Source organism: Amia ocellicauda, chromosome 19 (genome assembly GCF_036373705.1).
Source record: "Amia ocellicauda isolate fAmiCal2 chromosome 19, fAmiCal2.hap1, whole genome shotgun sequence".
NCBI classification, from domain to species: Eukaryota; Metazoa; Chordata; class Actinopteri; order Amiiformes; family Amiidae; genus Amia; species Amia ocellicauda.
The window spans coordinates 26,637,905-26,693,762 of record NC_089868.1 but is presented as its reverse complement, the minus strand read 5'-3'; the positions used below and the strand labels follow the sequence as shown (position 1 = coordinate 26,693,762).

Sequence of the window (55,858 nt, the reverse complement as noted above, 5' to 3'; positions counted from 1 at the left end):
TATTAATACCAACCACTCTTATAATTCATAATAATGATAATTAGTAGGAGTAGTAATCTATTATTATTAATAACACACTTTATTTCAAAGACACCATTTCAGGCACATGGAAACATCACCCCGCATTGAATCTGCTTTATTTCCTCTCTGTCCATTTCCCTGGCCCTTGAATTCGCGCTGGTAAAGCAGTCCCCTGCCCTGGCCGGCCCCTATAGCATATATTGCCCACGGGCTGTTGTGCTCGTATAATATCAGAGCAGCGTCCAGCTCAGTGCCCTGTCCACATTAGTCTGTCCTTACCCTGGTCCCCATGCCACTCTCTGCTCTCAGCACCCGGTCCCTTCTGATGAGTGTGTGTGTTGTCTTAGTGGGACAGGGGGCAGCTGGACAGGGCGAGATTAAAAATTAACACATTTGACAGGAATGCCAGTCAATCCCAGCGTGTTTGTGTTTCCCTCGACCTTGAAAACCTCCTAAAACGAACTTGTTTCGGGGGAAAGGTGGAGGGAGGGAACCAACCAATAGGATATAGTGTGGTTAGTGTAGACATTGTGCAGTAGCGTGTGGTTAGTGTACTTTGTGCAGTAGTGTGTAGTTAGTGTAGACATTGTGCAGTAGTGTGTGGTTAGAGTAGACACTGTGCAGTAGTGTGTGGTTAGTGTAGACACTGTGTAGTAGTGTGTGGTTAGTGTAGACATTGTGCAGTAGCGTGTAGTTAGTGTAGACATTGTGCAGTAGCGTGTAGTTAGTGTAGACATTGTGCAGTAGTGTGTGGTTAGAGTAGACATTGTGCAGTAGCGTGTGGTTAGTGTACTTTGTGCAGTAGCGTGTGGTTAGTGTACTTTGTGCAGTAGTGTGTAGTTAGTGTAGACATTGTGCAGTAGTGTGTGGTTAGAGTAGACACTGTGCAGTAGTGTGTGGTTAGAGTAGACTGTGCAGTAGCGTGTGGTTAGTTTACTTTGTGCAGTAGTGTGTAGTTAGTGTAGACATTGTGCAGTAGTGTGTGGTTAGAGTAGACACTGTGCAGTAGTGTGTAGTTAGTGTAGACATTGTGCAGTAGCGTGTGGTTAGTGTACTTTGTGCAGTAGCGTGTAGTTAGTGTAGACATTGTGCAGTAGTGTGTGGTTAGAGTAGACACTGTGCAGTAGTGTGTAGTTAGTGTAGACATTGTGCAGTAGCGTGTGGTTAGTGTACTTTGTGCAGTAGTGTGTAGTTAGTGTAGACATTGTGCAGTAGCGTGTGGTTAGTGTACTTTGTGCAGTAGCGTGTAGTTAGTGTAGACATTGTGCAGTAGTGTGTGGTTAGAGTAGACACTGTGCAGTAGCGTGTGGTTAGTGTAGACATTGTGCAGTAGCGTGTGGTTAGTGTACTTTGTGCAGTAGTGTGTAGTTAGTGTAGACATTGTGCAGTAGTGTGTGGTTAGTGTACTTTGTGCAGTAGCGTGTAGTTAGTGTAGACATTGTGCAGTAGTGTGTGGTTAGAGTAGACAATGTGCAGTAGCGTGTAGTTAGTGTAGACATTGTGCAGTAGTGTGTGGTTAGAGTAGACACTGTGCAGTAGTGTGTAGTTAGTGTAGACATTGTGCAGTAGTGTGTGCTTAGAGTAGACACTGTGCAGTAGTGTGTAGTTAGTGTAGACATTGTGCAGTAGCGTGTAGTTAGTGTAGACATTGTGCAGTAGTATGTGGTTAGAGTAGACATTGTGCAGTAGCGTGTGGTTAGTGTACTTTGTGCAGTAGCGTGTGGTTAGTGTACTTTATGCAGTAGTGTGTAGTTAGTGTAGACATTGTGCAGTAGCATGTAGTTAGTGTAGACATTGTGCAGTAGTGTGTGGTTAGAGTAGACACTGTGCAGTAGTGTGTAGTTAGTGTAGACATTGTGCAGTAGCGTGTGGTTAGTGTACTTTGTGCAGTAGCGTGTAGTTAGTGTAGACATTGTGCAGTAGTGTGTGGTTAGAGTAGACACTGTGCAGTAGTGTGTAGTTAGTGTAGACATTGTGCAGTAGTGTGTGGTTAGAGTAGACACTGTGCAGTAGTGTGTAGTTAGTGTAGACATTGTGCAGTAGCGTGTGGTTAGTGTACTTTGTGCAGTAGCGTGTAGTTAGTGTAGACATTGTGCAGTAGTGTGTGGTTAGAGTAGACACTGTGCAGTAGTGTGTAGTTAGTGTAGACATTGTGCAGTAGTGTGTGGTTAGAGTAGACACTGTGCAGTAGTGTGTAGTTAGTGTAGACATTGTGCAGTAGCGTGTGGTTAGTGTACTTTGTGCAGTAGCGTGTAGTTAGTGTAGACATTGTGCAGTAGTGTGTGGTTAGAGTAGACAATGTGCAGTAGCGTGTAGTTAGTGCAGACATTGTGCAGTAGTGTGTGGTTAGAGTAGACAATGTGCAGTAGCGTGTAGTTAGTGTAGACATTGTGCAGTAGTGTGTGGTTAGAGTAGACACTGTGCAGTAGTGTGTAGTTAGTGTAGACATTGTGCAGTAGTGTGTGGTTAGAGTAGACACTGTGCAGTAGTGTGTAGTTAGTGTAGACATTGTGCAGTAGCGTGTGGTTAGTGTACTTTGTGCAGTAGCGTGTAGTTAGTGTAGACATTGTGCAGTAGTGTGTGGTTAGAGTAGACACTGTGCAGTAGTGTGTAGTTAGTGTAGACATTGTGCAGTAGTGTGTGGTTAGAGTAGACACTGTGCAGTAGTGTGTAGTTAGTGTAGACATTGTGCAGTAGCGTGTGGTTAGTGTACTTTGTGCAGTAGCGTGTAGTTAGTGTAGACATTGTGCAGTAGTGTGTGGTTAGAGTAGACAATGTGCAGTAGCGTGTAGTTAGTGTAGACATTGTGCAGTAGTGTGTGGTTAGAGTAGACACTGTGCAGTAGTGTGTAGTTAGTGTAGACATTGTGCAGTAGCGTGTGGTTAGTGTACTTTGTGCAGTAGCGTGTAGTTAGTGTAGACATTGTGCAGTAGTGTGTGGTTAGAGTAGACAATGTGCAGTAGCGTGTAGTTAGTGTAGACATTGTGCAGTAGTGTGTGGTTAGAGTAGACACTGTGCAGTAGTGTGTAGTTAGTGTAGACATTGTGCAGTAGTGTGTGGTTAGAGTAGACACTGTGCAGTAGTGTGTAGTTAGTGTAGACATTGTGCAGTAGCGTGTAGTTAGTGTAGACATTGTGCAGTAGTGTGTGGTTAGAGTAGACACTGTGCAGTAGTGTGTAGTTAGTGTAGACATTGTGCAGTAGCGTGTGGTTAGTGTACTTTGTGCAGTAGCGTGTAGTTAGTGTAGACATTGTGCAGTAGTGTGTGGTTAGAGTAGACAATGTGCAGTAGCGTGTAGTTAGTGTAGACATTGTGCAGTAGTGTGTGGTTAGAGTAGACACTGTGCAGTAGTGTGTAGTTAGTGTAGACATTGTGCAGTAGTGTGTGGTTAGAGTAGACACTGTGCAGTAGTGTGTAGTTAGTGTAGACATTGTGCAGTAGCGTGTGGTTAGTGTACTTTGTGCAGTAGCGTGTAGTTAGTGTAGACATTGTGCAGTAGTGTGTGGTTAGAGTAGACACTGTGCAGTAGTGTGTAATTAGTGTAGACATTGTGCAGTAGTGTGTGGTTAGAGTAGACACTGTGCAGTAGTGTGTAGTTAGTGTAGACATTGTGCAGTAGCGTGTGGTTAGTGTACTTTGTGCAGTAGCGTGTAGTTAGTGTAGACATTGTGCAGTAGTGTGTGGTTAGAGTAGACACTGTGCAGTAGTGTGTAGTTAGTGTAGACATTGTGCAGTAGTGTGTGGTTAGAGTAGACACTGTGCAGTAGTGTGTAGTTAGTGTAGACATTGTGCAGTAGCGTGTGGTTAGTGTACTTTGTGCAGTAGCATGTAGTTAGTGTAGACATTGTGCAGTAGTGTGTGGTTAGAGTAGACAATGTGCAGTAGCGTGTAGTTAGTGTAGACATTGTGCAGTAGTGTGTGGTTAGAGTAGACAATGTGCAGTAGTGTGTAGTTAGTGTAGACATTGTGCAGTAGTGTGTGGTTAGAGTAGACACTGTGCAGTAGTGTGTAGTTAGTGTAGACATTGTGCAGTAGTGTGTGGTTAGAGTAGACACTGTGCAGTAGTGTGTAGTTAGTGTAGACATTGTGCAGTAGCGTGTGGTTAGTGTACTTTGTGCAGTAGCGTGTAGTTAGTGTAGACATTGTGCAGTAGTGTGTGGTTAGAGTAGACACTGTGCAGTAGTGTGTAGTTAGTGTAGACATTGTGCAGTAGTGTGTGGTTAGAGTAGACAATGTGCAGTAGTGTGTAGTTAGTGTAGACATTGTGCAGTAGTGTGTGGTTAGAGTAGACACTGTGCAGTAGTGTGTAGTTAGTGTAGACATTGTGCAGTAGTGTGTGGTTAGAGTAGACACTGTGCAGTAGTGTGTAGTTAGTGTAGACATTGTGCAGTAGCGTGTGGTTAGTGTACTTTGTGCAGTAGCGTGTAGTTAGTGTAGACATTGTGCAGTAGTGTGTGGTTAGAGTAGACAATGTGCAGTAGCGTGTAGTTAGTGTAGACATTGTGCAGTAGCGTGTGGTTAGTGTACTTTGTGCAGTAGCGTGTAGTTAGTGTAGACATTGTGCAGTAGTGTGTGGTTAGAGTAGACAATGTGCAGTAGCGTGTAGTTAGTGTAGACATTGTGCAGTAGTGTGTGGTTAGAGTAGACAATGTGCAGTAGCGTGTAGTTAGTGTAGACATTGTGCAGTAGTGTGTGGTTAGAGTAGACACTGTGCAGTAGTGTGTAGTTAGTGTAGACATTGTGCAGTAGTGTGTGGTTAGAGTAGACACTGTGCAGTAGTGTGTAGTTAGTGTAGACATTGTGCAGTAGCGTGTAGTTAGTGTAGACATTGTGCAGTAGTGTGTGGTTAGAGTAGACACTGTGCAGTAGTGTGTAGTTAGTGTAGACATTGTGCAGTAGCGTGTGGTTAGTGTACTTTGTGCAGTAGCGTGTAGTTAGTGTAGACATTGTGCAGTAGTGTGTGGTTAGAGTAGACAATGTGCAGTAGCGTGTAGTTAGTGTAGACATTGTGCAGTAGTGTGTGGTTAGAGTAGACACTGTGCAGTAGTGTGTAGTTAGTGTAGACATTGTGCAGTAGTGTGTGGTTAGAGTAGACACTGTGCAGTAGTGTGTAGTTAGTGTAGACATTGTGCAGTAGCGTGTGGTTAGTGTACTTTGTGCAGTAGCGTGTAGTTAGTGTAGACATTGTGCAGTAGTGTGTGGTTAGAGTAGACACTGTGCAGTAGTGTGTAATTAGTGTAGACATTGTGCAGTAGTGTGTGGTTAGAGTAGACACTGTGCAGTAGTGTGTAGTTAGTGTAGACATTGTGCAGTAGCGTGTGGTTAGTGTACTTTGTGCAGTAGCGTGTAGTTAGTGTAGACATTGTGCAGTAGTGTGTGGTTAGAGTAGACACTGTGCAGTAGTGTGTAGTTAGTGTAGACATTGTGCAGTAGTGTGTGGTTAGAGTAGACACTGTGCAGTAGTGTGTAGTTAGTGTAGACATTGTGCAGTAGCGTGTGGTTAGTGTACTTTGTGCAGTAGCATGTAGTTAGTGTAGACATTGTGCAGTAGTGTGTGGTTAGAGTAGACAATGTGCAGTAGCGTGTAGTTAGTGTAGACATTGTGCAGTAGTGTGTGGTTAGAGTAGACAATGTGCAGTAGTGTGTAGTTAGTGTAGACATTGTGCAGTAGTGTGTGGTTAGAGTAGACACTGTGCAGTAGTGTGTAGTTAGTGTAGACATTGTGCAGTAGTGTGTGGTTAGAGTAGACACTGTGCAGTAGTGTGTAGTTAGTGTAGACATTGTGCAGTAGCGTGTGGTTAGTGTACTTTGTGCAGTAGCGTGTAGTTAGTGTAGACATTGTGCAGTAGTGTGTGGTTAGAGTAGACAATGTGCAGTAGCGTGTAGTTAGTGTAGACATTGTGCAGTAGTGTGTGGTTAGAGTAGACACTGTGCAGTAGTGTGTAGTTAGTGTAGACATTGTGCAGTAGTGTGTGGTTAGAGTAGACACTGTGCAGTAGTGTGTAGTTAGTGTAGACATTGTGCAGTAGCGTGTGGTTAGTGTACTTTGTGCAGTAGCGTGTAGTTAGTGTAGACATTGTGCAGTAGTGTGTGGTTAGAGTAGACACTGTGCAGTAGTGTGTAATTAGTGTAGACATTGTGCAGTAGTGTGTGGTTAGAGTAGACACTGTGCAGTAGTGTGTAGTTAGTGTAGACATTGTGCAGTAGCGTGTGGTTAGTGTACTTTGTGCAGTAGCGTGTAGTTAGTGTAGACATTGTGCAGTAGTGTGTGGTTAGAGTAGACACTGTGCAGTAGTGTGTAGTTAGTGTAGACATTGTGCAGTAGTGTGTGGTTAGAGTAGACACTGTGCAGTAGTGTGTAGTTAGTGTAGACATTGTGCAGTAGCGTGTGGTTAGTGTACTTTGTGCAGTAGCATGTAGTTAGTGTAGACATTGTGCAGTAGTGTGTGGTTAGAGTAGACAATGTGCAGTAGCGTGTAGTTAGTGTAGACATTGTGCAGTAGTGTGTGGTTAGAGTAGACAATGTGCAGTAGTGTGTAGTTAGTGTAGACATTGTGCAGTAGTGTGTGGTTAGAGTAGACACTGTGCAGTAGTGTGTAGTTAGTGTAGACATTGTGCAGTAGTGTGTGGTTAGAGTAGACACTGTGCAGTAGTGTGTAGTTAGTGTAGACATTGTGCAGTAGCGTGTGGTTAGTGTACTTTGTGCAGTAGCGTGTAGTTAGTGTAGACATTGTGCAGTAGTGTGTGGTTAGAGTAGACACTGTGCAGTAGTGTGTAGTTAGTGTAGACATTGTGCAGTAGTGTGTGGTTAGAGTAGACAATGTGCAGTAGTGTGTAGTTAGTGTAGACATTGTGCAGTAGTGTGTGGTTAGAGTAGACACTGTGCAGTAGTGTGTAGTTAGTGTAGACATTGTGCAGTAGTGTGTGGTTAGAGTAGACACTGTGCAGTAGTGTGTAGTTAGTGTAGACATTGTGCAGTAGCGTGTGGTTAGTGTACTTTGTGCAGTAGCGTGTAGTTAGTGTAGACATTGTGCAGTAGTGTGTGGTTAGAGTAGACAATGTGCAGTAGCGTGTAGTTAGTGTAGACATTGTGCAGTAGTGTGTGGTTAGAGTAGACACTGTGCAGTAGTGTGTAGTTAGTGTAGACATTGTGCAGTAGCGTGTGGTTAGTGTACTTTGTGCAGTAGCGTGTAGTTAGTGTAGACATTGTGCAGTAGTGTGTGGTTAGAGTAGACAATGTGCAGTAGCGTGTAGTTAGTGTAGACATTGTGCAGTAGTGTGTGGTTAGAGTAGACACTGTGCAGTAGTGTGTAGTTAGTGTAGACATTGTGCAGTAGTGTGTGGTTAGAGTAGACACTGTGCAGTAGTGTGTAGTTAGTGTAGACATTGTGCAGTAGCGTGTAGTTAGTGTAGACATTGTGCAGTAGTGTGTGGTTAGAGTAGACACTGTGCAGTAGTGTGTAGTTAGTGTAGACATTGTGCAGTAGCGTGTGGTTAGTGTACTTTGTGCAGTAGCGTGTAGTTAGTGTAGACATTGTGCAGTAGTGTGTGGTTAGAGTAGACAATGTGCAGTAGCGTGTAGTTAGTGTAGACATTGTGCAGTAGTGTGTGGTTAGAGTAGACACTGTGCAGTAGTGTGTAGTTAGTGTAGACATTGTGCAGTAGTGTGTGGTTAGAGTAGACACTGTGCAGTAGTGTGTAGTTAGTGTAGACATTGTGCAGTAGCGTGTGGTTAGTGTACTTTGTGCAGTAGCGTGTAGTTAGTGTAGACATTGTGCAGTAGTGTGTGGTTAGAGTAGACACTGTGCAGTAGTGTGTAATTAGTGTAGACATTGTGCAGTAGTGTGTGGTTAGAGTAGACACTGTGCAGTAGTGTGTAGTTAGTGTAGACATTGTGCAGTAGCGTGTGGTTAGTGTACTTTGTGCAGTAGCGTGTAGTTAGTGTAGACATTGTGCAGTAGTGTGTGGTTAGAGTAGACACTGTGCAGTAGTGTGTAGTTAGTGTAGACATTGTGTAGTAGCGTGTGGTTAGTGTACTTTGTGCAGTAGCATGTAGTTAGTGTAGACATTGTGCAGTAGTGTGTGGTTAGAGTAGACAATGTGCAGTAGCGTGTAGTTAGTGTAGACATTGTGCAGTAGTGTGTGGTTAGAGTAGACAATGTGCAGTAGTGTGTAGTTAGTGTAGACATTGTGCAGTAGTGTGTGGTTAGAGTAGACACTGTGCAGTAGTGTGTAGTTAGTGTAGACATTGTGCAGTAGTGTGTGGTTAGAGTAGACACTGTGCAGTAGTGTGTAGTTAGTGTAGACATTGTGCAGTAGCGTGTGGTTAGTGTACTTTGTGCAGTAGCGTGTAGTTAGTGTAGACATTGTGCAGTAGTGTGTGGTTAGAGTAGACACTGTGCAGTAGTGTGTAGTTAGTGTAGACATTGTGCAGTAGTGTGTGGTTAGAGTAGACACTGTGCAGTAGTGTGTAGTTAGTGTAGACATTGTGCAGTAGCGTGTGGTTAGTGTACTTTGTGCAGTAGCATGTAGTTAGTGTAGACATTGTGCAGTAGTGTGTGGTTAGAGTAGACAATGTGCAGTAGCGTGTAGTTAGTGTAGACATTGTGCAGTAGTGTGTGGTTAGAGTAGACAATGTGCAGTAGTGTGTAGTTAGTGTAGACATTGTGCAGTAGTGTGTGGTTAGAGTAGACACTGTGCAGTAGTGTGTAGTTAGTGTAGACATTGTGCAGTAGTGTGTGGTTAGAGTAGACACTGTGCAGTAGTGTGTAGTTAGTGTAGACATTGTGCAGTAGCGTGTGGTTAGTGTACTTTGTGCAGTAGCGTGTAGTTAGTGTAGACATTGTGCAGTAGTGTGTGGTTAGAGTAGACAATGTGCAGTAGCGTGTAGTTAGTGTAGACATTGTGCAGTAGTGTGTGGTTAGAGTAGACACTGTGCAGTAGTGTGTAGTTAGTGTAGACATTGTGCAGTAGTGTGTGGTTAGAGTAGACACTGTGCAGTAGTGTGTAGTTAGTGTAGACATTGTGCAGTAGCGTGTGGTTAGTGTACTTTGTGCAGTAGCGTGTAGTTAGTGTAGACATTGTGCAGTAGTGTGTGGTTAGAGTAGACACTGTGCAGTAGTGTGTAATTAGTGTAGACATTGTGCAGTAGTGTGTGGTTAGAGTAGACACTGTGCAGTAGTGTGTAGTTAGTGTAGACATTGTGCAGTAGCGTGTGGTTAGTGTACTTTGTGCAGTAGCGTGTAGTTAGTGTAGACATTGTGCAGTAGTGTGTGGTTAGAGTAGACACTGTGCAGTAGTGTGTAGTTAGTGTAGACATTGTGCAGTAGTGTGTGGTTAGAGTAGACACTGTGCAGTAGTGTGTAGTTAGTGTAGACATTGTGCAGTAGCGTGTGGTTAGTGTACTTTGTGCAGTAGCATGTAGTTAGTGTAGACATTGTGCAGTAGTGTGTGGTTAGAGTAGACAATGTGCAGTAGCGTGTAGTTAGTGTAGACATTGTGCAGTAGTGTGTGGTTAGAGTAGACAATGTGCAGTAGTGTGTAGTTAGTGTAGACATTGTGCAGTAGTGTGTGGTTAGAGTAGACACTGTGCAGTAGTGTGTAGTTAGTGTAGACATTGTGCAGTAGTGTGTGGTTAGAGTAGACACTGTGCAGTAGTGTGTAGTTAGTGTAGACATTGTGCAGTAGCGTGTGGTTAGTGTACTTTGTGCAGTAGCGTGTAGTTAGTGTAGACATTGTGCAGTAGTGTGTGGTTAGAGTAGACACTGTGCAGTAGTGTGTAGTTAGTGTAGACATTGTGCAGTAGTGTGTGGTTAGAGTAGACAATGTGCAGTAGTGTGTAGTTAGTGTAGACATTGTGCAGTAGTGTGTGGTTAGAGTAGACACTGTGCAGTAGTGTGTAGTTAGTGTAGACATTGTGCAGTAGTGTGTGGTTAGAGTAGACACTGTGCAGTAGTGTGTAGTTAGTGTAGACATTGTGCAGTAGCGTGTGGTTAGTGTACTTTGTGCAGTAGCGTGTAGTTAGTGTAGACATTGTGCAGTAGTGTGTGGTTAGAGTAGACAATGTGCAGTAGCGTGTAGTTAGTGTAGACATTGTGCAGTAGTGTGTGGTTAGAGTAGACACTGTGCAGTAGTGTGTAGTTAGTGTAGACATTGTGCAGTAGCGTGTGGTTAGTGTACTTTGTGCAGTAGCGTGTAGTTAGTGTAGACATTGTGCAGTAGTGTGTGGTTAGAGTAGACAATGTGCAGTAGCGTGTAGTTAGTGTAGACATTGTGCAGTAGTGTGTGGTTAGAGTAGACACTGTGCAGTAGTGTGTAGTTAGTGTAGACACTGTGCAGTAGTGTGTAGTTAGTGTAGACATTGTGCAGTAGCGTGTAGTTAGTGTAGACATTGTGCAGTAGTGTGTGGTTAGAGTAGACACTGTGCAGTAGTGTGTAGTTAGTGTAGACATTGTGCAGTAGCGTGTGGTTAGTGTACTTTGTGCAGTAGCGTGTAGTTAGTGTAGACATTGTGCAGTAGTGTGTGGTTAGAGTAGACAATGTGCAGTAGCGTGTAGTTAGTGTAGACATTGTGCAGTAGTGTGTGGTTAGAGTAGACACTGTGCAGTAGTGTGTAGTTAGTGTAGACATTGTGCAGTAGTGTGTGGTTAGAGTAGACACTGTGCAGTAGTGTGTAGTTAGTGTAGACATTGTGCAGTAGCGTGTGGTTAGTGTACTTTGTGCAGTAGCGTGTAGTTAGTGTAGACATTGTGCAGTAGTGTGTGGTTAGAGTAGACACTGTGCAGTAGTGTGTAATTAGTGTAGACATTGTGCAGTAGTGTGTGGTTAGAGTAGACACTGTGCAGTAGTGTGTAGTTAGTGTAGACATTGTGCAGTAGCGTGTGGTTAGTGTACTTTGTGCAGTAGCGTGTAGTTAGTGTAGACATTGTGCAGTAGTGTGTGGTTAGAGTAGACACTGTGCAGTAGTGTGTAGTTAGTGTAGACATTGTGCAGTAGCGTGTGGTTAGTGTACTTTGTGCAGTAGCATGTAGTTAGTGTAGACATTGTGCAGTAGTGTGTGGTTAGAGTAGACAATGTGCAGTAGCGTGTAGATAGTGTAGACATTGTGCAGTAGTGTGTGGTTAGAGTAGACAATGTGCAGTAGTGTGTAGTTAGTGTAGACATTGTGCAGTAGTGTGTGGTTAGAGTAGACACTGTGCAGTAGTGTGTAGTTAGTGTAGACATTGTGCAGTAGTGTGTGGTTAGAGTAGACACTGTGCAGTAGTGTGTAGTTAGTGTAGACATTGTGCAGTAGCGTGTGGTTAGTGTACTTTGTGCAGTAGCGTGTAGTTAGTGTAGACATTGTGCAGTAGTGTGTGGTTAGAGTAGACACTGTGCAGTAGTGTGTAGTTAGTGTAGACATTGTGCAGTAGTGTGTGGTTAGAGTAGACAATGTGCAGTAGTGTGTAGTTAGTGTAGACATTGTGCAGTAGTGTGTGGTTAGAGTAGACACTGTGCAGTAGTGTGTAGTTAGTGTAGACATTGTGCAGTAGCGTGTGGTTAGTGTAGACATTGTGCAGTAGTGTGTGGTTAGTGTACTTTGTGCAGTAGCGTGTAGTTAGTGTAGACATTGTGCAGTAGTGTGTGGTTAGAGTAGACAATGTGCAGTAGCGTGTAGTTAGTGTAGACATTGTGCAGTAGTGTGTGGTTAGAGTAGACAATGTGCAGTAGCGTGTAGTTAGTGTAGACATTGTGCAGTAGTGTGTGGTTAGTGTAGACATTGTGCAGTAGTGTGTGGTTGGAGTAGACATTGTGCAGTAGTGTGTGGTTAGAGTAGACTGTGCAGTAGTATGTGGTTAGTGTAGACATTGTGCAGTAGTGTGTGGTTAGTGTACTTTGTGCAGTAGTGTGTGGTTAGAGTAGACACTGTGCAGTAGTGTGTAGTTAGTGTAGACATTGTGCAGTAGTGTGTGGTTAGAGTAGACACTGTGCAGTAGTGTGTAGTTAGTGTAGACATTGTGCAGTAGTGTGTGGTTAGTGTACTTTGTGCAGTAGTGTGTGGTTAGAGTAGACACTGTGCAGTAGTGTGTGGTTAGTGTAGACATTGTGCAGTAGTGTGTAGTTAGTGTAGACATTGTGCAGTAGCGTGTAGTTAGAGTAGACATTGTGCAGTAGCGTGTGGTTAGTGTACTTTGTGCAGTAGTGTGTAGTTAGTGTAGACATTGTGCAGTAGTGTGTGGTTAGAGTAGACTGTGCAGTAGCGTGTGGTTAGTGTACTTTGTGCAGTAGTGTGTAGTTAGTGTAGACATTGTGCAGTAGTGTGTGGTTAGAGTAGACTGTGCAGTAGTGTGTAGTTAGTGTAGACATTGTGCAGTAGTGTGTGGTTAGAGTAGACACTGTGCAGTAGTGTGTAGTTAGTGTAGACATTGTGCAGTAGTGTGTGGTTAGAGTAGACACTGTGCAGTAGTGTGTAGTTAGTGTAGACATTGTGCAGTAGTGTGTGGTTAGAGTAGACACTGTGCAGTAGTGTGTATTTAGTGTAGACATTGTGCAGTAGTGTGTGGTTAGAGTAGACACTGTGCAGTAGTGTGTAGTTAGTGTAGACATTGTGCAGTAGTGTGTGGTTAGAGTAGACACTGTGCAGTAGTGTGTAGTTAGACATTGTGCAGTAGCGTGTAGTTAGACATTGTGCAGTAGTGTGTGGTTAGAGTAGACACTGTGCAGTAGTGTGTAGTTAGTGTAGACATTGTGCAGTAGCGTGTGGTTAGTGTACTTTGTGCAGTAGCGTGTAGTTAGTGTAGACATTGTGCAGTAGTGTGTGGTTAGAGTAGACACTGTGCAGTAGTGTGTAGTTAGTGTAGACATTGTGCAGTAGTGTGTGGTTAGAGTAGACACTGTGCAGTAGTGTGTAGTTAGTGTAGACATTGTGCAGTAGTGTGTGGTTAGAGTAGACACTGTGCAGTAGTGTGTAGTTAGTGTAGACATTGTGCAGTAGCGTGTGGTTAGTGTACTTTGTGCAGTAGCGTGTAGTTAGTGTAGACATTGTGCAGTAGTGTGTGGTTAGAGTAGACAATGTGCAGTAGTGTGTAGTTAGTGTAGACATTGTGCAGTAGCGTGTGGTTAGTGTACTTTGTGCAGTAGCGTGTAGTTAGACATTGTGCAGTAGTGTGTAGTTAGTGTAGACATTGTGCAGTAGCGTGTGGTTAGTGTACTTTGTGCATTAGTGTATGGTTAGTTTTTGACATTCTGTGGTGTTGTAGTGTGCCGAGGGGTGGCGTTAGTGCACGGTGTTGTGTCGCGTTGTAGAAGTGCTCCTTCCTGCTCTTGCAGTGTGTCTCGGACACCCGACCCGTCCCCCCCACAGGCGCACACGGCCCCTCACCCCTCGGCCGGTAGCGCCTGGCCGGTTCACAAATGATTGACTGTCCACGTCTTTGTACTTGCGAGTCGCCACAGGCCGGTGGTTCTGCGTGCTTCTCAACCGCGTGAAGAATGGATTGCGTGAGTAAATCAGTAGAGAAGTGGTAGAGCTACACATACACAAATACGGCATAAAAGAGCTGCAGAAAAGTGAAACCTCAGGCCGGTGTGGTATGAAAAAAAAAAGACTTTATTCGTTTTCATTCATCTATCTTTTTTATATATAAAAGTAAACGTTTTCTTTAAAATCTTGTAAAGGAGACCCTTCTGTGAGGCGAGAGAATGATAAACTACTTCATATAACATGAACAAGCACTTAGTAAACAACGACACGACAAGGATACACTTTTAGAAATACATCAGTTTATATACAGTACAAATCCAAGAGCTCCGACGTGAAGCCGCCACATTCTCCTCCTGCGGCCGCGTCCGCCTCCGGGGCCCCACCTGCGCCTCGGGGCCGGGGCGGGACACTGCAGGGCAGCGCAGTCAGAGAGGACACACAGAGGCCCGTCTCGGCCGCTCGATCGTGATTGGATGCGTCTAGAGAGGAGGGCTGGCCGCGTGTAGTGTCTGTCACGAGTAACGTCCTAAATACTGCAGGGCCGCCCCGGGGTGAACACAGGGGGCAATTAACACCCGCAGGCCGTGGGCGGAGGGCAGTTCCAGTCCTCAGGGGCCGAAGGGGTTTCTGGGTTGCAGGGCTTTAGTGACCGGATTGAGCTGCGGAGGGGACACCCTTAACCCCCGAGGGCCCGGGGCCGCTCTCCGCCCAGCGCTGCGCCGCGGCCGGCCTGGCTCCGGAGACGCGCAGTAAGAGCTTTTAAACGATTGTCGTAACTATTTGCTCAAACAAATGTCTCTGAACATTCAGTAAGACTCTGGAGTACCTTTGTTTTCTTAGAGAGAGATTATATATATATATATAAAAAAATCAACCACAGCCAACTCTGCAGTTTGAACAGACAGGATGAAATATTTACTTTGTTCTCTCAACATTCGTAGGTTCGTCCATCTTTCGTTACCATTTTAAAACTTGAACCAGAACAAAAAAAACAACAACTGTTGATCAGATAAAACAGATTTTCAAACATTTTGTTTAGCTTGGCTTTTAAAAATCACAGGATCATTAAACAACAAAACGAAAGCAAAGACATCAGTGAGTGATTTAGAAAAAAAAATGATGAAAACAATGAGATAACTGTAAAACAGGAGCAATGTACACTGAAACAAATACAATAGTATTTATCAAATATAAATGACAATAATATAGTATTATAGTAATAAAAACAACTGTAAAAGCTTCTTTAATGTGGTACTGCTGTACAGGAGTCCAGTTATGCATGCTTTGCTTTAGCAGGAGAATGCGCTAATTAACCAATTTCGTAAAGCCAATTATTCAATTAACAACTGTGAGCCCAGGGTGGAACACAGCGGGGCTGCAGGAGTCTACAAACTCGAGTTGCTCTTCCTCCTCCTCCTCCTCACCTACTGCTCTAGTTTGGCCGTTCGGCTCGGCAGGAACTCCCGATGTGTCAGCTCCCGATGTGGCAAAGCGCCGAGAGAAAGGACAATGAAAATACAATTCAAAATACAAATAACTGAAAGATAATAGGCAGCACTGGGTTGTCCCCACCTCCTCCTCCTCTTCCTCCTCTCGTTCACAGCGCCGGCGTCTCCGATGATAAACGCAAATTCATGTTTATTCAGACAGTTGTGTGTTTGCAGTGGAAAGACCCAGCAGCCCGACTCACACCGATACAGAAAGTCATCATCATCCTCATCATCTTCAACATCACAACAGCTCCGCTATCCGTCGATGCAGCAGGAGGACGGACTGTAACGCGCTTGCTTTGAATAATCGTGCTCAGAAGGACAAGTGTGAGCGGTGCTGTCCGGAGAGGGGGTCCCAATTCAGTCTCGTTGCCCCGTTTAGCCCCCAGACTCTGCACCCGGGGGGGGGCGGGGCAGATCAGTGCACAGGAGCCTCTGGAGCAATTGTGTGTGTGTGGGGGGGTATTGCTCGTCTGTTGATGATCCGCGTGTCCGGGTGTGCGTCTCGCTCCTCTTCGATCGGGACCCCGTCTCTCTCCGTCCCAGAACAACAGTAACAGTAACAGTACAACAGTGGCGTCACGCTCGGCTCTGCGGGTCACTGACCAGACAGACAGAGCGGAGGGGCGGCGGAGGGAGAGGGGCAGCGGTCCGTCCACGGGGCGCAGTCTCTCCTCAGCCCGGGGGGCGCACTAGGCGTACACGTGCATGCCGCCGCGCTGGGCGGAGACCCCCCCATGGGGCGGCGGCGCCGGCTGCGGCTGCTCCGGAATGTGTGTGAGGCCCGGCTTGGGCGGCCCCAGCGGCGTGGGGCTGGTGGTGACGTCCGACCAGTCGGAGTTGGAGTGCGGCGAGGACGAGGACCAGGGGTCCGGCGACTCGGGGGACGGGGTGAGGTAGGGGTGCTCGCTGTGGGGGTGCGCGGCGGCCGCGGCGGTGCCAGAGGAGGAGGCGTGGCCGGGGGTGCCCTCGGAGCCAGCGCCGGTGCCGTAGCTGTGCTGGGAGGGGGGCGTGGGGTACTTATCCACCGGGCTCTGCAGGGTGTGGTAGGGGGGCAGCGCTCTCTGGGCGTCGGGGGGGTGCTGGGACAGCAGGGCGGCCTGCACATCCGTCAGCTGGTACATCATGTTCTGGACACAGTGCTGCGGCGGCGGCTGATTGGCCGGCTGGCCTCCCGACATCATCTGAAAGGTGACGATGGGCGGCAGCTGCTCGCGCGACATGCTAACGCTCATGGGGGACATCATGCCCCCCGGCAGCATGGTGCCGCCGCCCTGGTGGGCGTGGGGGTGCGACAGCGAGTGTGGGTGCTGGAGCAGGCCGGGGTGCTGGCCGCCCACCTGATGGGGGTGCAGCATGCCGAACATGTGGCCGTAGCCGGGCTTGGGCAGCCCCATCCAGTCGCACTGGCCCTGCCCCTGCCGGCCCACGCCCATGCCCTGCGACAGCATCTGGGACACGGGCGGTAGCAGGGGCCCCCGGGGGGCCGCGGTGGAGGCGGCGGGCGCAGCGGGGCACAGCGCGCCGGGCGGGGAGGTGGCGTCGGACACGTAGGCATGCGGCGACTCCAGGGACTCGACGGGCGACAGCGTGACGGAGCTCTCCGACAGCGCGGCCTTGGCCTCGGCCCCCTGCGTCTTCTTCCGGCGCCGGACCTTCGCGTCCTTGGGTTCCTTAGCTGGGCCGGGGCCCCCGCCCGCCCCGTGGAGGGCCTTAGCGCCGGGGTTGGCTCGGCGGCTCTTCTTGCCCTGGGGCCCCGGCCGCATGCCCAGGAAGGCCCCGTTGGCGCCGCAGACCAGCGGGGACAGGCCCGCCCCCCCCAGGTGCGCGTGGGGGCTGTGCACCAGGTTGTACTCGTCCAGCAGCCGCACGATGTCGTGGTGCATGCGCTCCTGCGCTGTGTCGCGCGGCAGCCGGTCCAGGTGGTCGGTGATGTCGCGGTTGGAGAAGTGGTCCAGCAGCACCTGGGCCGCCTCGAAACTGCCCTCCCGCGCCGCCAGGAACAGGGGTGTCTCCTCCTGAGGGGGGAAGAGTGTGAGTGTCCGATAAGGAGGGAGAGAGAGGGAGAGGGGCAAACAGACACACGCACATGCACACGCCTCACCTTGTTATCCTGCATGTCCCGGTTGGCTCCGTTCTTCAGCAGCACCAGAGTCGCCTCCACGTTGTTCACCGCAGCCGCCCAGTGCAGCGCAGACTTCCCTGGGGGGGGACACGAACACACAGTAAGGGGGGAGTGGGCACAACACACACACACACACACACACATCTGGTCCGAGCCCCTGCGATCCCCCAGCTAGTGCTGTCGGTGTTGCCACAGCGCAGGACCCGCAGGACCACATCACCCCAGCACTGCCCCCGGCACATTTAGAATGAACTACAGAATCCCCTTTTTGAGCTTCTCAGTCCCAAATTGCTCCCCCGTCTACTTCAGTCCGATGATCAAAGACTTCTCTCCGTCCCGGACGCAGTTTGACGACGGTGTGAACCGCTCAGTACAGGGGGGGCAGTGACCTCACCATGGTCGTCCACGGCATTGACGTCAGCATGGCAGCTGACCAGCTCCTCCACCATGCCCTCCACGGCGAGCCGCGCGGCCAGGATCAGAGGGGTGGTGCCGTCGTTCATCCGTGCATCCAGCTCCGTCGCCCGGTTCCTGATCAGGATCTGAGAGAGAGAGAGACACGGCAGTGAGAACGATGGATAGTCAGTCAGTCAGCCTCACACCCACCCAAGACCACCCTCTCCCCGCCCCGTCCCCTCCCTCTCCCGTCCCTCACCTGGAAGACCCCCTGGGCGTCGGCGGCCACGGCGGCGTGCAGGGGGCTGCGGCCCATGTTATCCTGGGCATTGGCGTCCGCCCCGGCGTCCAGTAGCCTCTTGGCGGCGTCGGCGCGGGCGTAGCGGGCGGCCAGGTGCAGCGCCGTCTCGCCCGTGCGGTCCGTCTGCGCCAGCAGCGTGGCGCCCTGCGCGATCAGGTCCGAGATCACGTTGCCCTCGTGGCCCGGGCCGCCCCCTTCCTCCCCGTCCTCGTCCTCGTCCTCCTCCTCCTCCTCGTACTCGTCCTCGTCGCCCGGCTCTGGACCCCCGGCCCGCAGCGATGCCAGCATCAGAGGGGTGAAGCCGTCTGTGGGGGGGAGAGGGGGAGGGGACGGGACAGTGAGTTTCTCCAGGTTCGAGCACCCCGTGAAATACAGGGACGTTCCCCTTGCGCTCCCCCGCCCCCGCAGCGAGTCCCCGGGGGTACCTGGTCCGCGGACATTGACGTCCAGGCTGTCCAGCTCGTGCTCAGCCTGTGGGGGGGTCAGCGCCAGGGCCGGGTTCATGCGGATGTCGGCCGCCTCCAGGTGCTGCTGCGTCCACTGGCGCCGGTCCACTACTGCGGCCTCGGACAGCAGGGCCTGGTCCTCCATCTGGCGGGACACAGGGGGACAGGGTCAGTCAGACAGGGACAGTCAGGGACAAGAACAGAGACAGACCCAGGGGGACAGTGACACACAGTTTCTCTCCGTCTCACCCTGTGTCTCTTGCCATGTGGCCCCTCCTCCAGCCAGCGCTCGTTCTGGTTGGCGTCAATCATGGCCCCGTCCTGCGGCTTCACCAGGTTCCTGCGGAGAGAGGGAGGGGGAGAGAGTCAGCGAGAGGCACTGGCAGAGAGAGAGAGAGAGACACAGAGACAGTATTGTACGGTTTCAATTTTTTTTTTCTTTTTTTTTTTACCTTTTATTATTTTTCAATGTATGTATATAATATCAACTGCTTTGGCAACACTACGAAACTGTTTGTCATGCCAATAAAGCACCCTTGAATTGAATTGAAAATTGAAATTGACAGAGACAGGGGGACTCACTTCATGCCAAAGTCGTCCTGGCCCACGGGCTCGCGGCGCTTGCGGTCCTTCTTGGGCAGGAAGCCGTCGGGGAACCACAGCGCGCCGTGCTTCCTCTTCCTTCGCGCCGCCAGCACGCCCAGCACCAGGATGAGCAGGATGATGCAGGAGGCCACGGCCAGCAGGTACAGCAAGTGGGGGGGCGTCTCGGTGCCCAAGTACACACCTGGACACACACACATACAGGGAGACGTGTCAGTGCCGCGGCGAGGGACACACGCACACACGCACAGGGACGGGGGTCCGGGTACTCACTGTCCACGCTGACCAGGGGGTACGGCAGCTCAGTCTTCCCCACCTGCGCCGCGATGAAGGAGGCGGCCGCGTCGGTGCTGGTGAAGCAGTCGTCCGAGCTCTGAACGCACTGAGTGTTGTCGATCTGCATCAGCACCTTAGAGCTGCAACGACAGCACCACACGGTCAGAGAGAGGGGGAGGAAGCAGAGAGAGAGGGAGGAGAGAGGAAGTAGTGCAACAGAGGGGCAGGAAGGAAGAGAGGGAGGGAGAGGGGAGGGAGCACAGAGGGGAAGAGGAGAAGAAGGAGGGGAAGTAGAGGGAGAGGACAGCCATCACACGCCTGGCCCCTGCTCACCCGATCACCTCCCGGCCCAGCTCCCTCCTGGCCAGCGCCCGCCGCGCCCTGCCGCCGGCCGCCTGCTCCCCCTCGGGGTTGTAGTAGGGGTAGATCATGAGCTCCCCGTGTGCGTCCCTCTTGACGCGCAGGTTGGTGCGCAGCAGGGTGCCCAGGGTGCGCAGGAAGTTGTGCAGGTCGCCGCGCAGCTCGCTGGGCTGCAGCAGCACCACCACGACCAGGGTGCCGCTGGCCACGCGGTCGGGGTCCTGCTCGTTGCAGTCCAGCCCGTCCCAGCCGCACGCCTCGTTGTTGCAGCCCTGGTTGCAATTGCTGTTGCCGTAGTGGTCGGCGCAGTACTTCTCGTACCTGGGGAGGAGGGGGCGGCCGTCAGACACAGAGAGACATCACACGCGCTTGACACGCCTGGAGGAGAGGAGGACACAGGGACGGAGGGACACACAGACGGCGGTACTGGGGACTCACTCGCAGGCGCTGCTGGGCTTCTGGCAGTCGAAGCCGTCAAACAGGCAGCCGACGGTGTTGCAGTCCGGGTCACAGCGCTGGTTGGCGAACAGGTCCCAGCACGGCACGACGGCGCTGCAGTTCTCCCAGGTCCTCCACCAGCGCAGAGAGCAGTCACCCCCGTCCCAGTGGCACGCGTGCGTGTTGCACTGCGGGTCGCACACAGAGTCCCCGGCGCTCTTGGCACACTGAGGCATGGGGCAGGAGGGGTTGGATGGCGGGGGCGGTGCGTTGGCGTGGTCGGGGGTGTATATGATGCACTGCTCCCCGGAGAAGCGGGGGTGGCACTGGCATTCGTAGAACGGCGGGCGCTGGCTCCCCCTGCAGGTGCCTCCGTTCTGGCACGGCCGGCTCTGGCACACCAGCGGCGTCTCGCACTGCGGCCCGGTGAAACCCGTGCTGCACGCACACCGCGGCACCGAGCCGTCCAGCACGCAGACGCCCTGGTTCTGGCAGCGCAGCTGGGAGCAGTTCAGGCCCACCCAGTCGGCGCAGTTGGCACCAGAGAAGCCCTGCGGACGAGACGGACATTCGTACACTTTGCGGGACAGCAGGACGCAGGCTGCGCACAGGAGCGCAGGCTCAGAGAGAAGCTGCTCTTGAGGTTTATTACAGAAAAACATGCATAAAAAAAAGTAATGTAGAAAATATAGAAAATGTATCGATACATACAGGCGGAGGGAACAGAAAACCTGATGAAACACAAACACGTGATCTCTGGGCCTGTATGCATGAAGCGCCTGTGAGTGAAATCGGTCCCAAGAGCCTGAATTACCTGAGTGACGTCAAGTTGCTCCTACTCTTACTGAGGAGTAAAAGCTCTTTACAATTAAAAGTCCTCCCAACTCAACCAATATTTAGAAGGCCTCACAAGCTCCCCGACCTAGTCAGGAGTTGGAGACGGCAGCAATGAGAAGAGACCAAGCGCAGCTTCCGAGAGAGGAAAGTGTCGCGGCGGTGCGATAGTGACGAGAGATTGTGGTGAGATAGATGTGTTCAGATCAGGCAACAATGTAGCCTATATAATCAATGCTAGCCTACATCCATCAAGGGTTTTGCATTACACTGATTCTATATCCGACTGTTTTTAACACGAATAAAAGTAATAAAGTAAGCCACAAAATGAATGAAAAATGATCCACAAAGCAGACTCATAATAACCTGAGTGTGCAGCTGAAAAGTGTCTTTAAAGAGTCTGAAATAGCGAGCAGTTTTTGTGAGTCGTATTCTAACCTAAACTGTCATGAAAACATGCAGAAAGTTTCTCCTGGGATCGCATCCCACTCCCAGCCTCAAGTAGGTGTAAGAGACTTCATGACTGACTTCTACCTGCTACTCTGAGCGAGGAGTAAACTTACTCCTAAACTAACTTTCAGCATGATTGCTAGGAGTAATCCTGAGCAGTTTTATGCACACGGGCCCAGGACACAAACAGGCACACAGAGACGGGGGCCGGAGCCCCAGTGGGAGGGGTTACCTGGGCAGCTGTGGCACATCTGTCCGTGTGGCAGCATGAGAACGACAGAGAGCAGCGTCAGAGTACAGAGGGGTACAGATTGCCCCGGGCACGGGGCACAGAGTGGCAAGAGGTACAGGGGCACAGAGTGCACCAGGGCACGAGATACAGAGGGGCACAGAGGGCAGCTCACCGGGCGGCAGTGGCAGGTGTACCCGTGGGCAGAGTGGATGTCCCTGGTGCAGGTGCCCCCATTCCGGCACAGGTCTGGCTGGCACAGATCCACCATGGACTCACAGTGGCGCCCTGCCAGAGAGAGAGAGAGGGTTAAACAGCAGGGAGACGCGGGGGCGTCACGCAGCAGGGCCGTACTGTGGTATACTGTGCTACGCAGGTGGGGGACTGACCGGAGAAGCCCAGGCGGCAGGCGCACTCGTAATCGTTGGCGAGTTGCTTGCAGTCCAGGGTGCCCTGTGCTGAGCAGGGGTTGGACAGGCACTCGTTGACGTCACCCTGGCAGCGCTCGCCCTCGAACCCGGGCGGGCAGGAACAGGTGTAGCCCCCGACGCCATCGTGGCACTGGCCCCCGTTCAGGCAGCGCGGCAGGCGGGAGTTGGGGTCGGGGGTGCAGTCGTCGAAGTTAACCTCGCACCGCAGGCCTGAGGACAGATGGAGACACTTATCTCACGGTTTCTCCCTCCACGGATCCTCCCCTCTCTCCTCCTCCCTCTCTACCATTCCTGCCTCCCCCTCGACCCGCCTCCCTCTCCACTCACCGCTGGTGCCGGGCGGGCAGGTACAGGCGAAGCGGTTGACCAGGTTGATGCAGGTGGCACCGTGCTGGCAGGGCTGGGACTGGCACTCGTCTACGTCATATTGGCAGTTCACCCCCTGGAACCCGGGCTGGCACTGCGGCAGAGATACGGGGGTCCCGGTTAAATCGCTCGGGTAAAGCGGTCAAGTGGACAATCAAGTTGGAGCTGCAGACCTGTTCTGTGCCGTGCGCGCTGTGTGTGGTCTAGTTTGTGTGGTCACCTGGCACTGGTAGAAGCCCCGGTAGTCGTCACAGGTGGCACCGTTGCGGCAGGGGTTGGAGGCGCACTCGTCCACGTCCAGCTCGCAGTAGCTGCCAGTGTAGCCCACCTGGCAGTGGCACCGGTGGGAGTTGCCAGTGTTGAAGCACCTGCCTCCGTTCTGGCACACGCCGTCTACCGGCACACCTGGACACACGCAGGGGGACACAGAAACAGGTTGAATTGCTCATGCTCGTGCATTCGCCGGCTGGCTCTGCGGTGCCCGTGTCCAGGTGTCCCCCCCGTCCCGGGTCGCTGTCCTCACCTCGGTCGTGGGCCGCCGCCTCGCAGGACTTCATGGGCACATCACAGTAGGTGCCGGACCAGCTGACCGGGCAGCGGCAGCTCCAGTCAGTGCCCTTCTGGACGCAGGTGCCCCCGTTGCGGCAGAGCGGTTTGCTGCACTGGTTCACCAGGCTCTGCGGGGCGAGGACCGGAGACAGGAACCAATTAAGCAATTAACTAATGGACTCATTCATGGTCACACTCTCATATGGAACTATAGACAAACACGAGGACAGACTGACGCACAAGCCAGCCCGGCGCTGACCTGGCAGTTGGTGCCGGTGTACCCCGGAGGGCAGGCACAGTGGTAGGAACCCAGGCCGTCGCTGCAGGTGCCGCCGTTCTGGCAGGGCTGCGACTCGCACTCGTCGATCTCGTACTGGCAGAAGGAGCCGGAGAAGCCGGTGCGGCAGCGGCAGCTGAAGCTGTTGATGCCGTCGACGCAGGTGCCGTTATTGAGACATGAGCTGTGGGGGGGAGGGAGGGAGAGTGTCACAGCCTGTCAGTGCGCAAGTCTCTCAGTGCGTCAAGAGTGCATCAGTCTCTTGGTGCGTCAGTACCTCTCCGTGCACTCCAGGATGTTGCTCTCGCAGTGGATGCCGGTGAAGCCCGGCACGCAGTGGCACACGTAGCTGTTGACGTAGTCCTGGCATGAGCCGCCATTCCGGCACGGGTTGCTGCCGCACTCGTCCACCTCCGCCTGGCAGCGGTCCCCGTGGAACCCCGGCAGACAGTCGCAGGAGTAGCGGTCGACGCCATCGACGCAGGAGCCACCGTTCTGACAGGGGTCTGAGAGGGGGAGAGAGCTGAGAGTCAGGTGGTTGTTCTTCTTAATATACTATGACAGGCTGCCTGGTGTGCACGTCTCTGTGTGCGTGCGTGTCTCTGTGTGTGTGCACATGCGTGTGTGAGACCCCAGGCACTCACTGGGTGAGCAGTTGTCGATGTTGGTGTCGCAGTCGTGCCCGCTGTAGCCGGGGTGGCAGTGGCACTGGTAGCTGCCCCGCGTGTTCTGGCATGGGGCACCATTTTTGCAGGGGTTGGCGGCACATTCGTTTACATCCTGAGAGCAGTGCTGACCTGCGGCACAGAGACACAGGGGTCAGGGACACACACACACACATGTGCAGAAAGAGGAAGAGAGAAACGCACAGTTACAGTGCCCACCTTGCCACCCACTGGCGCACTGGCAGGTGTAGCTGGTGAAGTCGTCCGACTCCTGGCAAAGGCCGCCATTTTCACAGGGCTGAGAGGCACAGGGCTCCAGCTGCATCCCACAGTTCCTACCTGCGCACAGAGCACAAACACACACTGATCACACACCGATTCTCTCACACCCTGCAGACACTACAGCCCCCACTGACACGTCACTGCATGTGACCTGGTCCGGTCCTAGATGCGAGCCCTGCGCCGTTACCTGTGTACGGCAGGGCGCACCGGCAGGTGAAGCTGCTCACGCCGTCCACACAGGTGCCCTGGTTCAGACACGGGTTCGACGCGCACTCGTTGATGTTCACCTCACAGTTGGACCCTAGAGGGGGAGGAGGGAGAGGAGGTCAGAGAGAGAGACCGCGAGCAAGAGAGCGCCCAGAGGTCCAGTGAAAGATGCTGACCTTTAAACCCGCGGCTGCAGGTGCAGGTGTACCCGTTGGTGAGGCCCAGGCAGCTGCCCCCATTCAGACACGGGTTCGACTCGCACTCGTCCTGCTCCTGCTCGCAGTTCTGCCCCGTCCAGCCTGGGTCACACTGGCACCGGTACCTGAGGGACACAGAGGGAACCGGGTGTGTGTGAGAGAGAGAGAGAGAGAGAGAGAGAGACAGACAGACGACAGGACAGAGCCGTCCACACAGGTGCCCTGGAGAGGGACACAGAGGGACACACTGACAGTGAGATGGAGAGATGCAAGGGCACACAGACAGGGAGACAGACACACAGGGACCCAGAGAGAGATACTCACAGAGAGACAGACAGGGAGACAAAAGGACACGAGGACACAGACAGTGAAACAGAGACACACAGAGACGCACAAGGACACGGACAGTGAGACACACAGAGACACGAGGACCCGGAGACAGAAGGACTGACCCGTCGCTGTGCTCCTGGCACTGGCCATGCTGGCAGGGCGCGGTGAGGCACTGGTCCAGCCCCGAGCGGCACAGAGGCCCGTGGGAGCCCTCGGGACACTGGCACAGGAAGCCGTTGACCTGGTCCACACAGGTGCCGCCACTCTGGCATGGGTTCGAGGAGCACTCGTCGATGTCAACGTTGCACTCAGGGCCTGAAGGCACGGGAGAGAGGGGTCACACAGGGCACAGGCCGCAGCGGGACAAATCCAGACAGAAGGCGAGTGCAATGTGAGAGAGTGTGTGTGTGTGTATGTGTGTGTGTGATGGGGATACACTCTCTGCAGGGTTGCCGTGCGTGTGTGCGTGTGTGACAGAGAGAGAGTGTGCGTCTGCGCAAAGAGTATACACTCTCTGCAGGTGTGCCGTGAGTGTGTGTGTGTTGCGCAGGTGCAAGAGTTGTGTGTGCTGAACAGGTGCTGACACGGGGCCGTGGTACAGACACAGAGTACAGGCGAGCGAGGCGCGGTGCGTTACCTGTGAAGCCCGGCCGGCACACACACACGTAGGAGCCGATGCCGTCCTGGCACTCGCCGTAGTCACAGGGGTTGCTGGCGCATTCGTCCTCGTTGATCTCGCAGTTCACCCCTGCACACGCACACACACAGAACACCGTCATTTGCACGTGCACAGAGTCTCAGATGAACACAGTCTTGGGCTGCGCAGCACAGGCCAGCCACACGGGGGCGGTGTTGGCCGTGTCTCTGTGAGAGCGGCTGGGCTGGACCATCTCTATGGGCCAGAGTCACACCCATTCAAAGGTCTCGGTGTGACACCCCAGTGCCCCCAGAGTCAACAGAAACACAACTGCCCCTCTGGACACTTTCAGCAGCTCATTCTAGTGGGACTCATCTATACACTGAACCTAAATGTTATTTCTCTCAGGCTTCTCTCTTCCCAACTATCCAGGGCCCCCCGGCACCGTTTAAACCGGGTCGGCGGACCCGAGGGGTAGAACCGGGCCGAGCGACACATGCCCGGTGCCTTACTTTAAGACATTTTGCACTGCAATGAAGCTCAGTGTCCAAGTTATGGTTAAGTTCTGGTCTGGCTGGGGTGGCATTTCTTCCAAAGTGACCGAATGGGGGGCAGTGATATCACACCAGGCCACACCCACTTGCCCGAACACGTCTCGTCTGATCAGGAACTTCAGAAATGCATCTATACTGCTTCCCATCGATTACCTGCCCTGGGGAGCGCGACGGGGTCCCACTCACCCTGCGTGCCCGGCGGGCAGATGCACTGGTACATGTTGACGCGGTCCACGCAGCGGCCCTGGTTCTGGCACGGGTTGCTGCCGCACTCGCTGACCTGGTCCCGGCAGATAGCGCCGGTGTAGCCCGGGTCGCACACGCAGGAGTAGGTGGCGATGCCGTCCTCGCAGCGGCCGTGGTGGCACGGGTCCGGGTCACAGTCGTCGATGTTCTCCTCACACAGCGCGCCCGAGAAACCTGGGGAGAGAGAGAGAGGGGAAAAGAGATGAGAAGAGGAGGAGAAGAGAGGGGGAGGGAGGAGAGGAGAGAAAGAGAATAGAGGGAGGAGAGGAGAGAGAGGAGGAGGGAGGGAGTTAACTTTTGTTTGTGCACCACAGTCCAGTACAGCACAATACACAACCGCACATCAGCCCTCTGGAAAACTGGCAACCTCTCCAAAAAGATACAGCAAACATCTACTGATTATAAGCTTAGAACTGTGTGCGCGTGTCTCTGTGTGTGCATGTGTGCGCATGCGTGTGCATGTTTGTTTGTTTGTGTGTGAGAGTGCAAGAGTGTAGTGTAGTATAGTATAGTACAGTATAGTGTAGTATACGGCCCAGACTGGAGCAGCGCTGAGTGGACTACAGTAAAGTGTAGTATATTATAGTGTAGTATAGTGCCCAGACCCCTCCCCCCCGAGCTGTCCTCACAGCTAACGATCTCGGAGCAGCTCAGACTCGCAGCACACTCACACAATGCAGCCATTGAGACCCGGACCTGTGAGGGGGATCAGACTCCCAACGAGCAGCACAGTGAGTGTGTGAGTGTGTGAGTGAGTGAGTGAGTGGAGTGTGTGTGTGAGTGTGTGAGTGAGTGGAGTGTGTGTGTGAGTGTGTGAGTGAGTGGAGTGTGTGTGTGAGTGAGTGAGTGGAGTGAGTGAGTGAGTGAGTGGAGTGTGTGTGAGTGTGTGAGTGAGTGAGTGGAATGTGTGTAGTGCAGTGTGCGTTTCAGTACTGTACACATCAGTGTGTCCTCACCCTCCGCACAGTCGCACTCGTAGCCATTGGGCCGGTCGATGCACTTGGCGCCGTTGTGGCAGGGCGTGCTGGCGCACTCATCATTGTCCACCTGACACATCTCCCCACTGAACCCTGAGAGAGGGAGAGGGAGAGAGCCCTGTCAATAAAGCCTTCTTGGATCTGAATTTGCAGAGCGATAGAGGGGGCGAGCAAGAGCCAGACAGAGGAAGGGGTCAGAGGTCAGGGGTCAGGGGTCACACCTGGAAGGCAGTGGCAGATGAAGCCGTTGACCTGGTCCTGACAGCGGCCGTTGTTCAGACAGGGGCTACTGTCACACTCGTTCTCCTCCACCTCGCAGTGCACCCCCGAGAAGCCTAGAGGGAGAGAGATGGTGTTAATGTCTCGGCTCACCCATACAACACCGCACGGCCGGACCGGACCGGACCGGACCGGCGCCCCCTCCCCGCTCACCTGGCATGCAGATGCAGGTGTACTCCCCGATCTGGTCCAGGCAGGTGGCGTCATTGCGGCAGGGCGAGGACACGCACTCGTTGACATCCTGCTCACAGCGCGGCCCCATGTAGCCCGTGGTGCACACACACATGAAGGAGCCCTCCGTGTTCATGCAGCGGCCCCCATGTTCGCACGGCTCCGGGCCTTGGGGGGGCAGGGGGAGGAGAGGGTCGCAGAGTTAGAGAGACAAAGTGGGACACTCGGAAACACAGAGAAACACAAAGGGACACAGAGACACAGGGACGCTCACCGATGGAGCACTCGTTGACGTCCTGCTTGCAGTCGCTGCCCATGTAGCCCCCGGGGCAGGTGCAGGTGAACTTGCCGTTCAGCGGGTTGGTGTCGCACACGGAGTCCTGGCGACACGGGTTACTGATGCAGGCGTCGTCCAGATGGCACAGCAGCCCTGGGGGGGGGGGGGGGGGGGGGGACAGTCAGCACGCGTGCGGCAATCAGACATCCCATCTCTCCCCTGTCCCTCCCTCTCTCCCTCCCTCCCTCTCTCCCACCCCTCCCTCACCGGTCTTGCCCAAGGGGCAGATGCAGTAGAACGATGCGACGCGGTCGACACAGGTGGAGCCGGCGGTGCAGGAGGCGGCGGCGCAGTCGTCGATGTTGTCGCTGCAGTCCGGGCCGCTCCAGCCGTTCACGCACACGCACTGGTACCCCCCCGCCAGGTTGCTGCAGGTGCCCCCGTTCTGGCAGGCGTTGGGCTGCAGCCGGCACTCGTCCACGTCCTCAGTGCAGAACTGACCTGGGGACGGGGACACGAGGGAGAGGATTCAGTGAAAAGGGCTGAGAGACAGACAGACACACTCACCTGTCCCACACAGAGACAGACAGACAGACGCACTCACCGGTCCACTCCGGGGGACACTGGCAGTTGTAGGTGTTGACCCCATCCATGCACTTGCCCCCATTCTGGCAGCGATGTTCTGGACAGTCATCGATGTTGTTCTCACAGTTGGAGCCGTTGAAGCCTGGAGAGGGAGAGGGGTGAGTGCGGCGCAGTGTGCTGTGCTGCGGTGTGTTGTGCTGCAGTATGGTGTAGTGTTCTGCTGCAGTGTGCTGTGCTGTGCCCTCACCTGGCAGGCAGTGGCATTCATAGGTCACGTCGTCATTGGGGCGGCAGGTGCCCCCGTTGAGGCAGGGAGAGGGGGCGCAGGGCACGTAGAGGCTCTCGCAGCGCGGCCCCGTGAAGCCCCGGCCGCACTGGCAGACGAAGGAGCCCGGCGTGTTGAGGCAGCTGCCCCGGTTCAGGCAGGGTCTGGAGTCACACTCGTTCACGTCGTCCTGGCACAGCGGTCCCGTGTAGCCGGCGGGGCAGGCGCAGGAGAAGCGCCCCCCCGCCAGGGTCGAGCACACACCTCCGTGCTGGCATGGCCGAGACACACAGGCGTCCTCCCTCTCGCAGTTCACACCTGGGGAGGGAGAGAAGGACGCGTCAGACCATCCCACAGTGTTTCTGTCCGAGTGTGCGCACACGCGTGTCAGACTATGTTGTCCATGGACAGTTCTGGGCTCCACACTTCAAGAAAGATATCGCTGCTCTAGAGGCAGTTCAGAGGAGAGCAACCAGACTTATTCCAGGTCTGAAGGGAACGTCCTACTGAGAGACTGAGGACCTGAACCTTTTCACCCTGGAACAGAGGAGACTACATGGGGACTTGATCCAAGTCTTCAAAATCATGAAGGGCATCGACCACATCAAACCAGAGGAGCTTTTCCAGATCAGCAGGGACACACGCACCCGGGACACAAATGGAAATTGGGCTTCAAGGCATTCAAGACAGAAAACAGGAGACACTTCTTCACACAGAGAGGCGTCACAATCTGAACAAACTCCCCAGCGATGTGGCTGAAGAGACAATTTGGGAACATTCAAAAACAGACTGGATAGGATCCTTGATCACTTAGTTATTAATGGACACCAAACGAGCACGATGGGGCGAATGGCCTCCTCTCGATTGGACACTGTCTTATGTTCTTACCCGTCCAGCCGGGGGCGCACACACACTCATGTCTGTCCACAGCCAACAGCTGGCACTCGCCCTGGTTCTGACAGGGGTTCCGGGGGTGGCAGGGCGTGGGCAGCCGCTTCTCACAGTGCGTTCCCGTCAGGCCCAGGGGGCAGGAGCAGCTGGTGCTCACCTCCGCCCCCTGCAGGGTGGCGCTGCAGTTGCCCCCGTTGTGGCAGGTGTCGGGGCGGCAGGGGCTCAGGTGCTGGCAGTACTCCCCCAGGAAGCCAGGCCCACACCTGAGAGAGAGAGAGGGGTTAACAATAATTGTTGATAGAATGTTCCATCATTGCTTTGCTAATATTGTATCAGAAATTGAAAAGTGAAATGAAAGAGAGAGGAATTCCCTTTATCATTGAAAAGCAAAACTCGATTAGAACCCTTTACCCTTCTACCCAACACTCAGAAAGGAGAGGGATGGAGAGAGAGAGAGAAGCTGTTGAATAAAACTAAACTGGGCATGAACCGAATTGAGAGAGAGGGTGTTTTATGGGCTGCATCGACTCACTGGCACGCTGCCTCACTCACAGCCCACTCGACTGGCATGAAGAGGCAAAAAAAAGGGGGAAGGGAGAGAGAGAGAAGTAAGAAAGAGAAAAGGGAAGGAGGGAGGGAGACGTGCGCAAAACAGAACTGCAAGTGCCCTTGTACTGCTCTGGGCCCTGGTATAGTCCGACCACATCCTGTTTCTGAGTGCACACCCAACACTGCTCACTCAACACTACTGGACACACTCCACACACTGACTACTGCACTCTAACTACTGCACACTGCACACACCCTCCACACTGACTACTGCATGCACACACTCTCCACCTGCGCGGGCGCACACACACACACACACACACACACACACACACTGACTACTGCACACTCTGCCTGCACTCTCTCTCTCTCGGCACACTGAGCGAGGGGAGGCGGCCGCAGTCCCAGAGTCTCCCGGGACTCTCACTGGCCGAGCACTGCCCCATTGTGCCGGGCGCATTGTCTGGGCACAGAGCGACACACCCGCCACTCGACAACCAGCTGCCACCGCTCCCTCGCCCCCCGCCCCGGGGTGTCCCGGCCTCCGGATCATAGACGCAGTGCCGACACACACACCCCCCCATCCCCTCTGGGACACTCAGGTAACAGACCCGTCTGGTCCCACACGCAACGCACTTTCCTCACCGACAACCTCTGCCTTTCACTCTCCGCCAAGGTCTCTCTCCCTCTCTCTTTCTTTGTCACCTTCACTCTTTCTTTGTCTCCCTCACTCTCTCCCTCTTTCTTTCTTTCTGTGTCTCCCTCACTCTCTCTTTCTGTGTCTCCATCTCTCTCTCAAAACATTGTATTGGCATGACCAGTCCAACCAGTATTGTCAGAGAGAGAGAGAGAGAGCGACACAGTGAGGGGGAGACAGAAAGAGAGAGAGAGAGAGAGAGAGAGAGAGAGAGGGGGAGGGAGGGAGTGTGCAGGAGACACCCCTGCTACTCTTGATTACCGATCTCATTTTATTATCACTTATTTTGCTTTTAAAAAATATGAACAAGGGAATGTTAGAAAGGAAGAGAACTGTGTGCGTGTGTGTATTGCGTGTGCTCAGGGCTGTGGTGTTGAGCCATGTGCTGTGTCTCAGGACTGACCCAGAGACCTGCATCTGGATTACATTAACCCCACCCTCCCCTCCCCCTCCTCTCTCACTGGCACTTTTCTTTCAGTCCGTCCCCCCCTCTTCTGCCTCTTTGGCTCTCCCTCGCTTTTCTTTTCCAGCGCTCTCTGAGGGAGGGAGGGCGAGAGGGAGGGTGTGGTGGTGGGGGGGGGCGGTGAGGTTTTCAACTACATTATTTTTAGAAACACTTCATCCCCCTCCCCCTCCCCACCACCCTGCCTCCAGATTGTATTCATTATCATCACTGGGAAAGATTCAGCTCCCCAAGACCCGGGGGGAGGAGAGCAGAGAGAGGGAGAGAGAGCGGGGCTGTGAGGGTGTGTGCCGTGTCCAGGTCGTGGCACAGACGGGTGGCGTGTGGTGGCGTCGCCCCACGGCCCCCCCCCCAGCTCCGCGGTGCAGGGCGATGTTTGCGCAGAGCGATTGTGCAACCTTGAGCAACCTTGTCGTTCCTGCGCATTCCTGCTCCGTTTGTTTTATTAGCGCGGCTGGCATTTGCAATCGAGGGTGAGGGGGAAGAAAATGGGGGAGAGCGAGAGAGCGAGAGTGAGAGAGAGAGAGAGAGAGGGACCTTTCCTGTCCCTGTGTGGAGCACGTGGGGATTATGTTTAGTTTTTCTTTGACAATCATTCGTATTTCATTCAAGAAGTCCCTCACCCAGTCTCGTGACACTAATACACCTCTCTCTCTCTCTCTCTCTCTCTCTCTCTCTCTCTATCACTCGCTCATTAGCATCACCGTGGTCTCCACAGCTGGTTGTGAGATTCCACTACCCGGTGCGAGACAGAGCCCCCTGTGCCCGGGTCACCCCCCACCCCCGACACACCGTCACACCACACTGCCAAACGGCACAGCCCTGATGCTGACACAAAGAGAGAGAGAGAGAGAGTGAGAGAAAGAGAGAGAGAGAGAGAGAGAGAGCGCGAGCGAAAGACCCGCGTCATTTTCCGAGACCCCAGTCTGCTCAAATGAGAGGAGGAAGAGGAAGGGTGGCAGGAGGCGGCACACAGTGACACTCGTACAGGTGCTGAACTCTTGACCCCACTGTGACCCTGCGATCCCTCCGGCCAGGTGAGTTTCCTCACTTTCATTTTTCCCCGTGTTTCGTCTCCTCCCTCCCTCCAGTCTCTGTCAGTGCGTCTCGTTTGCCCTCAGGCCAGGCCTGCAGCGCCCCATTGTCCTGTCAGTGAAGATAGACAGAGTGGGGGAGGAGTGTGGCCTGGGGGTTGATTGACAGGTTGACCGACTGACAGTGACTGATGGGTGGCGGAGCCGAGCTGACAGGGTAAGTGTTCCCTTCCTCTCACTCTCTCTCAACATTCCTGAGTCTCATATTTGGGTAATCCCCCTCTCTCTCCCTTCCCTCCATCTCCTCTCTCAAATCAGTCCTTCAGCCCCTCTATCTGCCGGTCTATCCGGCTGTTACTAACTAACTTTCTAACCCACTATCCATCCAATCACCCTGCAGACTCGTCCACAACAGCGGCCCCCTGTGCAGGTCTGTGGTTTAGTGTTAAAGGAGGTTGTTGAGCTGTAACCCGGCCCAGCCCGGCCCAGCCCGGCCGCCCACAGTCAGTTTCACTTCTGCCCTGTGGCCCCGAGCGCGGCTCCCCTGCGGTCCAGGCTCTCTCAGGGCCCCGCGCGCTGTCACGCCACGCCGGGGGGGGTTTCCTGTCGCCTCTGTGCTTCCCCTTTCCAGAGACGCAGAGAGTCCCTGACTGAGCCGTCAGGTGACTGTGTCTACAGCGTTTAATTCGGCTGCCCTGTCCTCTCGGCCCTCAGGAGCGCTCTCTGGTCGTATCCGGTGCCGGTGACTGCGCAGGTAACTGGAGTATTAGTCAGTGGGACGGACACACGCATGCACACACACACAGAGGCACAAACAAACACACAGAGATTCACTGTGTGGCAGGGAGTGGCCAGGCTGCCACACTGGTCTGACAGCTTCCTCTGCCCCACACACCCTCTCACACCGTCTCTATCAATCCCTCTCTCTCTCAGCTTGTTTCTCTCCCTCCCTCCCCAGCTCTCTTTTACCACCCCTCCATCTATCACTCCCTCTCTCAGCAGAGAAAGGAGAAGGAAGTGGAGCTCCAGTTCAGCGGCAGTGCAGTTACAGTGCAGTAAAGTGCGGTGTTACAGTTACAGTAAATCTCCGAAATCGATCTACAAACACCCCCCCCTCAATTTCACAACATGTTTCCTTCCTGCCCCCCCTCCACATGATGTGACATCACTGCACAAACATTCCACAACCAGGAAACACAAACCCTGGCCCCCACTGTGTGACAAACCCCCCTCCCACCAAAAAACAACCATCTCCCCTCTCTGATGCAGTGCTGCAGCAGGACTACAGGACTGGGTATATTGATGGCACCGCTGAGTGTGAGAGACGTGTACCCCACTGTCCATCGCCCTGGACAAGAACCACTGCCAAGGACATGATATAATCAACACAAACTGTGCCCCTGCAGACCCTCGTCCAGCAGCGCAGTAAAGCGCCTCACCTGCATGTAGACGGGGGTCTTGACCAGGGGGCGAGATGCCCTTTGTGGGGGTGCAGGACAGGGCACATTACTTTAGATCGGGGTTTCTTAATCGGGGCGTAGGTCTGGCAGTTCAACAGTTTCATTCTGTAAATAACAACACTGCCCCGGCGTGGCAGTGTGCGCGCGTGCGCGTGCGTTACCTGCAGTATCCGGAGACTTTGTCGTAGCTGACGCAGGTGGCGTTGTTGACGCAGGGATCTTTGGCATTCCGGCACTGCAGCGCTGAAACAAACAACACAGCGGTCACTACACATTCGTGTGTTGGCACTCACACAGACGGGCATCAACAAGCACGCGCTTGTGCGCAGGGCGAGAGCAGCAGCACAGAGCGAGGGATCCGAGGACAGGGCTGTTATTTTGTTTCTTTTTTTGTCTTTTTTCCCCAAGAACAGGTTAAGCAGCTGGGGGAGCAGGGGGGGCCGACTGCTCTTTCCTGTGACGCTGAGTCACTCAGGAGATCTGAGCCGTGTTCACTCACCGCCCCAGGCACAACACCCAACTGGAGCACACAGCACAGTACAGACAGCACACTGCAACACAACACAGCACAGACACACCACACTGCAGCACAACACCCAAATGGAACACACACAACACAGACAGCACACTGCAACACAACACAGTACAGACACGGTACAGACACAGCACACTGCGGCACAACACCCAACTATAACACACACGTTGCAGCACAGACACGGCACTCCGCAGCACAGACACAGCGGACACAGCACACTGCAGTACAGCAATCAGACTCACTACTCGCACTAGAGCGCAATACTATACAGACACAGATACAGCACACTGCGACACACTGCAGCACACACCACAGTACAGCACTGCAGGAATACAGGGGCAATGGGCAGACAGAGACTGGGACAGACAGCAGGACAGCACACTGCCTGTCCACACCTCACCCGCGCTGTCAATCTGACACCGCATTATGAAACGCTTCCGAAACCGTCGAACATGCAAACGCACTCAAATGTTTACGCAAGATATTTGAATAACTTGGTCTGGAAACAAGTTGTAAATTAAAAATATTTAAATACCCAGCCCCCTGTTCCAGAAGACCAGCACATAAAAAGCACCTCAAATATATATATTTAAAGCACTGTTGTGATTATAATTATCCATAGTCAAATTTGAGGCTCACATTTCTTGGGAAGAGAGAGAAATGGCTTTGAAGCGAGGGATTGAGCCGGCGGCCGGGCGGAGGCGCTGCTGCCGGGGGGAGACGGTGGCCCTGGCCTGGGCTCGGGGCCGTGGGCACCGGCGGGGCTTTGAAGTGGCTGAGTAAACTGAGGGAACAGTGTGGGAAAAGAGCCTGCAGCGCAGCAGTCACACAGGGGCCCCGCTACACACACACACTCTCTCACACACGGGAGAGAGAGAGATGAAGGGAGGGAGATAGAGGGCAAAGGAAAAAGAGAAAGGGAGATACTAGGGCAAGGGACACAGAAAGAGACAGGGGGGATATACAAGGGCAAGGGACAGAGAGAGAGACACAGGGAGGATATACAATGGCAAGGGACAGAGAGAGAGAAGGAGTAACGAGGGCGAGGGACAGAGGGAGAAATGAGGGACAGAGAAAGGGAGGGAGCGAGAGATGGCGAGGGACAGAGAGAGAGAGGGCGAGGGACAGAAACGAGGGCAAGGGACACAGAGAGATGGGGATATACAAGGGCAAGGGACAGAGAGAGGGAGTAACAAGGGCGAGAGTGAGAAATGAAAGAAAGGGAGGGAGGGAGAAAAATTAGGTACAAAGAAAGAGGGATGGAGGGAGCGAGAGACGGCGAGGGACAGAGGGAGAAACTAGGGCAAGGGACAGAGAGAGAGAGATGGAGGGAGAAACGAGGGCGAGAGGGAGAAACGAGGGACAGAGAGAAAGGGAGGGAGGGAGAAAAATGAGGGACAAAGAAAGAGGGAGGGAGGGAGAGAGAGATGGTGAGGGACAGAGAGGGAGAAACAAGGGACAGAGAAAGAGAGCGGGAGGGAGCGAGCGGGTGAGGGACAGAGCGAGAGGAGAGCAAGGAGCATCAGCGCGTATGCGGTTGCGCCAGCGGTGCTGCGGTGCAGGCGAGGTCGTCACAGTCACAGGCGCCTCGAGAGACAGGTTCCGGGAAACCACGATGGTGAGACGAGCCGGGGGGGGCGGGTGACAGAGCCGCGTCACACGTCACGCCGGCCGGGGCCCTCGCACACGCGCCCAGAACACGGAACTCGGCAGCACGTTGGACGCTTCCTGCTTCGTTTCCGGTTTCCTACTACACCCCCCACCTCACACTTACTCAGCCTGCAGCGCAGCCGCCCTCTACTTCCAATAACATGCGATGCTAACAAGGGAGGGGGTGACAAGAGAGGGATGGAGAGAAGAGAGACACTGACAGCGAGAGGAGTGAGAGAAAGAGGGGAAGAAAGAGAAGAGGGAGAGAGAGAGGGGAACAAAGAGAGGACGGTGAAGACAAAAGGAGGGGGCCAGACAGACTGTGGTGAGGGGGGGGCAGAAAGAGAGAGCGAAAGAGAGAAGGAGGGGGGTAGAGTCAGGCAGTTCCAGACTGAGCGAGACGGTTAGACAGGAAGACAGACAGACAACAGTGTCTGACTGGACACAACCTCTCCATATCAGAGTCTAAATGTCAGACTCACGCTTTCTGTATTTACTGTCCATCGGCCTGTTCCTGATTTCAACTGAGCGAGACAGAGACACAGAGAGAGAGGAGATTTACGGCCCCCTCCACGCTCCCTTTCCCACAGTAAAAAGTGACAAGCGTGAAACACAGAGCACCTGGACACCCCAGACACCAGCACCGCCGCCTCCCCCACGGGCCCCTGCTCCTGCCCCGCCCCCGTCTCCTCTGCGCTCACTTCAAACACTGCTGCTCTTGCCCCCGTGTCAGGCCGGCCCCCAGGACCCTTCCCAGGCGCCTCCTCTGTGGGGCCATGGCAGAGCAGCTCAGACACACCCACAGGGACCCACAGGGACCCACAGGGACCCAGTCAATCACACTCACTGGCTCTCTCTCCATCTCACTCTCTACCACTCTGTCTCTCTCTCTCTGGCTCTCCGTCAGCCGGCACCCCGCCAGGTGGCCCTCATCTCGCTCTGGTCGGACAGGAAGTAATTCACACGCCGTCAGGAAGCGGCCCCGGCCACAGGGCGCGAGCACGACGCCCCGGAGGAAGCAGCTTCGTAAACAGCAGCGCTGCGCGGCGGCCCTCGGAAAACCAAGGGGACGAGACGAAAGGCCTGCAGAGCTGCGCAGACGCTGTGTCCCTCGCTGTCCCCTGCAGCTGCACAGCCAGGGAACCAGCTCAGACACACTGACCTGCCACGGCCGCGCAACTCCCTCCACACAAGTGGCACACACAACGCCCCAGAGAACACAGAGTGCGTAGTGTCAGTGTGCGCGCGCGCGTGCGTGCGTGCGTGCGTGTGTGTGTGTGTGTGTGTGTGTGTGTGTGCCGCTCTGGGTTGTGTTGTTGTTTATTATGATATGTCTTTTGTTATATTGTATGTCCGAATGTGTGGTTTTTAAATGTTTTAATGTATTTTATGCATTATATACGTGGACATTAGGACATTAAAGATGATTTGATTACATTGTGTGTACCTCCATTTCCCCACTGTTTCTCATGTATTCTTATCCATTAATTCCTGTCACTTAAAAAGAAAATGTTTAAAAAACTGATGTTATTGGTTATATTGTACCTTCTTTGGCAATACTGCTGTGCAAGTCATGCCAATAAAGCTTCTTTGAATTTGAATTTGTGTGTGTGATTGTGTGTGTCTGTCTCTCCTGTCTCTCTCTCTCTCTCTCTCTCTCTGTGCGTGCGTGTGCGCGCGTGTGTGTGTGTGTGTCCCTCTGTGCGTGTCTCGGTATTCTGTGTGTGTGTGTGCCTCTCTCTCTCTGTTCGTGTGTGTGAGCGCGCGTGTGTGTGTGTCTCTCTCTCTGTGCGTGTGCGTCTCTTGCTCTCTCTCTCTGTGTTTCTAAGCAGCTCTGGGATCCTGCGCTGCGGTCCAGGAATGCTGAATATTTTAATTCCCTCTTAATGCTGCTCTCAGAGCCACAGCCTGGTGCAAATCCTGCGCAACACACCACACTCACACAAGCCCGCCCCTCCTCTGTCATCTTGAGTTTTCCCCTCGCTCTCCCTCCCGTCCTGCCGCTCTCTCTTCTCCCCTTTCCCTGTGCCCCCCCGCACTCAATCTCTCTCACTCTCCCTCCCTCTGTCTGAATTTTGTCTACATAAACTGTCCCAGAGGTCACTGCCTCGGGGGCATTCGGGCAGTCGGAGTTGACCACACCCCCTCTGCTCTCGCTTTCCTCCCTCTCTCCCTCCCACTGCAGCCTGTCCCAAATCCGTTCCTACTTCGACTCTGCAACTCGGCTGGCTCTCTCACACTCACTCCCTCTCAGTTGTGTAACCTGGCCCGACTGCATGGTCGTTGTTCAGCGGAAATAAAACGAAAATCAAAACACAATCCAATCGGTCCCGGCAGCCCGGCGGCTCCCTGCCGTTCTCCACCAATTAAAAGTTTCCCGCGACGCACAAAAATAATAATGAAAACAGTGTATAAAGACGACAATCTTGAACATGCTGTGCAGTCGTTTTCCAGCTGGTAAACAGGAAATGACTCTGGGGGTGGAGGGGGAAGGCCTCGGGCGTTGCACAACACTCTGAACAGGACCGGCCCGAGAGAGGTCTGCCCAGACCACCGCGACCTCAACACACACCAGAGGAGACCCGGCTCACCGAGGGGGACAGTCCGAGAGGGACAGAGGGACAGAGGGGCAGTGTGAGACTGGGACAGATATACGTGTGTGTGTGTGTGTGTATGCGAGTGTGTGGCTGGCCTGCATGTTGTTTACTCTCTATATAGTAATAGAGAGAGAGAGAAACTGAAAACTGAAGGAAGACACTTTCTGTACAGGAAGAAAGTGAAACTGTCCACACTTCCTGTTACAGGGAAGCTACTGCTGCACCATACCGGACCCTACAGCCGCCAGGACCCGCTCTCGACAACTCAGCATCAACACACCGTCACACACGCCCAGCCGAGCCGAGAGCAGGGACCGCCCGATGCACAAATCTAAACCCGTCCAAGGGCCCGTCCTCCCGGTCTCAGCCCCGGACTGACGGGGACTCGTACGGCCGCGGGGAAGTCTGACTGGAAGAGGGTCTCAACGCCAGGCTCAGCCACACAACCCAGGCACTGCCGTGTGTGCCAGTCAGCCAAACAGTGTGCGACCAGCGCCAGAGCCAGTTGGCCAGTTTATCAGAGTCGGTCTGTCTCACTGACCCACAGGCACTGAACCGAAACACACACGCAATGAAAAACGCAGACAGACACACAGATGTGGTACTGACACACACACACACACAATCACAGCGCGTCCCTGGCGTGCCTCCCCCTCCCCAGGCAGTGCAGCAGCTCGGCCTCCCACGGGCCGGCGACACGCAGAGCGAGAGAAGTGCCACACAGGCGCCGCTTCAGCCGCCTGCCCACGGCCGGCATTGTTGCAGAGTCTCGGCCCACCGCCGGCGTGACAAAACCGGCACTGAACCCCCGGGCCCTGCGCCGCGTGGGCTGCCGGCGGGTCAACTCTGGGCAGGCTGGCTTCGTGTTAAATGGCAGTCTCTGTGGACAGGCGGCTCAGTGCACAACTTGTGCAGCCATGTCCTTCAGGTCAGGCAGGAAATAAAAGTGACAGAAAGGTACAGCAAGAGTCCAGGACGGGACACAGACCCCCGCCTGGAGCGCCACAGTAATGAAGCTCTCACAATCATAATGATGAACTTTGATTTTCTACAATGCCAGCTCCATGGGGCGTTAACACCACAGGAGTGACACTTCAGACACATGTGTCCCCCCGCCGTCACACTGTGTCCATTACGGAGAGCCAGTCCCGCCCCTCGGACCGGCGCATTGTTAACGCAGATACAGACGAATATTGATTTATTAAAGCACTGTAATTAAACGCTGATTGTGTGAGAGTGATAGTGGCTTCTTTCCTCTGAATTAAACGGATAAAAGAGGAATAAAACAAAACAAACGGACAGGAAATTCTCACCCAGAGCGAAACAAACACGTTTTAGAACAAGAAAGAAACAGACAAATGCGGTCGGGCCGCCGCAGCGCCGCGTCTCGGAGACAGAAAAGGTGCCACCGCACGACACACGATACAGGACACAGGACACAGGACGGGTTAAAATAGGTCACTTCACCAAGCACACCTGCCCGCCGACCCACATGTGTGCAATAGTGAGTTTTACTAAATGAGTGTGTTGATATGCGCACACACACACACACACACTGGTGCTCGCTCACCTCGATTCAGTGGTCAATGTAGTTTCAGACCCACTTTCGATCAGCTTGATCAATAAACCGGATAAAACACTTTGGGACTCCTGCGTGTTCCCCAAGTGCCAATTATAGTCTTGAGTTCTGGAATGTTCCCAACCAATTAATCAATCAAGACCTGTCCCAACACCAACTGCTGTTCAGGGTCAATAACTTTATTTCTTTTTAACCTCGACATTTTGTATGAAGCCTGACATGCAGCCATGTTGTGTGTGTGTGTCAGTCAGAGTTTGGACCGGGCCGGAGCTGCGCGTATAGGCGGGCGGCGACTTCTGGGTTTTCGGTTTGACTTTCTCTCTTTTGTTTTATTTTTATCCCAAATTACAGCTTAACTGTGTGGCTTCCAGTAATAACAGCTCAGCGCAGCGGACTGGACCCGGACAGAGTTAGGAGACAGAGAAAGAGACAGACAGAGAGAGAGAGAGAGAGAGCGCAGCATCCATTTTACTTGGCGCTGCGGTCCGACACACATCTGCAGCGGCGGCGCGGTGAGGGGCTCCCGCAGCCGGGATGCGCAACAGGGCGCCTCGCCCGGGGCTCGACTGGTACAACTTGGTATCGGTGTCAGACGCACCGACACACAGCCCTCCCGGCGCAGCGGCCTGGGCCAGAGACGGGGCGAGGGGTGAGAAGAGACGGACAGAGACAGATCCCGGTTCGTGCGCACTAGGTCCATGCGACCCAGCCGGGGCAGGGCTCTCCAAAGCGGCCAGCCTGGCGCACTGCGCGCCGACACCGAGCCGCGCCGGAGCCCCAGTAACAGCGCCGCGCCGAGGGCGTCAGAGCCGATTAACACATCAGACAATCAGTAAGACAGTAAGTCGAAGCGGCGGCGGCTGTGAACTCACCGGCCGACAGACACAAACAGCCCAACACGAGCACAAGCCGAGCGGCTTCAGCGGGCGACCCCATCGCGGCGCCGCGGGATCCGCATAGAGCCCCTCCGCTCCGCACACGACCGCGTCTCGCTGCGGGAGTCCGGCAGCACAGCAGCGCGATTCCCGCAGTCAGAGCCTCTTCCCCGTCTTCTCCTTCTCCTTCTCCTTCTTCTTCTTCTTCTGCTTCTTTTTTTCCCGCAGGCGTCGTACCGAGACACGAAATATTGCTTTTCAAAATCTCTCTCTCTCTCTCTCTCTCTCTCTTACTCGCGAGTTACACCAACAGTGTCCTTCCGCCAACCCGAGCGAATCCGGGTTCGGGTGTAAAACGGAGTCACGTCGCCCCCTCGCCCTCGGTGTTTCTCTCTCTCTCTCTCTCTCTCTCTCTCTCTCTCTTCTTTCTTCTTTCTTCCAAAAAGAGACCGAGGAGCCCCAGCCCGCAGTGAAGAGCCGGCCCGCGATCTGATGTCAGGGACTATTTTGAGAGAAACTTCACAGCCGCTCTTCAGGGCGGAGGAATTTCCATTATTTCTTCTCAAAGTTGTGACTCAAACCTGTTAACCCTTTCATGGATTCTGTTTTTTTTTTAAGTTCATCGCTCGTCCCTCTTTTTTGTTGTTTACGTAGAATATGGATATTCATACCGAGAGAAGGAAGATGGCTGCGACTGCGGCTGTTGAAGAGTGAGAGAGGGGATGGACGGGCGTTTAGTGACCTCTCTCTCTCTCTCTCTCTCTCTCTCTCTCTCGCACACACTGATACACACCCAAAAACACTCACACACACACTCACACTGATACACACACTAACAAACACACACTCTCTCTCTCACACACACACACACTCACACTGATACACACACTAACAAACACACACTCTCTCTGTCACACACACACTCACACTGATACACACACTAACAAACACACACTCTCTCTCTCACACACACACTCACACTGATACACACACTAACAAACACTCACTCTCTCTCTCACACACACTGATACACACCCAAAAACACTCACACACACAACCCACACTGATACACACACTAACAAACACACACTCTCTCTCTCACACAGATACACACCCAAAAACACTCACACACACACACTCACACTGATACACACACTATCAAACACTCACACACTGATACACACTCACATACACACTCGCACTGATACACACACTAACAAACACTCACACTCTCTCACTCACACACTGATACACACACTAACAAACACTCACACTCTCTCACACACACACTGATACACACTCACACTGATACATACACTAACAAACACACACACACTGATACACACTCACACACACTCACACTGATACACACACTAACAAACACACACGCACTGATACACACACACACTGATACACACACACTGATACACACTCACACAACCCACACACACACACTGATACACACACTAACAAACACTCACACTGATACACACTCACACAACCCACACACACACACACTGATACACTAACAAACACACACACACACTGATACACACACTAACAAACACTCACACACACTAACAAACACTCACACTGATACACACTCACACAACCCACACACACACACTAACAAACACACACACACACTGATACACACTGACAAACACACACACTGATACACACTCACACAACCCACACACACTGATACACACTGACAAACACACACAGACAGAACCTTTGTAATGTAACGTTTATGTACAGTATAGAAAATATACAGAAATCTATTATTTAAATGTATAATAATAATAATAATAATAATTACAACTAGGATACTACCACTACTACTACTACTACTAATATTATTATTATTATTAATAATAATAATAATAATAATAGCCTAATACAGTGGTTCCCAACCCGGTCCTGGAGGACCCCCTACCCTGCTGGTTTTCGTTCCAACCGAGCTCTCAATTACTTAATTGAACCTTAATTGAAGTAACAATCTGCTTAGATTTTACTTTTTAAATTGTGTAAGAAAATAGTTGTTTCTTCAATACGTTTTTTAATATAATTCTATACTTAACTTAAAACCCCTACTGTTCAAAATAATTAAAAATTCTCTGATTTAGGAAATTATTAGTTCAATTAAGGGTTCAATTAATTAATTGAGAGCTCGGTTGGAACAAAAACCAGCAGGGTAGGGGCTCCCCCAGGACCGGGTTGGGAACCACTGGCCTAATAATAATAATAATAACTATAATAATATAATAATGAATAAACACGAAAACGTCCGCCGTGTGCAGCCATGTTGCACGGGATCGTTTTACTCGCACCGCCTGCTGCCGCTGAATACCGTGCAGTTACTGAAACACTGCAGCTCCGCCGCCGCCGCCGTCGAATGAGCGATGTGTCACTAATGACGCTGCAGATAACGCACTAATCATTCAACTAAATTGCGGTTAAAACTGCACATTCTCAATAGAGTGAGAAGATATGTCCCTGTTCGACTGAAAGTGTTTTCGTTTGGGAAACTACTACTACTACTACTACTATAATAATACGAATAAAGCATCTTATTAAAGTGTATTACCATTAAACAGTATCATCTGTTAGTTAATGTATGTATTTCATGCTGTTGTTTCTGTCACAAGTGTTGTTGTTATTGTCATTATTACCCTGCATTAATTTAGTGTCCGTATTACCCGTGATTCTCACTTCCTTCTCACGCCCCGGGGTTATTATTAGCTCGCTACTACAGTGCGCAAGTCACCCGTAAGACAGTAGTATTTATTCTAGCTCTAATCGCAGGGTCTAGAGGGCCACAGGGCAGGGCGTGGCGCTAGGACCATCTCACGGCGGCTGTGTGTTTGGGCACACTGTACCACTGGGGCTGACTTGCGGGTGGGACAGCCCACTGCACCTCTGAGCCACGCAGCACACCCGCGCTGCACGCAACCTTTACACATGAGCGGTGTAGCTGAACCCAGACCCCATCTTGACATGTTTCCCTTGCCGGGCCGGTGCTGTGGAGTCGGACAGAAGGGACATGTGGAGTGAGTGCAACAGGCCATCATGCCACAGGACCAGCCCGTGTTTCTGCGCACGGTGTGGGTGGCGGAGGGGGCGAGCAGCAGATCTAGACTCCTGTCGTGGCTTAAAAAAGGGAGAAGTGCCACGATTCGCTTGGCAGCAGAGGCGCGCAGGTCGGTGCTCACCACACGAAACAGGAAGATGAGAGCTCGACCAGGCAGGGTCTGGCACAACCTTCAGGACACTGTGACAAACAGACACACATCAGTGCGTCGTGCAGCCCTCAGGCTGAGCAAGTGCAGAGGAGCGGGCGCTGCGTGTACCGTATACCCCTACCCTAATCAATTAACACAATTAACACTGCACCAATAATACACCTAGCTCAGCTAAACAGCTCCCCCAGCGGAGCACGGAGGAAGTGCAGCCCCTCCGCTGCGGAGAGCATCGCTGCCCAGGATGCGCTCAGGGCGCAAACATGTTTATTGCCTGAAAGCAGAGAAAGTCGAGCTAATTATACCATTCAATCAAAGACACGACGGTTTAGCACATATTAATACAGCGGCTGCAGCACTGCTGAGGTTAAGAGTCGTTCCAGTGTGCAATAATACACATACTTGTGTTCAGCTACAATTTGTTTGTGTGTGTGTCTGTCCGGTCATGTTTGTGTTTGTTTGTTTTTTCATTTTTACTTAGTGTGTGCATGTCTTTGTGTGTGTTTGAGTGTGCATGAGTGTGTGTGTGTGCGTCAGTCTGTGTGTGCCAGTGATTGTGTCAGAGTGTGTTGGCGATTGTGTTGGTTGAGTGTGTGTATCTCCGTACCAGTGTGTGATTGGCTGTGGAGAGGTGGAGGGACGAAGAGATGGGGAGAGGGAGAGGCGGAGAGGCGGAGGGTGGGTGGCCGGGGTGGCGCGGTGGCCGGGACGGGACGGTGGGGGTCGGGGGTGCCCTGGCACTGGACCCTGAGAGTAAAGAAACAGCGAAGCAGCAGATGATGTCAATATAGAATTACAGCCTCCAAGAAATCTGCTGGGATGGACAGAGAGGAACTCCACACAGGAGGGAGAGAGGGAGGGAGGGAGAGACTTGACATTTAGTTTTATTTATTACACACAATTATACAGTGCTTTAAACCATAAAAATAGCACACACACACTCAGACACAGACACACAGCCGCACTCTCACACACAGCTAATCCTCAGTGCCAGTTCTGTTGAAATACCGCATGAAAGGAAACTTGCACAACTGTTACACAACACAGTTACTTGTATGTCAGCTGTTTACTGTTGGCAGAGCACAGGCTGCACATGAATATTTAGTTTATTAATATATTTCTCTACAGATAAATGTACATATATATATATATATATATATATATATAGAATATGTAAGAGGGAATCAGCAGTTTGTAAAAGACAAGCTGACCTGGACTTTACCCTCCAGAGCAAGTGTGACCGAGGGGGGTGTGTGCGTGTGAAGGGGGGGTTCACCAGGCGCTCTGAACAGCCACAGCACCTCCACTGCCACCAGAGCAGCAGCACTGTAGGTCTGGGCAGGGTAGAGTCAGAGTAGTCAGTGTAGAGTCAGTGTAGCGTAGAGTCAGTGTAGTGTAGAGTGAGTGTAGCGTAGAGTCAGTGTAGTGCAGAGTGAGTGTAGTGTAGAGTCAGCGTAGCGTAGTCAGTGTAGTGTAGAGTGAGTGTAGTGTAGAGTCAGTGTAGTGTAGAGTCAGTGTAGTGTAGAGTGAGTGTAGCGTAGAGTGAGTGTAGCGTAGTCAGTGTAGTGTAGAGTGAGTGTAGCGTAGAGTCAGTGTAGTGTAGAGTGAGTGTAGTGTAGAGTCAGCGTAGTGTAGAGTGAGTGTAGTGTAGAGTGAGTGTAGTGTAGAGTGTAGCGTAGAGTCAGTGTAGTGTAGAGTCAGCGTAGTGTAGAGTGAGTGTAGTGTAGAGTGTAGTGTAGAGTGTAGCGTAGAGTCAGTGTAGTGTAGAGTCAGCGTAGCGTAGTCAGTGTAGTGTAGAGTCAGCGTAGCGTAGTCAGTGTAGTGTAGAGTGAGTGTAGTGTAGAGTGAGTGTAGTGTAGAGTCAGTGTAGTGTAGAGTCAGCGTAGCGTAGTCAGTGTAGTGTAGAGTGAGTGTAGTGTAGAGTGAGTGTAGCGTAGAGTCAGTGTAGTGTAGAGTGAGTGTAGCGTAGAGTGAGTGTAGCGTAGAGTGAGTGTAGCGTAGTCAGTGTAGTGTAGAGTGAGTGTAGCGTAGAGTCAGTGTAGTGTAGAGTGAGTGTAGCGTAGAGTCAGTGTAGCGTAGAGTCAGCGTAGTGTAGAGTCAGTGTAGTGTAGAGTCAGTGTAGTGTAGAGTGTAGCGTAGAGTCAGTGTAGTGTAGAGTGTAGCGTAGAGTCAGTGTAGTGTAGAGTCAGCGTAGCGTAGTCAGTGTAGTGTAGAGTGAGTGTAGCATAGTCAGTGTAGTGTAGAGTGAGTGTAGTGTAGAGTGTAGCGTAGAGTCAGTGTAGTGTAGAGTCAGCGTAGCGTAGTCAGTGTAGTGTAGAGTGAGTGTAGCGTAGTCAGTGTAGTGTAGAGTCAGCGTAGTGTAGAGTCAGCGTAGTGTAGAGTCAGTGTAGTGTAGAGTCAGCGTAGCGTAGTCAGTGTAGTGTAGAGTCAGTGTAGTGTAGAGTCAGTGTAGTGTAGAGTCAGTGTAGTGTAGAGTCAGCGTAGCGTAGTCAGTGTAGAGTCAGCGTAGCGTAGTCAGTGTAGTGTAGAGTCAGTGTAGTGTAGAGTCAGCGTAGCGTAGTCAGTGTAGTGTAGAGTCAGCGTAGCGTAGTCAGTGTAGTGTAGAGTCAGTGTAGTGTAGAGTCAGCGTAGTGTAGAGTCAGCGTAGTGTAGAGTGAGTGTAGTGTAGAGTCAGTGTAGCGTAGTCAGTGTAGTGTAGAGTGAGTGTAGTGTAGAGTGAGTGTAGTGTAGAGTCAGCGTAGTGTAGAGTCAGTGTAGTGTAGAGTCAGCGTAGCGTAGTCAGTGTAGTGTAGAGTCAGCGTAGCGTAGTCAGTGTAGTGTAGAGTCAGTGTAGTGTAGAGTCAGCGTAGCATAGTCAGTGTAGTGTAGAGTCAGCGTAGCGTAGTCAGTGTAGTGTAGAGTGAGTGTAGTGTAGAGTGAGTGTAGTGTAGAGTCAGCGTAGTGTAGAGTCAGCATAGCGTAGTCAGTGTAGTGTAGAGTGAGTGTAGTGTAGAGTGAGTGTAGTGTAGAGTCAGCGTAGCGTAGTCAGTGTAGTGTAGAGTCAGCGTAGCGTAGTCAGTGTAGTGTAGAGTGAGTGTAGTGTAGAGTCAGTGTAGTGTAGAGTCAGCATAGTGTAGAGTCAGTGTAGTGTAGAGTCAGTGTAGTGTAGAGTCAGCGTAGCGTAGTCAGTGTAGTGTAGAGTCAGCGTAGCGTAGTCAGTGTAGTGTAGAGTGAGTGTAGCGTAGAGTCAGTGTAGTGTAGAGTGAGTGTAGAGTGAGTGTAGTGTAGAGTCAGTGTAGTGTAGAGTCAGCGTAGCGTAGTCAGTGTAGTGTAGAGTGAGTGTAGTGTAGAGTGAGTGTAGCGTAGAGTCAGTGTAGTGTAGAGTGAGTGTAGCGTAGAGTGAGTGTAGCGTAGAGTGAGTGTAGCGTAGTCAGTGTAGTGTAGAGTGAGTGTAGTGTAGAGTGAGTGTAGCGTAGAGTCAGTGTAGTGTAGAGTGAGTGTAGCGTAGAGTCAGTGTAGCGTAGAGTCAGCGTAGTGTAGAGTCAGTGTAGTGTAGAGTGTAGCGTAGAGTCAGTGTAGTGTAGAGTCAGCGTAGCGTAGTCAGTGTAGTGTAGAGTGAGTGTAGCATAGTCAGTGTAGTGTAGAGTGAGTGTAGTGTAGAGTGTAGCGTAGTCAGTGTAGTGTAGAGTGAGTGTAGTGTAGAGTCAGCGTAGCGTAGTCAGTGTAGTGTAGAGTGAGTGTAGCGTAGTCAGTGTAGTGTAGAGTCAGCGTAGTGTAGAGTCAGTGTAGTGTAGAGTCAGCGTAGCGTAGTCAGTGTAGTGTAGAGTCAGTGTAGTGTAGAGTCAGCGTAGCGTAGTCAGTGTAGTGTAGTCAGCGTAGTGTAGAGTCAGCGTAGTGTAGAGTCAGTGTAGTGTAGAGTGAGTGTAGTGTAGAGTCAGCGTAGCGTAGTCAGTGTAGAGTCAGCGTAGCGTAGTCAGTGTAGTGTAGAGTCAGTGTAGTGTAGAGTCAGCGTAGCGTAGTCAGTGTAGTGTAGAGTCAGTGTAGTGTAGAGTCAGTGTAGTGTAGAGTCAGCGTAGCGTAGTCAGTGTAGAGTCAGCGTAGCGTAGTCAGTGTAGTGTAGAGTCAGTGTAGTGTAGAGTCAGCGTAGCGTAGTCAGTGTAGTGTAGAGTCAGCGTAGCGTAGTCAGTGTAGTGTAGAGTCAGTGTAGTGTAGAGTCAGCGTAGCGTAGTCAGTGTAGTGTAGAGTCAGTGTAGTGTAGAGTCAGCGTAGTGTAGAGTGAGTGTAGTGTAGAGTCAGTGTAGCGTAGTCAGTGTAGTGTAGAGTGAGTGTAGTGTAGAGTGAGTGTAGTGTAGAGTCAGCGTAGCGTAGTCAGTGTAGTGTAGAGTGAGTGTAGTGTAGAGTCAGTGTAGTGTAGAGTCAGCATAGTGTAGAGTCAGTGTAGTGTAGAGTCAGCGTAGCGTAGTCAGTGTAGTGTAGAGTCAGCGTAGCGTAGTCAGTGTAGTGTAGAGTGAGTGTAGTGTAGAGTGAGTGTAGCGTAGAGTCAGTGTAGTGTAGAGTGAGTGTAGAGTGAGTGTAGTGTAGAGTCAGCGTAGTGTAGAGTCAGTGTAGCGTAGTCAGTGTAGTGTAGAGTGAGTGTAGCGTAGAGTGAGTGTAGCGTAGTCAGTGTAGTGTAGAGTGAGTGTAGTGTAGAGTGAGTGTAGCGTAGAGTCAGTGTAGTGTAGAGTGAGTGTAGAGTGAGTGTAGTGTAGAGTCAGCGTAGTGTAGAGTCAGTGTAGCGTAGTCAGTGTAGTGTAGAGTCAGCGTAGTGTAGAGTCAGCGTAGCGTAGTCAGTGTAGTGTAGAGTCAGTGTAGTGTAGAGTCAGCGTAGCGTAGTCAGTGTAGTGTAGAGTCAGCGTAGCGTAGTCAGTGTAGTGTAGAGTGAGTGTAGTGTAGAGTCAGCGTAGTGTAGAGTCAGCATAGCGTAGTCAGTGTAGTGTAGAGTCAGCGTAGTGTAGAGTGAGTGTAGTGTAGAGTCAGCGTAGCGTAGTCAGTGTAGTGTAGAGTCAGCGTAGCGTAGTCAGTGTAGTGTAGAGTCAGCGTAGTGTAGAGTCAGTGTAGTGTAGAGTCAGCATAGTGTAGAGTCAGTGTAGTGTAGAGTCAGCGTAGCGTAGTCAGTGTAGTGTAGAGTCAGCGTAGCGTAGTCAGTGTAGTGTAGAGTGAGTGTAGTGTAGAGTGAGTGTAGCGTAGAGTCAGTGTAGTGTAGAGTGAGTGTAGAGTGAGTGTAGTGTAGAGTCAGTGTAGCGTAGTCAGTGTAGTGTAGAGTCAGCGTAGTGTAGAGTCAGCATAGCGTAGTCAGTGTAGTGTAGAGTCAGTGTAGTGTAGTCAGCGTAGCGTAGTCAGTGTAGTGTAGTCAGCGTAGTGTAGTCAGTGTAGTGTAGAGTCAGTGTAGTGTAGAGTGAGTGTAGTGTAGAGTCAGCGTAGCGTAGTCAGTGTAGTGTAGAGTCAGTGTAGTGTAGAGTCAGCGTAGCGTAGTCAGTGTAGTGTAGAGTCAGCGTAGCGTAGTCAGTGTAGTGTAGAGTGAGTGTAGTGTAGAGTCAGCATCGTGTAGAGTCAGCGTAGTGTAGAGTGAGTGTAGTGTAGAGTCAGCGTAGCATAGTCAGTGTAGTGTAGAGTCAGTGTAGTGTAGAGTGAGTGTAATGTAGAGTCAGCATAGTGTAGAGTCAGTGTAGCGTAGAGTGAGTGTAGTGTAGAGTGAGTGTAGTGTAGAGTCAGCGTAGCGTAGTCAGTGTAGTGTAGAGTGAGTGTAGTGTAGAGTCAGCGTAGTGTAGAGTCAGCGTAGCGTAGTCAGTGTAGTGTAGAGTCAGCGTAGTGTAGAGTCAGCGTAGCGTAGTCAGTGTAGTGTAGAGTGAGTGTAGTGTAGAGTCAGCATAGTGTAGAGTCAGTGTAGTGTAGAGTCAGCGTAGCGTAGTCAGTGTAGCGTAGAGTGAGTGTAGTGTAGAGTCAGTGTAGTGTAGAGTCAGCGTAGCGTAGTCAGTGTAGTGTAGAGTGAGTGTAGTGTAGAGTCAGTGTAGCGTAGAGTCAGTGTAGCGTAGAGTCAGTGTAGTGTAGAGTCAGTGTAGTGTAGAGTCAGCGTAGCGTAGTCAGTGTAGTGTAGAGTCAGCGTAGCGTAGTCAGTGTAGTGTAGAGTGAGTGTAGCGTAGAGTCAGTGTAGTGTAGAGTCAGTGTAGTGTAGTATAGCGTGTTTACTACTGTTTCTTCCTGGATTGAGGGGGAGCTTGGAGTGTTTCAGAGGTGTGTCCAGAACCACCAGTGAAAACCAACAGAATCACTCCCCCCTCACACACACACACAGACACACACACACACACACAGACACTCACACAGACACACACACAGAGACACACACACACGCCTGACACTGACACACACACCTACACGCCTGACACTGACACACACACACACTCAGAGACACACACTACACACACACACACACACACACAGAGACACACACAAACTCACACTACACACACACACACACTGCAGGTCTCACATTAATATTACCTGGCGCAGGTGAACCGGGCCCCTGCGTTACTTACTGACACATTCCCTCCATAGCTTCAGAAACCCGATCTGCACACAGCCCACAGCGCTTTCTCTCTCTCTCTCTCTCTCACACACACTCACCATTGTCTCTCTCTCTCCAGGGCGCATTGTCTTCCTACAGAGAGCGTCTTCAGAACAGGGCCTTTAAAAGTGTCTCCCGGGTTGGATGGGATTGCATTACAGCAGCTGCCCGACTGGCCTGAGAACACGTGTTTTAGAATGCGGTTAGGCTGGAAAAGAACTAATACATACATACACACACTCGTACACACATACATACAATGCTGCGGCGCCGTTCTGTAGAGAGGCAGAGGATGAGACTGGAGAGGATAGAGAGATACAGACAGAGAAGGAAAGGAGGCAAATGTCAGTGTCAGGTATGTGTGTGTCAGTCTCAGGTGTGTGTGTGTGTGTGTGTCTATCAGTGTCAGGCGTGTGTGTGTGTCAGTGTCAGGTGTGTAGGTGTGTGTCAGTTTTTAGGCGTGTGTCTGTCAGTATCAGTGTCAGGCGTGTGTGTGTGTGTGTGTGTCTGTCTATCAGTATCAGGAGTGTGTGTATCAGTGTCAGGTGTGTCTGTGTGTGTGTGTGTGTGTGTGTCAGTGTCAGGTGTGTAGGTGTGTGTGTTTGTGTCAGTGTCAGGCGTGTGTGTGTGTGTTTGTGTCAGTGTCAGGCGTGGCGCTCCGTGGGGCCCCAGTGTGTCCCCTGCAGTGGGGAAGGCAGCAGTTGCCCAGTTCACACCATTGTTGTCTGCCTGTGCCGTTGTGTCCCTGAGACACACAACCCCTCTGTGTCACAATGTCACCTCTCCCCACGGCCCCGGGCCCTGTGTCTCTGCAACCCAACACACTTACTTCAACATCGTTACTCGTTTATTTATGTCATCATAGTTATATTGCAGTACAGTGCAGTAATAATACACTGTAATAGTAATAATAGAGATAATAATAATCATAATAAAGATAATACTAATAATAAAGATAGTGATGATTCACTCTGACACCAGGCAATACACCCTACAACCATTATTAGTCTTCATTTATTCTTTATGTTCTTTATCTATCTTTCTTTCTTCCTGTCCTTTTTTTCTGTAGTTTGAAAAGTACGCCAGCACCACCCTCTCTCTCTCTCATATCTACCCCAGTCCTTCATGTGGTTGAGCTAGCAGTCCTCTTCCTCCCTCCCTTCCTGTCTCTCTCTCTCTCTCTCTCTCTTCCTCCCTCACTCCCTCCATCTCTCTCTCGGGGCCTGGTGTGCTGTGCAGGTGTAACAGGCTGGGCTCGGCACAGAGCAGAGCGAGACGCGGAGGAAACAAACAACCTGCGCTGCACAGTTGTGCGTCCCTAAGCACTGATACACACTTATCTCTCTATGTGCCTCTGTCTTTCCACTCTGCCTCCCTTTGCTTCCCCCCCCCTCTCTCTCTCTTCAAATTCAAATTGTAAACAAGCTTTATCGACACGACAAGCTTACACAAGTGTTTTACACATGGAGTAAATAAATAGAATACAATATGAAATAGAAGTAGAAGAAATGTTACTCTCTCCCCCTCTTCTCAGTCTTTCTTTCTATCTTCCTCTCCTTTATCTTTACAGCTCTGTTCCACTCACTGATATAGTCACCCGATCACTGATAACACTCTCACTCTCACACACACACACACAAACTGGTGTTACTCCAAGTTCACCCAGTTTGCTAATCTTTCTATTATCTTACAATTATCTTACCTTTCTATGTCAAAATCAACAAATGATGCCAGTAAGCAAAGCAGAACTGTGGCAGCCTCACAGCGATGCGTTTACAGTGCCTTGTGAAAGTATTCACCCCCCTTGGCATTTTTCCTATTTTGTTGCATTACAACCTGGAATTATAATGGATTTTTATTTGGATTTCATGTAATGGACAAACACAAAATAGTCCAAATTGGTGAAAAGAAATGAAAAAAAATCACTTGTTATAAAAAATTCTAAAAAATAAAAAATGGAAAAGTGGTGCGTGCATATGTATTCAATTAAGCCCCTAAATAAGATCTGGTGCAACCAATTACCTTCAGAAGTCGTAATTAGTTAACGTCAATCTAAGTGTCGCATGATCTGTCCCATGATCTCAGTATATACACCGATCAGCCATAACATTATGCCCACTGACAGGTGAAGTGAATAACACTGATAATCTCCTTATCATGGCACATGTCAGTGGGTGGGATATATTAGGCAGCAAGTGAACATTTTGTCCTCAAAGTTGATGTGTTAGAAGCAGGAAAAACGGGCAAGTGTAAGGATCTGAGCAACTTTGACAAGGGCCAAACTGTGATGGCTAGACGACTGGGTCAGAGCATCTCCAAAACTGCAGCTCTTGTGGGGTGTTCCCGGTCTGCAGTGGTCAGTACCTATCAAAAGTGTACAAGGAAGGAAAAGCGGTGAACCGGCGACAGGGTCATGGCCAAGGCTCATTGATGCACGTGGGAGCGAAGGCTGGCCCGTGGTCAGGGCTGTTTTGGCCGCAAAAGGGGGACCTACACAATATTAGGCAAGTGGTCATAATGTTATCTGATCGGTGTATACACCTGTTCTGAAAGGTCCCAGAGTCTGCAACACCACTGAGCAAGCGGCACCACCAAGCAAGTGGCACCATGAAGACCAAGGAGCTCTCCAAACAGGTCAGGGACAAAGTTGTGGAGAAGTACAGATCAGTGTTGGATTATAAAAAAATATCCGAAACCTTGAACATCCCACGGAATAAAATCCATTATTAAAAAATTGAAAGAATATGGCACCACAACAAACCTGCCAAGAGAGGGCCGCCCACCAAAACTCATGGACCAGCCAAGGAGGGCATTAATCAGAGAGGCAACAAAGAGACCAAAGATAACCCTGAAGGAGCTGCAAAGCTCCATAGCAGAGACTGGAGTATCTGTCCATAGGGCCACTTTAAGCCGTACACTCCACAGAGCTGGGCTTTACAGAAGAGTGGTCAGAAAAAAGCCATTGCTTAAAGAAAAAAATAAGCAAACACATTTGCTGTTCGCCAAATGGCATGTGGGAGACTCCCCAAACATACGGAAGAAGATACTCTGGTAAGATAAGACTAACATTGAGCTTTTTGGCCATCAAGGAAAACGTAATGTCTGGCGCAAACCCAACACCTCTCATCACCCGAGAACACCATCCCCTGGTGGCAGCATCATGCTGTGGGGATGTTTTTTATCGGCAGGGACTGGGAAAATTGTCAGAATTGAAGGAATGATGGATGGGACTAAATACAGGGAAATTCCTGAGGGAAACCTGTTTCAGTCTTCCAGAGATTTGAGACTGGGACGGAGGTTCACTTTCCAGCAGGACAATGACCCTAAACATCCTGCTAAAGCAACTCAAGCAGTTTAAGGGGAAACATTTAAATGCCTTGGAATGGCCTAGTCAAAGCCCAGACCTCAATCCATTGAGAATCTGTGGTGTGACTTTAGGATTGCTGCACACCAGCAGAACCCATCCAACTTAAAGGAGCTGGAGCAGTTTTGCCTTGAAGAATGGGCACAAATCCCAGTGGCGAGATGTGCCAACCCTATAGAGACGTACCCCAAGAGACTTGCAGATGTAATTGCTGCAAAAGGTGGCTCTACAAATTATTGACTAATTATTGGGGGGTGAATAGTTATGCACACTCAAGTTTTCTGTCTTTTTGTCTTATTTCTTGTTTCACAATACAAAATATTTTGCATCTATAAAGTGGTAGGCATGTTGTGTAAATCAAATGATACGAACCCCCAACAAATCCATTTTAATTCCAGGTTGTAAGGCAACTAAATAGGAAAAATGCCAAGGGGGGTGAATTACTTTTGCAAGGCACTGTATATGCACTTGTGTGTCAGTGATGTCCATCTGTCCCTCCATATACAGTGAGGGAAAAAAGTATTTGATCCCCTGCTGATTTTGTACGTTTGCCCACTGACAAAGAAATGATCAGTCTATAATTTTAATGGTAGGTGTATTTTAACAGTGAGAGACAGAATAACAACAACAAAATCCAGGAAAACGCATTTCAAAAAAGTTATAAATTGATTTGCATGTTAATGAGGGAAATAAGTATTTGACCCCTTTGACTTAGTACTTGGTGGCAAAACCCTTGTTGGCAATCACAGAGGTCAGACGTTTCTTGTAGTTGGGCACCAGGTTTGCACACATCTCAGGAGGGATTTTGTCCCACTCCTCTTTGCAGATCCTCTGCAAGTCATTAAGGTTTCGATGCTGACGTTTGGCAACTCGAACCTTCAGCTCCCTCCACAGATTTTCTATGGGATTAAGGTCTGGAGACTGGCTAGGCCACTCCAGGACCTTCATGTGCTTCTTCTTGAGCCACTCCTTTGTTGCCTTGGCTGTGTGTTTTGGGTCATTGTCATGCTGGAATACCCATCCACGACCCATTTTCAATGCCCTGGCTGAGGGAAGGAGGTTCTCACCCAAGATTTGACGGTACATGGCCCCGTCCATCGTCCCTTTGATGCGGTGCAGTTGTCCTGTCCCCTTAGCAGAAAAACACCCCCAAAGCATAATGTTTCCACCTCCATGTTTTTGACGGTGGGGATGGTGTTCTTGGGGTCATTCCTCCTCCTCTAAACACGGCGAGTTGAGTTGATACCAAAGAGCTCGATTTTGGTCTTGGCCATGGTGGAGAGTTTGGAATCTGATTGATTGATTGCTTCTGTGGACAGGTGTCTTTTATACAGGTAACGAGCTGAGATTAGGAGCGCTCCCTTTAAGAGAGTCTCAGCTCGTTACCTGTATAAAAGACACCTGGGAGCCAGAAATCTTGCTGATTGATAGGGGATCAAATACTTATTTCCCTCATTAACATGCAAATCAATTTATAACTTTTTTGAAATGCGTTTTTCTGGATTTTTTGCTGTTATTCTGTCTCTCACTGTTAAAATACACCTACCATTAAAATGATAGACTGATCATTTCTTTGTCAGTGGGCAAATGTACAAAATCAGCAGGGGATCAGA

General features: G+C 51.6%; 2 protein-coding genes across 2 annotated transcripts in view; both read right to left on the bottom strand.

The window, feature by feature from the left end:
• The window catches only part of LOC136714412 (UDP-N-acetylglucosamine transporter), a gene marked incomplete in the record, with an annotated part of 9,213 nt that extends 8,039 nt beyond the window's left edge, over positions 1–1,174 (bottom strand). The window contains 1 exon segment of the mRNA XM_066691912.1: positions 301–1,174. Within this exon segment, the coding sequence (XP_066548009.1) occupies positions 301–312 (12 nt within the window).
• A 12,414-nt stretch (positions 1,175–13,588) lies between these two features.
• On the bottom strand, positions 13,589–41,769 carry notch2 (notch receptor 2). Its single transcript, XM_066692337.1, has 34 exons — positions 41,054–41,769; positions 33,982–34,063; positions 29,615–29,880; positions 28,709–29,044; positions 28,481–28,603; positions 28,144–28,377; positions 27,874–28,029; positions 27,582–27,767; positions 27,371–27,484; positions 27,129–27,242; positions 26,113–26,346; positions 25,373–25,483; positions 24,858–25,050; positions 24,385–24,530; positions 24,189–24,302; positions 23,939–24,058; positions 23,699–23,851; positions 23,332–23,560; positions 23,037–23,238; positions 22,752–22,905; positions 22,449–22,633; positions 22,190–22,322; positions 21,821–22,072; positions 21,607–21,719; positions 19,919–20,469; positions 19,454–19,801; positions 19,118–19,260; positions 18,824–19,028; positions 18,491–18,581; positions 18,221–18,386; positions 17,754–18,100; positions 17,493–17,640; positions 17,078–17,175; positions 13,589–16,991 (listed from the first exon to the last, which is right to left on the bottom strand). Exons 1-34 carry the CDS (start codon positions 41,115–41,117, stop codon positions 15,666–15,668), a joined length of 7,437 nt encoding a protein of 2,478 aa, XP_066548434.1. The 5' UTR covers positions 41,118–41,769; the 3' UTR covers positions 13,589–15,665.
• Positions 41,770–55,858: the final 14,089 nt, after the last annotated feature.

What these genes read in the sequence shown, in the direction of transcription:
- notch2 (XM_066692337.1), bottom strand. Translation starts at nt 41,117, where the DNA reads ATGGGGTCGCCCGCTGAAGCCGCTCGGCTTGTGCTCGTGTTGGGCTGT. An exon ending in TGAATGCCACTGCCTGCCAG is followed by an intron (nt 28,604 to 28,708) that starts GTGAGGGCACAG and finishes CTCCCTCTCCAG; the next exon opens with GCTTCAACGGCTCCAACTGT. An exon ending in CGTCAATGTCCGCGGACCAG is followed by an intron (nt 18,101 to 18,220) that starts GTACCCCCGGGG and finishes TCCCCCCCACAG; the next exon opens with ACGGCTTCACCCCTCTGATG.